This window comes from Bos taurus, chromosome 18 (assembly GCF_002263795.3).
Source record: "Bos taurus isolate L1 Dominette 01449 registration number 42190680 breed Hereford chromosome 18, ARS-UCD2.0, whole genome shotgun sequence".
Taxonomy (NCBI): domain Eukaryota; kingdom Metazoa; phylum Chordata; class Mammalia; order Artiodactyla; family Bovidae; genus Bos; species Bos taurus.
In genome coordinates this window covers 59,890,547-59,952,717 of record NC_037345.1, presented here as the reverse complement: position 1 = coordinate 59,952,717, position 62,171 = coordinate 59,890,547, and the positions used below count along the sequence as shown (strand labels likewise).

The 62,171-nt window shown below is 41.7% G+C and overlaps 2 protein-coding genes across 7 annotated transcripts; both read left to right on the top strand.

The window, feature by feature from the left end:
• Positions 1 to 2,367: 2,367 nt before the first annotated feature.
• On the top strand, positions 2,368 to 43,204 carry LOC788150 (uncharacterized). 6 transcript variants are annotated; one of them, XM_059877216.1, is made up of 5 exons: positions 2,368 to 3,252; positions 6,565 to 6,654; positions 32,222 to 32,307; positions 34,182 to 34,277; positions 40,113 to 43,204. In XM_059877216.1, exon 5 carries the CDS (start codon positions 40,156 to 40,158, stop codon positions 42,292 to 42,294), a length of 2,139 nt encoding a protein of 712 aa, XP_059733199.1. In that variant the 5' UTR covers positions 2,368 to 3,252; positions 6,565 to 6,654; positions 32,222 to 32,307; positions 34,182 to 34,277; positions 40,113 to 40,155; the 3' UTR covers positions 42,295 to 43,204. The 6 variants fall into 6 exon arrangements, 5 of the variants coding, with proteins under 5 accessions (XP_059733199.1, XP_059733198.1, XP_059733202.1 ...); XM_059877215.1 differs by lacking the exon at positions 34,182 to 34,277; XR_009491225.1 differs by lacking the exons at positions 32,222 to 32,307; positions 34,182 to 34,277; positions 40,113 to 43,204 and adding exons at positions 10,308 to 10,407; positions 11,040 to 11,124 and having other exon boundaries at positions 2,843 to 3,252.
• Positions 43,205 to 49,896: 6,692 nt separating this feature from the next.
• On the top strand, positions 49,897 to 52,157 carry LOC100140226 (zinc finger protein 665). Its single transcript, XM_059877604.1, has one exon. The coding sequence runs from the start codon at positions 50,093 to 50,095 to the stop codon at positions 51,131 to 51,133; it is 1,041 nt and encodes a 346-aa protein (XP_059733587.1). The 5' UTR covers positions 49,897 to 50,092; the 3' UTR covers positions 51,134 to 52,157.
• The last annotated feature ends 10,014 nt before the right edge of the window (positions 52,158 to 62,171 follow it).

The following is a 62,171-nucleotide window of genomic DNA, read 5'->3' as shown; positions in this document are numbered from 1 at the left end:
AATTAAGACGCTTGCTCCTTGGAGAAAAGTTATGACCAACCTAGGCAGCATATTAAAAAGCATAGACATGATTTTGCCAACAAAAGTCCATCTAGTCAAAGCTATGGTTTTTCCAGTGGTCATGTACGGATGTGAGAGTTGGACTATAAAGAAAGCTGAATGCTGAAGAATTGATGCTTTTGAGCTGTGGTATTGGAGAAGACTCTTGAGAGTCCCTTGGACTGCAAGGAGATCCAGGCAGTTCATCCTAAAGGAAATCAGTCCTGAATATTCATTGAAAGGTCTGATGCTGAAGCTGAAACTCCAGTACTTTTGGCCACCTGTTGAGAAGAACTGACTCATTTGAAAAGACCCTGATGCAGGGAAAGATTGAAGGCGGGAGGAGAAGGGGACGACAGAGGATGAGATGGTTGGATGGCATCACCAACTCACTGGACGTGAGTTTGAGTAAACTCCGGGCGTTGGTGATGGGCCTGGCATCCTGCAGTCCATGGAGTCGCAAAGAGTCGGAAACAACTGAGTGACTTAACTGAACATGCACCTGTATACTGCTACTGCTGCTAAGTCACTTCAGTCGTGTCCAACTCTGTGCAACCCCATAGACAGTAGTCCACCAAGCTCCCCCGTCCCTGGGATTCTCCAGGCAAGAACACTGAAATGGGCTGCCATTTCCTTCTCCAATGCATGAAAGTGAAAAGTGAAAGTGAAGTCGCTCAGTCGTGTCCGACCCTCAGCGACCTCATGGACTGCAGCCTTCCAGGCTCCTCAGTCCATGGGGTTTTCCAGGCAAGAGTACTGGAGCGGGGTGCCATTGCCTTCTCCGATGCACCTGTATGTCCTCCCCTAATTTCTCAGTTTCTGCATCAAGGCTAGACCATGAGACCAATTTTGCTAAATATCTTTGCATGGAAGTAGTTCATTGCTCATCTGAATAGCAAAATCCACAATTCTTACCCATCACTGTGTCACACCCAGCATTTCCACTTTTACAAATACCCCGAAGACATTTGAAGCAATTTACCCACATAAACATCTTGTAAGAAATTTTTGATAGAAGTATTTTTTATGATAGCCAAAATGTGGAAAGAACCCAAAACTCCATCAAATGATGACAAGGTAAACAAAACTGTGGAATGTTGTTACTTCTCAACAGAAACGTATGAAGCACTGATAAAAATTCCAACATGGATGGCACTATGAAAACATTATGTTAAGCAAAAGAAGGGAGAAATAAGGCTTTTTTTTTTTGGCCACACAGTGCAGCATTTTGGGATCTTAGTTCCCAGACCGAGGGTGGAACCCATTCCCTATCAGTGGAAGCCAGAATCTTTACTACTAGACAGCCAGGGAAGTCCAAGGCCACATATTATATGACTTAATTTATATGAAATGTCCAGAATAGCCATATCTATAGAGACAGAAAGTAATGTTTGCTTGTAGCTACAGATAGAATGCAGAATAACTGCTGACAGACCAAGGGGTTTTGTTTTTGTTTTTAAGGGGAGGCCTGGCAAGCTGTGGTTCATGGGTTCTCAGAGTCTGACATGACTGAGCAACTGAACTGAACTGATGTATGATGACTTTATTGTGGTTGGACAATATTGGAAACATACTAAATCCTACTGTATGGTACTCTTCATAAAAGTGCATTTTATTGTATGCAAATTATGCAAGTAAAAAGTCTCAGCTGATATCTCCATAATGTCCCCTCACCTCCCCAGGCAAAGGCAGTTTAGTGTGTTTATTCTCAGCTGCAACAGCTCCAAAGAGCGCGTTGTCAGGACACAGCCTTTTCTGCACACAGAAAACGGCGCAGTCGTGTCCCACACCTACTTCCCCAGTCACACACCCAGGAGTGCCAGGGTAGCCCCTGCTCGCAGACTCCGCCCACACTGTGGTACACAGGCCACTGGGCTCGCGATGTCACACCAGCTCACTGACATGAGTTGCCTGACATGAGTTGTCAGACAAAATGTGCTGTAACCAATATGCATGCTCTTTACTTTTCTTGAAATGAGATCCCTACTTCCACAGAGGCATTTATCCATATGCCACAAGAGTTGTTTGCTATTGCACCGGATACCTCCTTGCTAAGCTGGAAAGGGCCATGTGATGACACTAAAAGTTCTTTGGCCAATGAGTTAAATGATCATTGTGAAGCTGAAATTTCTCTGAAACGAGGAAAGATTCCTAATTACTTGTTTCCTAGCTCTGCCTCCAATCCATGGGCATAAAAGTGTCCTTACAAAGGCAAAATCAGAATGATGTATGTCTCCTCTGAATTCTTGTAAGGCAACACTTCAGTGGAACAGACTGATGACAGTTCTTTTGGATTACTTAAAGCAAATAGGATAGTGAATACAGCAGTAGCACTCTTGTCTACATATTCTCCAGCTGTCAAGGCAATGAAGCTTTTCTCGTAGCTCAGATGGTAAAGAATCTGCCTGTAATTCAGGAGACCACGGTTAGATCCCTGGGTGGAGGAGATCCCCTCAAGAAGGGAATGGCCAGCCTCTCCAGTATTCTTGCCTGGAGTATCCCACGGACAGAGGAGCCTTGTGAATTATAGTTCATGGGGTCGCGGAGTCCCACACATCGAGTCAATGAATTGTCCAGGCATAGAAGTCATTTCCAAAACTTACACACATGGAAGTGTAACCTGTAAGTCCCTCACATAAGTGACAGCACTATGGATTCATTCAGTTGCACAGAGCAACCTTTTTGGCACCAGGGACCTGTTTCTTGGAAGACAATTTTTCCATGGTGGCGGGGATGAGGAAAGTGGTGGTGATGGCGGTATGGTTTGGGGATGCCTCAAGCACGTTATATTTATTGTGCACTTTATTTCTGGCCCACAGAGCTGTAAGCTGTTGTACCTTAAAACTGCTACAGGCAGTAACTTCTACAAAGCTCTGTCAGCTTACTGAAAAGCACATTCCGGACTGCCCCCTGCCCCGCCCTCTTTCCTGCGAACGCAGACCAGAGCGCTCTCCTCGCCCCGCCCCTCGCTGGAAGCGCTCCGCCCAGCCGCCGACCCCGGAAGTCCTGCTTCTGACCCCGGAAGTCCTGCTTCTGACCCCGCGCCGGCGTTTTTTGAAAGGACCTGGAAGTGGAGGGCGAGGAGTGAAGGTTGTACAAGGAAGGGTGAATGTCTCCTTTCTAGTGAACCGCTCTGCGAGGCCTGTCTTACTTCCTCCTTAGGGTCTTGTGAGTGACTGCGGATCTAAACTCCCCACTGCCGTCCCAACCCGGGTAAGTTCAGACCTAGCGGGACTGGTCGCGGATTCTTTCTCTCTCTCTTGATCATTTCTCTTTCGGTTTGTGAATTTCTCTGAAGCCAGTCACTGTGACACTGTTCGATCCCATTTCTGGGCTCCAAAGAGCTCCGGTATCACATTCTTTTATGTCTCAGCGCAGAAAAAAAAAAAATTAGCTAGAGACAAAGAGATAGGAAGAAGTGATTTATTAGACGAGGATGCTTGTGAGGCTTACAAGGGCGCGGGAGAGGGGATGCCCCCCTGAGAATTTACTGGGCTACAGTTTTATAATCGAAAGATGAGGCGGAGAAGACCTTCCTTGTCTTTTCTGAATAGACATCATGCTTCCATCATCAGCTCCTCCTCCGGGTTGAGCATGGGAGTTTTCTTGTTCCTACAAGGTAAAGCCAGATCCACAAATTACTGCTTTTTATGTGTGCACAGAGCATGTCCTAACTTATTGAGCTCACTGGGCAGGATGTGAGTTTCGTGCCACCATTGTTTTACTGTTTGTTGGCATGTGTTGTGCTTCTATTGCATGATTTCATTGCTAAGCAAGCCTGGTTGGTTTTGTGGTTAAGCGAACCTGCTTTCTTGTGTAATCATTAACTTATAGGAGCCTCCCATATTTCTTCTATTGACAGTCCTCTAGTGGGATTAACTGTTTAATCATCTACTTTGTACCTTTACTCTGTCCCTGTCAGCTGCCCTTGGCTTTTTTGCCTACCCAACATTTTCCTGCTTAAAACCTTCTACTGTTTCCCACCTCCCTTGTAAAGTACTTGTCTGCAGGGGTGGGTTCCTGCCCCTCGCCCAGCCTTGCCCTCTCAGCCCCTCTTATTAGTTGCCGTATTTCTAAATATAGGGATGAAGGGAGGATCAGGAGAAGCAGAGACAGAGGGACTGAGAAAGGAATAGAAAAACTGAGCTGGAGAAAAGAATGAGGAATACCAGATGGAGCATAGAGGATGGCTGAGGGACATGCAAAGGGATTTTTAAAAAATGAAATAGATTTAGCCTTGAAAGTAGCAGGTGAATAAAATAAGAGAAGTAAGTTAACAAGCCGCTCTCCAGATGGGAAACGTGGGGAGAGGCTGCCGGATCAGCCATAGGACAGGGGGCATGAGTGGTGCTGCCCTTTGCACAGAGTCCCACAGTGGTTAGAAAAGGTGGAAACTTGGCCTTCAGAGCAACTTACTGCTGGGAGGGAATGAGGACAGAGGGTGACAAGAAGAGCAGACGTAGAGAGAGAGCAGGAAAGAAGCATCGCCAGCTAAGGTGCCAGGGAGTGAAGAGGAAGGAAATTTAACTGCAATAGATGAGGTGTAACCCAGAGGGTAGAGGGGGAGCAGAGGTGGGGGAAGAAGGAGGGTCAAGAAGGGAAGCAAGTTGCAAAGTGGAGCAGGACAGGTGTAAGGGAAGTAGAGAAGAGGGGAGAACTAGCAGGAGAGCCGAGTGAAGCAAAATGAGGGGACGGAGAAAGAAGAATCTCAGGGACGGGGAAGCCTGGTGGGCTGCTGTCTGTGGGGTCACACAGAGTCAGACACAACTGAAGTGACTTAGCAGCAGTAGCAGATAAAGGGAATGAAATGGTAACACATGATAGTGCAGGTAGAGGGGGAAACTGGATCCAGATAGATGGTAAACTGTTTGGATATGGATGATTAAGTTAGGATATATTGATGTGTGACTTTTGTTGTTGTTCAGTTGCTCAGTCTTGTCTGACTCTTTGCGACCCCATGGACTGCAGCACACCAGGCTGCCCCGTCCTTTGCCATCTCCTGGAGCTTGCTCAAACTCATGTCCGTTGAGTCAGTGATGCCATCCAACCCTTTCATCCTCTGTCGTCCCCTTCTCCTCCTACCTTCAATCTTTCACAGCATCATGGCCAAGACCTTGATGTGACTTTGGAATTTAGTAAATTTAAAATTTGTTTAAATTATACAAATGAGGATGAGAATTGCAAAACTCCTGTCTATAAAGTTTGTGCCATTTTGTACTTATTTATATGAGAAGATGACTTCCATTTGCAGTCCTTATTCAGCCAGGGTCTTGATTCACTTAATTGTGGGTCACCCCTGGGGTAGGGGACTGGGGAGAGGACACTGGGGTAAGAAATGACTGATTTCACTACATAGTGCCTTTTTAGTGGAACATTTATTTAAAGTATTCTTTTTTTTATAATGGAGTTACTTTTTCTTTTTTGACTATTAAATTTTTTTTCAAATTTATTTTTGGCTTGCTGAACTTTATTTATTTAAAATTTATTTATTTTTTCCTTGCTGTGCACAGGCATTCTCTAGTTGTGGTGAGGGTGCTACTCTCTAGTTGCAGTGCCTGGGCTTCTGATTGTAGAGGTTTCTCTTGTTGCCCAGCACAGGTTCTAGGCGTGTGGACTCAGTAGTTGTGGTGCGCGGGCTTAGTTGCCCCTTGGGATGTGGAGTCCTCCTAGACTAGGGATCAGACCCCTGTCCTCTGCATTGGAAGTGGATTCTTTACCAGTGGACCACCAGGGAAGTCCTTGATTCTTTTTTCTTTTTTTTTAAATAAATAAGTAAATGTCCCACTGGGACATGTACATTGTTGGAGACATCTCGCTTTCAGTAGTCATTTTTGGAGATGACAGTGTTTGTTTTGGGTCACTGGATGTGAAAGTAGTGTGACTTGGAATCTAGTGGGCCCTTGGGTGTCTTCTCATGTATTTTTCTCTCAGGCATCAGTTATTAGGGCTTGGAATGTTTTCTGTTATTGTATTGCTTGTAAGTTTGTTTGCACCAGAAGGAAATTTATGAATGCTAAGATTAAGATTACAGGCTTTTTTTTTTTGAAATTAAATAATCACTCTTTATTCAAAATAAATAAGCCCTCTTACTTACAGGAAAATATGAAAGTAAACTTCTATCCTTCTGGCGTCTAAAAAACCACATTCAAGATTTTAGAATGTTTTCAGTAGGGGATATGTCCTGTTACATATGGGTCTGTGGACTGAAGCTGAGGGAGTTCTGCTCTGCATAGGGATGGACCAAGGCCTGGTGTGTGACCTGAAGGGGATTTTGGGGTCAGCGGAGGTGCCTACTGCTGCTGTATGCATGAGGCCTCACCAGGAGGGGAGCGAGATCTTACGGAAAGTGTGGGGAAAAACACTGTGTTGGACTGTGTGTGGGTGTTGACTGTCGTGAGTCCCTCCTGTCACAGTGGGCAGCCGAGGACTCTGTTCCACATGGTAAGCTTTCTCCTCTGTGGTTGTGACACAGAGAGGGGGGAATGTTCATTCTAAGCCTTAAACAGCATGTTTGTAACTTTTAAGATTGACCTCTAAAGTCTCATGTTGCCTGAGGAAGACACACAGAAGATGAGGAAGAGGAAAGAAAAGGAGTCAGGCATGGCTCTTTCTCAGGTAAGGTCATATTCTCAGTGATTCTTAGTCTGTCCTTTCTCAAATGCCCTTCTCTGGGCTCGATAATCGTGTCTGACTCTGGACTATCCTGTCTGACTCCTGTGCATGCACACTTACCCAGGGCTTTCCCTCAGGGTCTGTCGTCTCCACTTGGATCCCGTCTCCCCATGACCCGGTGACCTGGCCCTTGTGAGGAGGCTCCCCTGGGTGCCATCCTGGGCAGGGTTTCTCACCCACGGGTTGGAGACAGGGTCTCAGTGCTGTTGGGTGGCAGGGATTGCTTAGGGCCCATGTGGATGCCCTGTCTGCCCTCTGTCAACCAGGATGAAAGAAGTTACACACAGAGGTTGAGTATTAATACGCACAAATGCCTGCTGAATTCTGAAAGAGACAAGTGAAGAGAAATTTTTTCTAATTTTTATAATATATTTGTAGGTAAATGAGTGGGCCACTGGCTTCAAAATCTTAATGATTGGGAATGGAATGGTTACTTGAGAAGCAGACATGAGTGATAGAGGTTGTTTTATTCCATCGTTGATTTTAAAGTATGAAATCAATCTAAATCCATGAGAGTTGGAAATTCTTTGTATCACTTTATATGACGTGTCCTTAGAGGTTTTCTGTTGATTGTGTCCTTTGACATCGCAATTTCTCTGATTGATGCAGGTTAAGTTCCAGCTTTATTGTGTTGTCGGTACTCAGTTTTTAGCACCATTTGTTATTAGGACTGTCCTTTTTCCATTGTGTAGTCTCAGTACCCTCCTTAGTACATTTTACATACATGCAAAGGATTATTTCTGAGTACTCACTTTTGCTCCATTGGTTTGTATATTTATGTTTATATAAGTACCCTTGGAGAAGGCAGTGGCACCCTACTCCAGTACTCTTGCCTGGAAAATCCCATGGATGGAGGAGCCTGATAGGCTGCAGTCCATGGCGTCGCCAAGAGTCAGACGCGACTGAGCGACTTCACTTTCACTTTTCACTTTCATGCACTGGAGAAGGAAATGGCAACCCATTTCAATGTTCTTGCCTAGAGAATCCCAGGGACGGGGGAACCTGGTGGGCTGCCGTCTCTGGGGTCGCACAGAGTCGGACACGACTAAAGCAACTTAGCAGCAGCAGCAGCAGCAAGTACCCTACCGTCTGGATTACTTAGTGGGTTTTTTGTTGGTTTGTTTTTTATTTTCATTTTTTGATGTGGACAGTTTTTAAAGTCTTTATTGAATTTGTTACAATATTGCTTCTGTTTTATGTTTTGGTTTTTTGGCTTCGAGGCATATGGGATCTTAACACCTTGGCCAGGGATCGAACCTGCACCCCCTACATTGGAAGGCAAAGTCCTAACCACTGGATTGCCAGGGAAGTCCCCTAGATTACTTCATATTATGTTTTGAAATATAGAAAAGGAACACCTCCATCTTTCTTCTTTTTCAAGAGTCTTTTGACAGTTTGCTTGAGATTCTCTATGTATTTTAGCATTTTTCTATTTCTGCCAAAATTGCCATGAGAACTTTGATAGGGATTCCACTGAATCCTAGAGTGGAATCCTAGATTCTGTTTTCCGTAAGTGGACTACTTAGGTTTGTGGGCTTCCCTTGGGGTCAGTGGTCAGGAATCCACTTGCCAATGCAGGAGACACAGGTTCGATCCCTGGGTCAGGCAGATCCCTTAGAGAAGGATGTGGCAACACACTCCAGTGTTCTTGCCTGGGAAATCCCTGGACAGAGGATCCTGGCAGGCTACAGTCCATGGGGTCAGAAAAAGTCAGACATGACTGAGTGAGTAAACAACACCAGCATTTATGGTTTGTACAGTTAAAACCTTGTTTTCTAGGAAAAAAGATAATTTTAATCATTTTTCAGTTTGGGATAATTTTTATTTCTTTTTCTTGTCTAATTGCTCTGGCTAGGAGATTCAGTAGTTTGTTGAACAGTCGTGTGGAGTGTGTACATCTTTGTCCTCTTGATTTGAGAATAAAAGCTTTCATTCTTTCACCTTTGAGTATGATGTTAGGGGTATTCCTTTCATGTATAGGGTTTATTATGTTGAGGTAGTTTACTGTTTTTGTTTTCTTACGTGTTATATATGGGGAAATTGTTGAATTTTGCCACAGGAATTTTTTGCATCAGCTGAGATGATGGTGTGCTTTTTTTTGCTTTATTCTGTTAAGTTGGTGTATCATATTAATTGATTTTTGTGCCTTGAGTCATCCTTGCCTTATAGGAATAAAATCCAGTTGGTCATGATGTCAGATATTCTCTGGGTTGGGTATCAAAATCATGCTGGCCACATTGATTGAGTTTGGCAGTGTTTTCTCCTAACTCTGTGCAAGATATTTAGCAGGATTCAGTTTAGTTCAGTTGTTCAGTCTTGTCTGACTCTTTGTGACCCCATGGACTGCAGCACACCAGGCTTTCCTGTCCATCGCCAACTCCTGGAGCTTACTCAAACTCATGTCCATCGAGTCAGTGATGCTGTCCAATTAGCAGGAGTAGTGGTAATCTTTTTTGTAAATGTTTGGTAGAATTATGCAGTATAGATACCTTTTCCTGAGTTTTTGAGATTTTTGATTACAACTTGAATCTCTAGTTATAATTCTGTTCAAATTTTTTATTTCTTAATATTTCCAACTTAGGTTTAAGTTTCTACAAAATTACTCATATCTTATAGATTATGTAATTTGTGGGGTTTTTTGTTCATAGGACTCCCTTTTAATCCTTTAAAAAATGTTTTTTGAGGCCAGTTGCAATCACTCCTCATGATTTCAAGAGTATATATCTTTTACAGTTGAAATTATATCTTCAGTATATTCCCTGGCCTTGAGTTTTTCCTACACTATCATGTTAATGGTTTCAGTAGTGGGAAGATTACTAACATTTTATGTGTATGTGTGTGTTTGTGTGGGTCCACATATATAATGACCTTTCATGCCACTCTTTTTGAACTTCTTTCAAGTTTTCTCAGTGAGCCCTCTGTCAGTGTAATTGTAAAAATATTTATTGATTTATTTGGCTGCACTGGGTGTTAGTTGCAGCATGTGTGTGCTAGGTCCTCTAGCAGGTATGGAACCCAGGCCCCCTGCATTGGGAGAGCAGAATCTTAGCCACTGGACCACCAGGGAAGTCCCTATCAATGTACTTTTAATTCTCTTTAACTAAGCTATTCGGTTTTTTAGCTTCAGTTCGAGAGCCCAACCCTCAAAGGTTCAGGTGCTTGCTGTGTTATTTCTTAACTTCTTGACTTGGAGCCTCAGAGTGTCTCTAACACAGAATTCTCCTCTGTAAAATGGGAACAGGTCTTTTCCTAATGACCTAATATGTTGATAACAAGTTCATGCTTGTAAAGTACTAATTTAGAGTTATGTTCAAATCCTGGAAGTGTTCAAATACTTTTAGTCATTGCTATTCTTATTATTATCATAATTGAAGGTTTTGACTTTTCTCTAATACTACAGTGGACTTCACCATGTCTAAAGACAGCCTTCATACAGGAGCTCATCTAGATACTGAGTAGCACTCAGTGTTTGTTTATTTTTGGCTGCACTGGGTCTTCATTGCTGTGCATGTGCTTTTCTCTAGTTGCGGTGAATGGGGGCTGGTCTCTAATTACAGTGCTTGAGCTTCTCATCATGGTGGCTTCTCTTGTTGCAGAGCACGGGCTTTAGAGCACAGGCTCAATGGACTTCGTTGCTCCTTGACATGTGGGATCTTCCTGGACCAGGGATTGAATCCATGTCCCCTGCATTGGCAGGTAGATTCTTAGCCACTGGACCACCAGGGAAGTCCTCAACTCAGTGTTTAGAATGTGATATCTAATGCTTCTCCATAGACAACCTATTCTTGAATTTTATTTCTGTGTGTTTTCTAATTGTCCACAAAGATGAAAAATCTGTATTAATTGGAGGATATCATAATCTGTTAGAACAACCATAAGAAATTATAATTAGAGACATATAATTTGCTCCTTAACATGGATCTTATATTTACTTCAGTAGAATCAGTCCTTACACTTACCTCTTCTTTTCATTTTTTAAAAGATGAGAAATATCCTCATGGCCACTTGGGTAAATATTTTTTTGTTGTTATTGAGGTGTAGTTAATTGACAATGTTGCATTAGTTTCAAGTGTACAGCAAAGTGATTCAACTGTATGTATATTTCAAGTGTACAGCAAGATGACTCAGCTGTATATATATTCTTTTTTAGATTCTTTTCCATTACAGGTTATTTCAAGATATTGAGTATAGTTCCTTGTGCAATTCAGTAGGCCCTGTTTATCTGTTTTATATATATTAATAGTAGCATGTGTATGTTCATCCCAAACTCCTAATTTATCTGAGCTTCCTCCCCAACCACTGTGATCCCCTAAAATTTTTTGTTTCAGGAACAGTTGACTTTCGAGGATGTGGCCATTGACTTCTCTCTGGAAGAGTGGGAATGCCTGGACCCTGCTCAGAGGGCCTTGTACAGGGACGTGATGGTGGAGACCTATAGGAACCTGTTCTCCCTGGGTGAGGATGAATTCTGTGTAGAAGTTGGTATCTGCCCTTTTGTGTTGTGTGTTTTCCCCTGTGGACCTCTTGGACTCAGACATGATGGAGCATCACAAGTTTAAACTGACCCTTTTTTCAGATGATGATATCCGTTTCATGTTACATCAGAGGTTGAGGTTGTTCCAGAGCTTAATTATGTATAAAGCCCAATGGCAGATTTTAAAAAAATATCTGATATCCTGCTTCCTACCCTTTGCTTCTAATTCAATATTTATTGGAAGAGTGTTAGATATGTATAGTACACTGTTCCCTATGCATTTATAATTTTGGTGATGCTGGGTCTTTGTTGCTGCCCAGCTTTTCTTTAGTGGACGGGCACAGGCCTCTCATTGTGGTGGCTTCTCTTGTTGCTGAGCTCAGGCTCTAGTGCATGGGCTTCAGTAGTTGCCATTGCCAGGCTCTAGAGCACAGGCTCAGTAGTTGTGGCATTCAGGCTTAGCTGCTGCTCAGCCTATGGCATCATTCCAGACCAGGAATCCTACCCACGTCTCCTGCATTAGCAGGTGGATTCTTTACCACTGAGCCACCAGGGAATTTGTGAAATATTTTTCCAGACCCAGCTGTCATGCCCTCATTACTCAGCTGAACAAAGAACAAACACAGCACTTTATGTTTCTTTGTTTTTGATAAAGCAGTAATTTCTATTTCTGATCTGAACATTATCTCCATGTTAGAGCTAGAGAAAGAGCCCAGGACTGTGATAACTGGTGTGAAAATAGCAAAAAACCAAGTGGGTGGAATGTATCAAAAGTACAAATTAGAGACATGTTCTCAGGGCTGAGAGGAAGCCACAGCCTTTATAGAGTCTGGGAACCTCTTGTCAGAGTAGAGAGTTCTTTGGGAAAACCAAAGTGTGTTTATTGAAAACTCTCAGAGGAAATTTTTATTCTCCCCTACTTATCACTTGATGTCATTCATCATGTAAAATGTATTCTTTCACCCTCCAGTGGTGCCACAGTTCCTACAGAGAGAGAGCAAGGTCTTTGTCAAGATCCACAACAGTCACCATCTGGCTCCTGTGAACTGGTCTTTGCTTGAGTTTGAGGAGCATAATGTGGGTTGTGTTATCAAGGGTCTCTTGCCCTTTCATCTGTTCTTCTGGTCTTAATCCCCCTGGATGCCCAGTTCTTAGTCCATATGGATCAGAGGGGATCCCTCCACTGAGCTTCTGAGTTTGATCAGAGTTGCTGTACTTGGAAGATGTAATCAAAACATGGGATGGGGAAGGAGGTGGCAACCCACTCCAGTATTCTTGCCTGGGAAATCCCATGGACAGCGGAGCTTACCAGGCTATAGTCCATGGGGTCACAAAAGAGTTGGACACAACTGAGCAACTAAACAACAGTAACATGGATTTGTCAGTCTCTGTTATGTGAGTACTGTAAGAAGCTAGCTAATTAAAAGCATTATTTGTGATTAAAAAAAAAAATGGGAAAACATTGGCTGTCATTTGACTCCTCTGGTACCTCAGAGTCTCTATGGAGCTGTCCCCATCCCTGTCTGCTTATTTAGATCCCTCAGCCATTCTTGTGCTCTGCTTCTGCCATGCCCTTCAGGGTTGTGTGTACCAGGGAGATGGATTGGGTCTTCTCTATTGTTTCTTAAGAAAACTAAGGTAATGGACAGAGAGATCCTCTTTTTGATCCCCAGTTCTGCATGGGGAACATGTATGAATCTTTCTGGCTCTTAGCATCTGTGGGTCAAGCAGATGGTTCCATGTCAATGTCGTAGGGTATCTGACTACCATATCTTGTAAATTTTTGGCTCTTGTACTGCATTGCCTAGTCTGGGAATGTGTACTCTTCCTGATTTTTTATTTTCGTAGGTTTGTACGATTTTGCTTCTTAAATGTGCTTTTGAATTATGTAGACCCAAAGACTAAAGGTTTTTCCAGTTTCTTTGCTGTGATAATTCTCCTGTAGTTTACAGACAACGTTTGGTAGACTCTCTGTGGACTGGGTTTACTGAGTAACACAATTTGCTGCCCTTGCCTTGTATAGTGATCCTGAGACCATTGTGGAACTTCAGTAGGCTGTATGCGCTGTGCTCAGTCCTCAGTCCTGTCCGACTCTTCGTGACCTCATGGATTGTAGCCCGCCAGGCTCTTCTGTCCACGGGGATTCTACAGGCAAGAATACTGGAGTGGGTTGCTATGCCCTCCTCCAGGGGATCTTCCCAACCCAGGAATCGAACCCAGGTTTCCCACATTGCCGGTGGATTCTTTACACAAGAGTTTTTTGGTTTTTTTTTTTTTCCTGTTGGCTCTATCGTGTGTCAGTGGTCTCTGGAAACTGGAGTAAGTCTTGGAGTGTCAAACTGCTGACTTTGTTCTTTTCAAGCTTGTTTTTGCTGTTGTTTGCTGAGAATAGTAGCATGGACAAATCCATCTATTTCTTTAAGAAATGAATGCCATTGGGATTTCACTAGGGATTATTTTGAATCTGTTGATCTCTTTGGCTAGTATTGGCATCTTGACAATGTTGATCTCCAATCCATGGGCTTGGGATATCTTTGCATTTATTGTATCTTTTTTTTTTTGGCATTTTCTACATAATCAGATTGGGCTTAGTGGTAAAGAATCAGCCTGCCAATGCAGGAGACGTAAGAGACACTAGGGGAAGATCTCCTGGAGTAGGGCATGGCAATCCACTTCAGTATTCTTGCCTGGAGAATCCCATGGACAGCGGAGCCTGGCAGGCTATAGTCCATAGGGTCACACAGACTTGGGCACGACTGAAGTGACTTAGCAGGCAGGCTCATACGCACATAATTAGATTATGTCAGTTGTCAACAGATAATTTCGCTTCCTTTTGCTCTTAGGAGACCTATTATCTCTTTTCATGCCTATGTATTCTTGCCAGAACTTTCAGGTATATGTTTTTATTTTTTTATTTTATTTTTTTTTCAGGTATATGTTTTTATAAATATTGAGAGACTGTGTCCTTGTTCCTTATCTTAGCAGAAAACCTTTCAGTCTTTTCCATTGAGTCTGATGAGCCATCTGAGGAAATGCTCTGTAGAAGCCTGGCTTTCAGCACCATCTTGTACCTTCTCCTAACAAAGAACATACATCAGACCTAATGAGGCTGAACCCAAGTACATGTGCTGGTCACTTGGTGAGACCAAACAAACTGAAACCTTGGAGTCTGGAGCAGAGAAAAGTTTATTAGTTGATGTAGGACCACGCAGGAAAATAGGAGACCCAGGCCTCTCTTAAATCCACCTTGCTGGCTGGCCAGGGTGTAAGATTTTTAAAAGAGAGAGGGAAGTGGAGTGTCTGTGATCCCAGCTTCCCCATAAGATCTCAGCTGCCGACTCCGGCAGCATGTTGTGAGTTACTTTAGGATTATTCTATGTGTGCCTGTAAGAAAAGTTCCTAAATCTCGGTCTTGTGATTCCTTCTAAGAGGGAGCAAAGGCATTAGCTGAGATATACCATTATTTGCTTGGAGTCAGTGGTTAAAAAATTCAGTTCCTGGGACTTCCCTGGTGGTTCAGTGTTTGGGAATCTGCCTTCCAATGCAGGAGACTTGGGTTCGATCCCTGGTTGGAGCACCAAGATCCCACATGCCTTGAGGCAACAAAGCCATACTCCGCAACTAGGGAGCCAGAAATTGAGAGCCTACACACCGCAAACTAAGATCCGATAAAGCCAAAAATAAATATGAAAATAATCATTAAAAAAAAAGAATTTCAGTTCTCAGTTGACCTTATGGGTGTCATCAGTTTTTAAGTCATTTTGGATCCAGCTGTTTGAAGCCACAGCTAGGGGTTGTAAATCAAGGTATCAGTTTTAGCTATCCATTGTGGAAAAGATTATGCTGGACTTGATTTTCCTTTGTCTCTGCCCTCCCTCACTTCCCTAATAGTTACTGCTTGAATCTCCTCTTTGGATCTCAGGTAAAGTCTAGGTGACTAAGCCTTTTCCTATGAACCAGAAACTGTGTACCTGGTTGGGCCCCCCAGGGCCTTGCTCAGTTTCAGTCCCCTCCCTTTTTTGATTCTCCTCAATCTTAAGGGGAACTGGTGTGAAAAAGAAAGAGAATAACATATTCTATAAACAGGTTAATCAAACTCAACAAGAGAACTCAAATATAGGGGGACTTAGTTTCAAAATGACAATCTTTTTCCTACTCTACTGTTGATGTGATTTCTTTGTAACTGCATATCTGTGTACAGAAGAAATGCATCCATCTCCTTTTTTAAAAACTTAAATATCGGTTGCCCTGGATCCAACTAATTATTTGTTAGTTGCTGGCAGAGAAGGGGCTTCTCTTTGTTGCGGTGCACGGTCTTCTCATTGCCATGGCTTCTCTTATCGGGAAGCATGGGCCCTACGTGCTTGGCTTCAGTAATTGTGGTACGTGAGCCCAGTAATTGTGGCGCAGAACTTAGTTGGTCTGTGGCAGGTAGATTCTTCCCAAACCAGGGATCGAACTCGTGTCCCCTGCATTGGCAGCCATATTCTTATCCACTGCATCACCAGGGAAGCCCCAGTTGCAGGTTGTTGATATCCCTTTGTCTTTATTATATTTGTGTGCTTTTCTTTTGCAATTTTTCTCAGCATTTTGTCTGAACCTGGTTTAAAAATTTACAAAATGCTCAGTCCTTATTATGTACATTTGGAGTGAATAACATAAATAATTTGAAGGATACTGCCTAAGTAGGGCATCCTCTATTTATTGGTTGTTTGATATCTGGACAATATTTTTTATATTAATTATTAGTTGTGATATCCAGACAATGGTCTTTTTGCATGTATAAAGCAATACGACTGACATGCATTATTTGTTCATGTTGTAAAATGCCTTTTATTTATGGGTACATAGCTTTATAGTAAATTTTTAGAAAAATATTTTTTCTTAAAAATAGTTTTGTTATACTCTTTATTTTCTCTATCATGTATTCATTTTTCAATTCTAAACAGCCCATTAAATTATTTATTAGATCACCTTTGTTTGGACTATTTAACATTACAGTGTATTATCCATTTTTTAGCATTTTTCTATAGTAAGTATGCAGAGTATATCTGTAATATAATTTTTTTTTCTCCTCAGCTATGGAACAGCAGTATGTTTAATGTTAATTGGTATGTACTTTGGGGTCATGGTGAAAAAATACCCTTTCTTTGATAGCTGATTTCCAATGTGAGTGTTTCTGACATGGGGTTTGTAAAGTAAGGCTACCTTAAAATTAACTTGAATTATATGTTATTTAGTAAAGAATTCTATTCCTTTAGTGTTTCTAAAAGTTTTAAGATCATTGTTAGGAACTTTCATAACTCTGTTGGATATCAGTATTACTTTTGGTATAACACATACTCAACATGAAAGATTTATTTATGGATTCTAATGAATAGGATACTGTGGTTCTTTATATATTGTAGATATCTCTCCCATACGTGTGATTAAGCAATTACAGCTAAAATCGAACAGTGACACAAGAAAAGTACTTGAAACAGTGATGTTGAGAAGACCCAAAAGTCTTGAAATCCAACATTTTTACCTCAGGGAAATGCAGGAAAATATGGACTCAAATATGACTTTGAGTCTCAGCAGAGATGTAATGAAAGATATGATAAAGGAATGCTTGTGACCAATAACAAAATCTCACTGATGGAAGACATTGCTGTTGTCAAAGGGATGTCAGAATCAAGCCTGTTGAAAATCAGCTTGGTTTAAACTTTCAGGATGAACTCCACATAATAAGAAGTGAAGGGGAAATGTATGGATTTGATGACCCTGACAAGAAAATCAACAGTAGTGTCCCATTTTCATCACTTCATATAATTTCTCCTGAAGTTCAAACCAGTATTTCTAACATTCATGAAAATGACTTTACGCATTCCTCAGTCCTGACACAGGACCAGAAAGCACACGGCAAAAGACCTTACAAATGTAGCAAGTGTAACAAAACCTTTCTCCATAGCTCAAACCTTGCCAGACATCAGACAGTCCACACAGGAGAGAAAATATTTAAATGTGATTTATGTGACAAAGTCTTTAGTTGAAATTCAAGACTTCTAAATTGTTGGAGAATTCACAGTGGAGAGAAACCTTACAAATGGAATGAATGTGGAAAAACCTTTAATCACTATTCAAACCTCACTAGACATCAGAAAATTCATACAGGAAAGAAGTTCTGTGTATGTGATTTCTGCAACAAAGTCTTCAGTAATAATTCAAGCCTTGAAAAAAAAAAAAATAATTCAAGCCTTGCAACTCATCAGAGGGTTCATACTGGGGAGAAACCTTATAGATGTAGTGAGTGTGGCAAAGCTTTTAGTCTATATGCAACCCTTGCATTGCATCATAGAGTTCATACTGGAGAGAAACCAGTGTAATGAGTGTGGAAAAACCTTTAGTCACCACTAACCTCATCAGACATCAGAAAATTCATACCGGAAAGAAGTTATATGAATGTGATATGTGTAGCAAGGTCTTCAGTCGAAATAAAAACCTTGCGATTTATCGGAAGGTTCATACTGGAGAGGAACCCTATAAATATAATGAGTGTGACAGGAGGTTTGGTAAAAATTCACATCTTGCAAGTCATCAGAGAACTCATATTGGAGAGAAACCTTACAAATGTAATGAGTGTGGCAAAGTTTTCACTATACGTGCAACTCTTGGAAGGCATCAGAGAGTTCATACTGCAAAGAAACCTAACAAATGTAATGAATGTGGCCAGGTCTTTACTCAAAAATCAAGCCTTACACGTCATCAGCAAATTCATTCTGGAATGAAACCTTGCAAATGTAGTGATTGTGGCAAAGCCTTCCGTCAAAATTCACACCTTACAGGTCACTGGAGAGTACATTTTGTAAAGAAACCTTTCAACTACATTGAGTGTGCAAAATCCTTTACTCAGGTCTCAGCCCTTACTCAGTTCAGTTCAGTTCAGTCACTCAGTCGTATCCGACTCTGCGACCCCAAGAATCACAGCACACCAGGCCTCCCTGTCCATCACCAACTTCGGAGTTCACTCAGACTCACGTCCATCAAGTCAGTGATGCCATCCAGCCATCTCATCCTCTGTCGTCCCCTTCTCCTCTTGCCCCCAATCCCTCCCAGCATCAGAGTCTTTTCCAATGAGTCAACTCTTCACATGAGGTACACCCACATTTAAAACTGACTACGGCAGATTTGAAGCCTTTGATTGCTTAAAAAAGCAATCCTAATCCCAGTTCTAAAAAAAAGTTGACTAGTGAGGCAGAGTCGGCTCTTGTTAAAATAGATGAGGCTTTAAATGATTAGTTAATTAGGATTAATATTACCAGAGGATGGGATTTAATTATTCTCGCCATAGAACATACACCACAGGATACTTGTGGCAAAAAGGCCCATTGGAATGGCTCCATCTACCAGTGACCCCAAGAAAAATAGTTTTATCTTATCTCAGCTTGGTGACACAATTAATTATAAAAGGTAGAAAAAAAAATGTGGAACTTTTTGGAAAAGAAGTAACAAATATAGTGATTCCATTCAATAAAGATCAATTGCAATTTCTTTTACAAAATAGTGATGATTGGCAAGTTGCCCTGATAGATTTCCAGGGTCAAATTTTGTTTCATTTGCCCTCAAGCCCCGTTTTGCTTTTTTTTTTTAAAACACATCCAGTGATTTTTCCAAAGAAATTTTCTATTCAACCTTTGGAAGGGGCAATTTTAGTTTTCACAGATGATTCCTCTAACGGTAAAGCAGTCAATTATTGATAAAATATCCCATGTTCAGGTACCTGAAGAGACATCTGCCCAAAGGGCTGAGTTACGAGCAGTTATTTGGACTTTTCAACATTTAAGAGACCACACCTTCAATCTTTTGACTGACTCCTGATGTATTGTAGGGTTGTTTCCTCATATAGAGACTGCTAATATTCCTGGAAAATAAAACTACAGTCTTCTCCTTGTTATCTGATATACAGAAAGAGATTAAACACAGAGATAAGAAATATTTTGTCAGACATACTAGAGCCCATTCCGGCTTGCCCAGCCCTTTTTTACATGAAGGAAATGTTTTGGCGGATACATTAACTAAAGTAATTGCTTTAAACTTACATGAAAAAATTGACAAGGCCAAAAATTCTCCCAAAATTCACCATCAAAATGCAGCTGGTTTAAGGTATGAATTTCATATACCTAGGGAAGCAGCTAGACAAATACTTATGTCCAAATTGCCCAATATTTAGTCCATCTCCACCATTAGGAGTTAATCCCCGAGGCCTTAGGCCTAATGCTCTCTGGCAAATGGACATAATTCATATCCCGGCCTTTGGAAAGACTGTCCTTTGTACATGTTACCATGGATACCTTTTCTCATGTTATTACAGGCTTTGCTAGATGAGGTGAAACAGCAAGAGATGTAATTAAGCACTTGTTCCAATGTTTTTCCCAAATAGGACTCCCCGAACAAATAAAAACAGATAACGCCCCGGCTTATACTTCTGTTGCTTTTAAGAAATTTTGTCAACAATTTTCCATAGTACATTCAGCAGGAATACCTTATCCCGAAAGTCAAGCCATAGTGGAAAGGGCGCACCAAACTTTAAAAAATCAAATAGCTAAATTAAAGCAGGAAGAATTTAAGTATTCCTCTCCACATCATGTTTTACACCATGCTTTGTAATTAATCATTTAAATGTAGACACACAGGGGCAGACTACAATGATGAGACACTAGATTCCTAAATGGGCTACGACTCGGCCCCTGGTCAAGTGAAAAGACCTCCTTACCAGAGAGTGAAAAGGGCCAGATGTATTGCTAACTTGTGCGAGAGGGTATGCTTGTGTGTTTCTACAGGATTCCACTTCTGTCTGGATTCCTGACAGACTGATTCGACATGTCCAGCCCCATGAGACCTCCAGGATCACAAAGACCCCCAAGGTCACTGAGATCGCTGGGGCCCTGGAGTCTGGGACCGAAAAAAGATGGGGAGACCAAAAGCTAGTTGAGTTCAGGCCTGAAGGAGCCAGGGAAAAGCCAAAGGGCAAGTGACTCTTCATCTGAGGCTTCACTGCTAGTACATCGCTTCAGGCACCTAACGCTTCAAGAGAGACATGCTGATCGACTTCAACTGTATTCTCCTCCACCTCGTCACCGTCATCATACTCAAACAACTACCTCCAACACGGTACCAACTTGGGGCCAGCTAAAACATCTAGCTCAGTGGGCTGAAGAATTAATAGAAAGGGGAGATATGAGGCTGCGCTTATAGTAATGTTTGCGGCTATGCTTGCTGTGTTGGCTTGTCAGCCGAGGCCTTCCAGCGCAGAAAAGGTTCATTAGGCCTATTTGCCTAATCCACCTTCTCTTCAGCCTGTTGATTGGATGAATGAGCCAATCAACAGGCTGAAGAGAAGGTGGATTAAAACACAATTTGTGTTTTTGTTAATGATACTCTTCTTTTGGGCGGGGCTTCCATCTATCCTAATAATGTTAAATCAGTGGTCAGCACTTCCTTCAATTTTTCAGGCGTGTCCGTTTATCCACTTACTTGCTTTGCCATACCTTCCTCTTGACAAGGATGAGCTCTGGTTTTAAATGGATGCATCAGCACTTCCTTGAAAGGCAGGAATCACTTTCTTGATTCTTTGAGAAGAGATGGCAAGAGGGACTTTTGGTCTTTATAGCTGCTGATGCCGAGGACACAAGAAAGACTATTTGATGCCCTAAAAAAGGCAGCCCCTCATTTAAAGGACTATCCGAGCTGTGTACTCCCCATTCTGGACTCTGATGAACAAGGACTGCAGGCCTAGGAAAGCATAAGCAGAATTTCTGGCTTTCCTTGTTGGAAAGAATGCATGTACGGCATAAAGTTACTATTCCCATTGCTACCACCAGACATTTTCTGATCGAGTGGGGGTGCCCCTATCTTTCAAATCAACGATGGGGCTTGATTTATGTAGAACCTTATAGGTCCACATGGAATAATTCATTTCTCCCTATGCCTTTAGTAATTACTAGGTGGCATGCTGATGGATGGGTTCCTCCTTTAGCGAGCTTCGATAGAACGGGTCCCATGCAGCCTGAGTTATGGAAAGCATTGGCTGCTATCACACCTGTGATTTTACATAGATCTTTAAAAGAACAAAGATGCATTTTATGAGCCTGCGTACATTCTCCCTATGCCTTTTTGTTGGCCAGAAATCAGAGTGGTTTGGAAGTTTCTAAAGGGAAAACTGTTTACAATGTTATATGTGTGAATTGTTTTATATCAAATTGTGTTGATGGAAATGATTATAATAATTATAAGGCTGTGATGATCGTAAAGCAACCACTATATTTGATGGTTCCTGTAAAATTAGAGGGACAATGGTTTGATGATTATGCATTGAAAGTTTTATATGAATTTAATGGCTTAATTTCTCAACCTAAGAGATTCATTGCAGCTCTGGTTGTGGGAATAACTGCCTTGATTGCCATAGTGCATCAGTCACGGTTTCTGTTGTTGCCCTGTCAGAAGAAGTACATACGGCCTCGTTTGTCAATCAGCTGTCCAAAAATGTCTCCATAGCTCTTACTATGCAGGAAATTATAGATAAGAAAATAGAAAATAGGGTCAATGCTTAAGAAGAAGCAGTTCTGTTTATGGGGCAAGAAGTTACAAACTTAAAAATTAAATTATCTTTAAGGTGCCATGCTGAATTTAAATGGATGTGCATTACCCCTCTACAAGTGAATGAGTCTATGCGTTCTTGGGAATGCATTAAAAATCATATTTTAGGCATCTGGAATCATTCAGATTTTAGTATTGGTATCTCTAAATTACATCAGGATATTCAGGATATGAAGCAGGTGGAGTCTGACTTTTCCTCTCAATGGCTTTCTAATTCTCTCTTTAAAAATCTGGAGGGGAATCTTTCCCATGTATCCTTTTCTACAATGATTAATGTGGCCATGTGCTTATGCCTGCTAGTTCTGATTTGTGTAATAGCCCCGTGCCTTTTCAGAATACTCAGCCGAAATATTTCTGCTCTATCTACTGAGTTTCATACCTATGCTCTAAAAAATAAAAAAGGGGGAGATGTCGGGAGTCGCGTTAGGCATTACTGACAAAATAGAGGCACGGCCCTAAACCCCCTCCCTTTGTTCTGTAGGCACGGACCCCGAATGAAGGAGTTAAGCTTTGTGATTCTGACTTGTTTTTCCCTTTCCTCGGCTGAGTTGACTGAAGAGAATATTAAGGTGCTTGTTGTTTTTGAGAGGAGCATGAGAAGGCATAAAGCCTTCTGCAGCTGTGCTCAAAGAATAATTCATAAAATTAATCACTGACATTTGTTCAAGTACTTTTACAAAAAAGTGTTCCAGAGTGAGCACACAGGCCACAGCTTGAGGCCATGGGAGGGATTGCTATCTGAAGCCCATTTGTGAGAAAAGTTTATGGCAAACGAGTTTGCTGAATTTAGGGCTTATGAATAATTAAAATAGAAGCTAAAGATTTAAGGATTGCTGTAATGTTAGCATAGTCTACTATAGCTTATAGAAATTAGGGACTTTAGAGATATTAGGTAGAAGCCCTTTCTAAGAAATAGTGAGCTTAGGATACTAGGAGCAAACAGGATTTAGAAAGATAAGAATTAAACTGAGGAATGTGGTATGCAGCCCAGACATTAGCATGAGTCACAGTGTATTCACAAGGACACATGAGAAAAAGTAGATAAGAGAATTGCTGAGGAAGGAGCTCCTTTTGAGGGGCAACAATGATTTTTCGAGAAAAATAAATCTGGGTCCATGGGAACTAAAAATATTAAACCTCTGACCTAATGCTTTTGTAAAAGTATAAAAGAGAATCATAAGCTTGAAATAAACAGCCAGTCCAAGTAAAATGAGAGGGTGCCTCAGTTTCTCTCGCCAACACCGCTCACCCCTTCAGGTTGAATCCCTGGCTGCTGGAGCTGGACTCCAGCAAGTTCTAACTGTTGCTTCCTGACCTGCATACAGATTTCTCAAGAGGCAGGTCAGGTGGTCTGGTATTCCCATCTCTTTCAGAATTTTCCACAGTTTATAGTGATCCACACAGTCAAAGGCTTTGGCATAGTCAATAAAGCAGAAATAGATGTTTTTCTGGAACTCTCTTGCTTTTTCCATGATCCAGCAGATGTTGGCAATTTGATTTCTGATTCCCCTGCCTTTTCTAAAACCAGCTTGAACATCTGGAAGTTCATGTATTGCTGAAGCCTGGCTTGGAGAATTTTGAGCATTACTTTACTAGCATGTGAGATGAGTGCAATTGTGTGGTAGTTTGAGCATTCTTTGGCATTGCCTTTCTTTGGGATTGGAATGCAAACTGACCTTTTCCAGTCCTGTGGCCACTGCTGAGTTTTCCAAATGTGCTGGCATATTGAGTGCAGCACTTTCCTGAAAGCATCATCATCTTTCAGGATTTGAAAGAGCTCAACTGGAATTCCATCACCTCCACTAGCTTTATTCATAGTGATGCTTTCTAAGGCCCACTTAACTTCACATTCCAGGATGTCTGGCTCTAGGTCAGTGATCACACCATCGTGATTATCTGGGTCATGAAGATCTTTTTTGTACAGTTCTTCTGTGTATTCTTGCCACCTCTTCTTAGCATCTCCTGCTTCTGTTAGGTCCATACCATTTCTGTCCTTTATGGAGCCCATCTTTGCATGAAATGTTCCCTTGGTATCTCTAATTTTCTTGAAGAGATCTCTAGTCTTTCCCATTCTGTTGTTTTCCTCTATTTCTTTGCATTGATCACTGAAGAAGGCTTTCTTATCTCTCCTTGCTATTCTTTTGAACTCTGCATTCAGATGCTTATATGTTTCCTTTTCTGCTTTGCTTTTTGCTTCCCTTCTTTTCACAGCTATTGATAAGGCCTCCCCAGACAGCCATTTTGCTTTTTTGCATTTCTTTTCCATGGGGATGGTCTTGATCCCTGTCTCCTGTACAATGTCTCGAACCTCATTCCATAGTTCATCAGGCACTCTATCTATCAGATCTAGGACCTTAAATCTATTTCTCACTTCCACTGTATAATCATAAGGGATTTGATTTAGGTCATACCTGAATGGTCTAGTGGTTTTCCCTACTTTCTTCAATTTCAGTCTGAATTTGGCAATAAGGAGTTCATGATCTGAGCCACAGTCAGCTCCTGGTCTTGTTTTTGTTGACTGTATAGAGCTTCTCCATCTTTGGCTGCAAAGAATATAATCAATCTGATTTCGGTGTTGACCATCTGGTGATGTCCATGTGTAGAGTCTTCTCTCGTGTTGTTGGAAGAGGGTATTTGTTATGACCAGTGCATTTTCTTGGCAAAACTCTATTAGTCTTTGCCCTGCTTCATTCCGTATTCCAAGGCCAAATTTGCCTGTTACTCCAGGTGTTTCTTGACTTCCTACTTTTGCATTCCAGTCCCCGGTAATGAAAAGGACATCTTTTTTGGGTGTTAGTTCTAGAAGGTCTTGTAGGTCTTCATAGAACCATTCAACTTCAGCTTCTTCAGCGTTACTGGTTGGGGCATAGACTTGGATTACCGTGATATTGAATGGTTTGCCTTGGAAATGAACAGAGATCATTCTGTCGTTTTTGAGATTGCATCCAAGTTCTGCATTTCGGACTCTTTTGTTGACCATGATGGCTACTCCATTTCTTCTGAGGGATTCCTGCCCGCAGTAGTAGATATAATGGTCATCTGAGTTAAATTCACCCATTCCAGTCCATTTTAGTTCGCTGATTCTTAGAATGTTGACATTCACTCTTGCCATCTCTTGTTTGACCACTTCCAATTTGCCTTGATTCATGGACCTGACATTCCAGGTTCCTATGCAGTATTGCTCTTTACAGCATCTGACCTTGCTTCTATCACCAGTCACATCCACAGCTGGGTATTCTTTTTGCTTTGGCTCCATCCCTTCATTCTTTCTGGAGTTATTTCTCCACTGATCTCCAGTAGCATATTGGGCACCTACTGACCTGGGGAGTTCCTCTTTCAGTATCTTATCATTTTGCCTTTTCATACTGTTCATGGGGTTCTCAAGAATACTGAAGTGGTTTGCCATTCCCTTCTCCAGTGGACCACATTCTGTCAGATCTCTCCACCATGACCGGTCCATCTTGGGTTGCCCCACGGGCATGGCTTAGTTTCATTGAGTCAGACAAAGCTGTGGTCCTAGTGTGATTAGATTGACTAGTTTCCTGTGAGTATGGTTTCAGTGTGTCTGCCCTCTGATGCCCTCTTGCAACACCTACATTCTTACTTGGGTTTCTCTTACCTTGGGTGTGGGGTATCTCTCCATGGCTGCTCCAGCAAAGCGCAGCCATTGCTCCTTACCTTGGACGAGGGGTATCTCCTCATTGCCGCACTTCCTGACCTTCAAGGTGGGATAGCTCCTCTAGGCCCTCCTGTGCCCGTGCAGCCACCGCTCCTTGGATGTGGGGTTGGTCCACACAGCCGCTACCCCTGGCCTCGGGTGTGGGGTAGCTCCTCCCGGCCGCCGCCCCTGACCTCAAACGCAGGGTAGCTCCTCCCGGCTGCTGCCGTTGACCTCGGACGTGGGATAGTTCCTCCCGGCCGCCGTCCCTGACCTCGGACTTGGGTAGTTCCTCTCGGCCGTTCCTGCGCAATCGCAGCCTGGCACTCTCGGCCATTGCCCCTGACCTCGGACGTGGGGTAACTCCTCTTGGCCGCCACCCTTCGGGCATGGGGTCCTCCCGGCTTCTGCCCCTGACCTCGGATGTGGGGTAGCTCCTCTCGGCCGTGCTTAGTGCGCCGGTCGCAGCCACCCGCGCTTAGTGCGCATAAGAAAATCCAGACATGAGAGAAACCATATAAATATCATATATGTTGGAAAGTCTTCAGAATTAAAAATTTACACCTTACAGTTCTTTGGAGAATTGATACTGGAGAGAAACCATATAAGTATATTTAAGTCTGGCAAAGCTTTTGTGCATTCAGTCTGACCATCATATAAGGAAGGAATGGAAAGAAGCCTTACAAATGTCATAATGGAAGGAAACCTTACAAATGTTATGACTGTCTCAGTGTGTTTAGTCAAAGTTTATACCTCATGACCCACCAAATTACTCATACTGAAGAGAAACTTTATAAATGTAATGAAAGGTTTTCAGTGTGGCAAGTTTTTCAGTGTGCTTTCAAGCCTAACTCATGAGATGGTCCATACTGATGAGATACCTTGAGAATACAGTGATGTGGCAGTGCATTTAGCATGTGTTCACATCTTAAAGTTCATGAGAAAATTCATACTGGATAGAAACCAGGTAGATGTACTTAGTGTAGTCAGGCCTTTAGAAAATAAATTTGTTCTGGAAAGAATCCTCACAAATATCGTGAATGTGAGAAATGTATACTCAGGGCTCATATCTCACCAGAATTTAGGTAATAATCAGTGGACAGAACATGAAAGAAAGGAATAAATTTTGCAAATCCTTTAGGTTGTACCCTAAACTCAGGGTCACCAAATACCTCAAGCTTAAAAATTCAGTGGGGAGACTTAACCTGACAGTACAGTGGTTAAGACTCCATGGTTCCACTGTGAGGGGGTGGGAGGTAGAGCATGAGTTTGATCCCTTGTCGGGGAACTCAGATCCCACATGCCTCAGGGTGCAGCCAAGAAATAAATTTTTTTAATTTAACTTTTTAAAATTCCAAAAATAAAATTGCAGTGAATATGGCAAAGTTTCAAATTATTGTTCCTTTGTCACTAGATATCAGAATCTTTATCCTGGAGAAAAACAATACAAATGTATGTGGCAGAGGTTTTACCCAAAGATCACAAATAAGGGGACATGCTGAAGTGTTTGCTCCCAAATTCTGTGGGTCTGGCAAAACCTTTACCTTTAGTTCAAATATTAGGCAATAGCAGAGATTCTGTCATGAAGAGAAGACACGTAAATGTAGACGAGGAGCTTTATCCAGGCCTCACAGTGCACTAAGCTTCAGAATACATGTTTCTGGGAGAAACTATACCAAATAATGTGTGTACTAATTCTTATAATTGAAGATCCCAACTGTGGAACATAGAGGTATTATGTTGGAGAAGACTCTTTCCAGTGTTGTGAATCTGTAAAGATTTTCATCAAGTGCCCTCGCCTTTGGTGTAATGAGATAATTCATATAAGTCAAAGTATACAGATATTCTGAACATGGAACTGCTTTTAAGAAACAGTGCATTCTCAGGGAACATCATAAGATTCATATTTGGGAAATATGCGATAAATTTGGGGAACTTTTTGAGCACTTCTTACAATAGACCACACATCAAATAATACATACTAGGAATAAATAACCCTAATAAATAAGGACAACTATAGTCCATATTAATCTGAGATATTACATACTACAGAATTGTTACAAGTCACAGCATCTTAAAATTTAATGACATAATGTATACATGAGAGTAAGGACCTATGTGGAAATGGCCCATTATCTTCAGTGTGGTGGTGGTTTAAGTCGTGTTTGACTCTTGCAACTCCATGGACTATAGCCTGCTGGACTCCTCTGTCCATGGAATTCTCCAGGCAAGAATACTGGAGTGGGTAGCCATTTCCTTCTCCATGGGATCTTTCTGACTCAGGAATCGAACCCAGGTTTCCTGCATTGCAGGCAGATTCTTTACCGACTGAGCTACAAGGGAGGCCCTATCTTCAGTGTATACATATTCATTTGTTTTGAGTTTTCTTGAAAAGGCTACTTCACAGTGTATGCCATTCAACATGAAGTTTGAAGTCTGTTGATCTTACACCTTCAATATAGACCTTTGAAGATGGTCCCTGGAGAGCAGTCAGTAAGATGAAGGGGCAGACTCCATTAGGTGTGGTTCCTTCAGCTTCATGTTACCTGGAAAAATGAGGACCCTGAATTATACAATAGTGTGTGAATTATGCTTAGCAGCAGATAATAATGTAAGACTAGGGCATGATTACTCATTATGCTCATTGCGTTCAGGGTGCCTTTCTGTAGATAGTTCACAGTGGGTTATGGGACAGAATCCTCCACCTACTGGCCTTGAACAGAGCACGCAGGACATTAAGGGACTGGGCTCTTCATGAGGGAAAGTCCCTGTCACTAGGGAATGATTATCTGGTAGAAATGATGCAGAGGAAAACTTCATCACTTTTTCCATTGGCTGGTTATAACTGTTGTATATATGTATGTTTAATGAGTTATTTTTGGAAATTGAACAGAGCAGTTATCTTCAGAGGAAAATATATTCATATGCATTAGAATATTGCATATATGAGTATGATTCACATTTAACTGCTGCAGTTACATTTGCTGCTATTTTATTTGAAGTGTTTCATACATCTCCTATTGTAATTAATTTAGTTATTTTGTCAACCCTAGATGAATCTTGTTCCTTCCACCAACACTTTTTTTTTCCTGTCTCTAACTTTACAAGTAGAGAAGCTAGCAATGTGCCATTAGATTCTCAGGATTGAAAGAATCTGTAATAATTTCTTTCAAATATGGAATCAAACAGGATACCATTTGAGGATTAAATACTCAATTTGTACTTGCATTATTCTTTCCACTCTCTGTTCCAGACTATTCACATGGGCATACTGAAAACATCATAACTGTATATTTCAGACTCTGACTTCTATTAATGTACAAAAATTTAACAGTAAATTTAAAAAATTGATTTTATTGAATGATTTATCAGTTTGGCAGCATCCCTTATAGTAAATTAAGAGATTCTCTAAGGAGCTGCGTCCCGCTTCACCAAAAAAACGGTTGTACAGACTTTCTGCCTGTACCTCTTCAGAACAGTTCCTGGAAGCTGTCTCTGAGACCTTGTTCCCTTGGCTATAGTCCTCATTCTGCCCGAAATGGAACAACTCACGACTCTTGGTTTGTGTGTTTTTTTTAAGTCGACAGTATCATAAACAGAAAAATGTTTTTTCTTTTTTTTAAATTGAATCTATATGGGATGATGGATGCTTACTAACTCAGTAACTATTTCAATGTATGAAAGAACATTATGCTGTACACCTAAATCTCATACAGTGATGTATGTCAAGTTCATCTCAATAACACTGGGAGGAAACGTTTTCAAAAGCAAAACACTTTGGAGAAAAAAGAATGAACAGTGCAATTTAGAGCAGTTTTTTGTTTTGTTTTGTTTTGTTTTGTTTTAGCGTGTCTTACTCTCTTTAAAGCAATGGTTAGTGTCGGAAATTATCACACGGCTTAGTCCTTCACTCAGACTCCAGGATTAGTTCCTGAGTGCCTGGAACTGACAGTGTGTTTGTTGTCATTCAGCCTCATTCATCCTGACTGAATGAGGAATACAAAGGAAAACTGTTCTGTAGGGTAGAATTCTACCCAGGGAGCAATTTGTATTTCTCATTCTAGTTTTTATTATCGAGGCAAATCCAGTTTTTCGTTCCTTGAACTGCCTAAGTTGATTCTACTTGCAGGAAAGTTCCACGAGCCAGCTAGCATCCCACAGCAACCACTTGGAGACCACTGTTCCCAACCATTGAATACAGCGCCTGAGTCTCAAGAGAGGGACCTGGGAGAAACCTGCTGGCAAATACAGCTTTTTATTAACACCGTTTTAAACTTGTCAGGAGGAAACCTCCTACTTTCAGACACTAATACAAGGTGTTAAACCTGTTTCACACAGGATCTTAAAGTGAGCGTTTTCACGGTACTAGAAGGTCCCCTGCCCCGCCTCCAGGCGCTGCTGAATGGATCAGGGTTCACCGTGCCCCGCCCCTCCCGGTAGCGCTCCGCCCATGCGCTGCAACCGGAAGTTCCGCCTCTAACATCGTGAGGGAAGTTCCGCCTCTAACATCGTGAGTGAGCAGTTTCTAACCCGGAAACGTTCTCCGAGGGACGGTCGCACTGCAGAGCGTAAACTTCTGATTTCTAGGGTAATTCTGTGGTAGGCGGTCTCCCTTGTTCCACTGTCAGGGTCTCGGAGCTACTAAGGGCCTAAAATCCTAGCATCCGGCCCTCCCCCTCAAGCAGAGTCAGACGGCGCCAATACTTGTAGGGTATGTTTTCCATTGTGTTTGAATTCGCTCTGAGGCTGTTCCGTTCCCTTGACTTCAGTCCAGGTAGACACCGCCTTTCTCTTCTTTTCCCGCCTAAGACTGTTTAGTGCCTCTGTCCCCATCTCTCAAGTAAAGTCTTCTGGCGCGAAATGGATTCCCGCCGGCCCCTAGCTTCGCCCTCGCCCTCTCGGCACCCTGGAGGCCGCGCCGGCCGCCTGGCTCCCAGAGAGGCCGCGCCCTCTTCCCGGTCCTGGAATTCAGGAGAGTCCGCCCCGCTCCTGAGACCCCCTCCCTCCTAGCCCCTGTGTCCTCGTGTCTCCTCCGACCGGTCCTTCTGCCCTGCAGACCAACCTTCCCGTCAGCCCTTCCTCTCACCCCGCGTAGAGGGAGGTGACCTCGGCCAGCCCTGTAACACCCAATGTTCTTCGGTGCCAAATTTTACCCTATGGCAAATGGTCTCTTGCTGTAGGCGGGCATCTTACTCGCTCGCCATCCTTGTAAATTCGTGGGCCAGGCGATCAGGCGAAGCAGAGTCAGAGAGCCGGACAGAGAAATAGGAAAACTTAACGGCAACAGAATGAAGGAGATCGGAACATAGAAGATGGCTGCTGCTGCTGCTAAGTCGCTTCAGTCGTGTCCGACACTGTGCGACCCCATGGACAGCAGCCCACCAGGCTCCCCCGTCCTTGGGATTCTCCGGGCAAGAACACTGGAGTGGGTTGCCATTTCCTTCTCCAATGCATGAAAGTGAAAGTGAAATAAAAGGAAAGCGATTACGCCTTGAAAGGAGCAGGTGAATCAAATAAATAAAATCCTGCATCTCCAGGGGTTGGAGAGCACCAGAGAGAGGGGGGCCCTGGATCATCAATCAGTAGGGGACAGGTAACAGTGGTGAGGTCCTTCACACAAAGAGTCTGCAATAGGGTGAAAGGTGGGACAGTGGCCTTCAGAGCATCGTGGTCCTGGGAGAGGAACAGTACAAAGGGTGACAAGGAGAGCCGAGGAAGAGGGAGGGCAGAGAGAGAGCAGAGGTGGGGGATGAAAGAGGCAGAAATTCTTAGAGATGTAGGGCAATCGAGAAGGCTGGGGGGAGAGCCTCAAGAGAGGGAACAGGTTGCAGTTTGCAGCCAAGGGCAGGAGAGGTGTGAAGGAAGAAATAGAGAGGAAGGCAGGAGCAGGGGAAAGAGGAGACCCCGAAGTAGAGGGAAAATAGGAAAACAGACAAAGAGAATGAAGTGGAAACACCTAGATGTGTAGGTAGAAGGGGAACTGGATCCAGTTGGGTGCTGAGGGCTTTGGATGTGGCTGATTAGTTTCAGATGTAGCTTTTGTGGCTTTAGAATGTAGTAAATTCAAAAGTTGCTCAAATCATACAGATGAGAAGTGCAAAACCCATCTATAACGCCTGTACACATTTTGTGAATGTTTGTGTATTTTAGGTGCTACAGGTGATTTCAATCTGTATCCCTCACTGAGCATCAGGACTCTTGTCTCCTCTGAGTGGTGCTCAGTCCAAGCTTCAGGTTTCATTGATGAGGCATTTTGCATACCCATGTTTTGTACCCTCTGACCAGAGATTCCCCTTCAGGTAGTTTGTGTTGGTCCACAGCTTGATAGTGTTTAAGGTGCCCTAGGTGACTGCAGTCTGGATCCCTCGCTGAGCATCAGGACTCTTGAGTCCTCCCTTTCCTGAGGGCTGAGATCTGGGTTGAGGAGGCAGGTGCTCTGCCCTGAGTGGGGATGGCCCAGGGCCTGGAGTGTGACCTGAAGGGGATCGTGGGGTCAGCTGAGGTGCCCCCTGCTGCTGTGTACATGAGGCCTCAACCAGGAGGGGAGTGTGATCCGAGGGAAAGTGTGAGAAAGTGCCTATATTGGACTCTGTGTGGGAGTTGACTGTCCTGAGTCCCTCCTGAGACAGTGGCCATAGAGAACTGTCTGTTCCCCATGGTGAGGGCTTGCGTGGGGTTGTGGCACAGGAAAGGGGTGTGTTGACTTTAAACATTAAACAGCATGTTTTTATCTTTCATGATAGGCCTCTGAAGACTTGTGTTGCCTGAGGAAGAAGCCTTGAAGTTGAAGAAGGGGAAGGAAAAGGAGTCAGGAATGGCTCTTGCTCAGGTAAAGTCATATTCTCAGTTGATTCTCAGTCTGTCCTTCCTGAAATGCCCTTCTCTGGACTCGCTAATCTTCTCTGACTCTGGAGTATTCTGACTCCTGTACATACACACACACTCACCTGGGGCCTTCCCTCAGGGCCTGTCATCTCCACTTAGATCCCATCTCCCCATGACCCGGTAACCTGGCCCTTGTGAGGAGGCTCCCCTGGGCACCATCCTGGGTAGGGTTTCACATGCATGGGTTGGAGACAGGGTCTTGGTGCTGTTGGGCAGCAGGGATTGCTTAGGGCCCATCTGGATGTGCTGTCTGCTCTCTGTCAACCAGGGTAAAGAAGCTGCATGTGGAAGTCAGGTATTATATGCAGAACATCTGGTAAAATCTGGAATTCAGTTCAATAAGGGGAAATTTGTTCTGATTTTTTTCTAATGCCACTGAATGTAAATGAATGAGTCACTTTCTTCAAAATCTTAATGATTGAGAGTGGAATGACAATTCAGAAACAGACTTCAGTGATAGTGGGTGCTTTTTTGCATTATTGAATTTACTCTATGCAAACAACTTAAATAGGGGAAATTCTTTAAATCATTTTTATCACCTCCATCACTCAGAAGTTGTGTTTCTATTCCGTGAGTTGTATTGGGTGACACACTGTGCGGGGAGCCGGTGAGGCATTCCACTCGTGACAAAGGTCATGAGGAAGGAGGCTCGGCATACGCAAAGGCGGGATCGAGCCTCAGGAGTCCCCCCGGATATTCTCGAGCATTTTCCCCCCAAAAACCAGAGTCTGCCTACTTTATTGCTTTGTGCTCTCACCTCTGACTTTACTGGGGGCTGTCCCCTACCACCATCTCTCTCTCTGTGTGTCAAAGAGTTAACTTACAGCTCCAATTAATAAAGTTCCTGGGCAATTAGGAGTGTTTAAATCCAAACCCCTCTGATGGCTCTCTAACTCGCCTGACAAGTTTACCCGGACTCCTGCAGCTATGCATACGATTGTTTACAGTCTCCTAGCCTCGAGAGGCATGGGAAGCTTAAGATATTCAAATAGCTTAGAGCCTCTCAGAGAGTTAAAAACTGTCAGAATAAACTAGTAAAGGATTTCATTGATGAGTCAATGCTTGTTGCCAAGTTTTCACATCCCCTGAATTGTATCCTTGAATATGTATCAATTAATAGTGGGTATGTAGAAAAAATAAGTAGTGGCCTTGGTGTTAGTAACTTGAGACCCTTAAGGTAATAAATTCTTTCTTTGTTGTAAACCCATTACACATCCGCCCTATAGGAATGCAATTTTATCTTTGGAAGATGGTGCCAAACCTTGAAATAATTACTCTTAGAGAAAGTAAGTCTTTGTTGATAAGTCCTTGTCAAGAGTCATAAAATGTTAGTAGGCCTTCTGGCCAGAAGATGATGTAAATCACCTAAACCATTTGTATACGATACATTTGCAGGAAAGAAACCTTGGTTTTTGATAAGAACCAAAGACTGCTGACTTTGCATCCCCTATTATCCTCTATGTGTAACTTAGGGTATAAAAGCCCCTGTTAAAAATAAAGCTACGGGCCTTGTTTACCAGCGCTTGGTCTCCCCATGTCATTCTTCCCTTTAACTTCCAGCTGAGTCTCCATCTGGAGCGCGGAACCCACCACGCTGACTAATCATGCCTGGGCTTCTAAGACCCACTCGAGAAGGTGTCTAGGGTGAGACACCTTCCGCTATTCGAGAGGGCGCCTGCGGCCTACGTCAGTGGTGCAAACTTCTTGTCTTGAAGTTTTATTGGTCTCCCGCGTAAACCAAGCTACTCAGCTTCTTTTCTCCACTGAATTTTCCTACTGAGCTATCCTCATTCTGTTGTTCTCTATATCTCTAATTAGCATATAAATAGTCGCCTAGGCCGTCTCTCCTTCGAATACCCTGGATCAGCTGGGGCTGGTCCCCAGCAGGTGGCGCCCGATACAGGATTTTCGAAGGTAAGCTCCCAGCAATTGGGGTTACCAGCCCTATTGCCCCCCGTTCTCGGAACAACTGGGTTATCAGCCCTCTTGTTCCCCCACGGAGCAGTTTGGGTCAACAGCCCTACTGCTCCTCCCTTGGAACAGTTTGGGCCATCAGCCTACTGTTCCTCCCCCGGAACAATCTGGGTCACCAGCCCTATTGTTCTTCCAGTGTTCGGGATGGCTAGGACCCCACTCAAGGGAGCCGCGGACCCCCCTGTAGGATAGACAGGGCGAGAGGAGTGGGAAGTGTTGAAAGTGTTAAAGAGTTAGACTTAGAGAGAGAAAACAGTTTCTGAAGTTAAAAGGCCAAAGAAAAGCCTGATCTTTTGATAGCTTAAAGCAAAATCTTTTACTATACTTAATTTTCTGACATGGGTAATACTGAATCAAATGAAAGACAGCTCTTTATAGGAGTAATTTTACAGTTATTAGGTAAAAGAGGAATCAAAGTTAAAAAATCTGCCATTCAGTCATTTCTTTCATTTGTACAAGAGCACTGTCCCTGGTTTCCAGACGAAGGCTCTGTTAACTTAGATGTCTGGGAAAAAGTAGGAAAACAGCTAAAAACTTACCACGCCGAACACGGCTCAGAAAAGGTGCCTAATGACGCCTTTTCCTTATGGAATATCATTAGAGATGTCTTAGACCCTGCCCCTGATTCAGAAAAAGTACATCTTAAAAGTGACAGTGAAGAAAATGCTGTAGCTAAACCTGCCCCTGAATCTAAAAGAGTAACTTTTAAAGAGGAAAATGATGTTGAAACTGTAGTTAAACCTGAGGAAAATGAGAAAAACGAAGACCCGCCCGACTATCGGCAATTAAGAAAAATGTTAGCAGCCATGACTACTCAGGAACAACTTAAAGATAGGGATGAAAAACAAGATCAGCCTTCCCCAAAAGAAAAAGAGAATTTAGGCGAGATCACAGTTAAATATCACCCTGATGGAGATCGGCATCTCTTAAACAAAGATGCCCCAAAAGGCTTAAGAGAAGCTTCCCCTGTCAGGCCATCAGCTCCAAAGAGCTTAAGGGAAACGTCTCCCATCAGGCCATATGCCCCCAGGGACTCCCAAGAGACCGTCCCACTTAATCCATATGTAAGCTTTGGATACCAAACAGTTCAAAGAGCTCCTGAGTACAGAGCAGAGAATGTGGAACCTATGCCATTGCCACCACCTCCCATACCTCCTCCCATACCACCTCCCCCCATACCACCTCCCCCCATACCACCTCCCATACCACGCCGTACAGGTCCTATTAAACCCGCATTATTACCGCCACCTCCCTATCAAAGTGGGAAAATTCCAAAATCAATCCCACGGAGACGGGCCTCTTCTGCCCCTGGCGAGAAATTCGATCCCCAGCTTCAGGCTTGTTTCCCTTTAATTTTTGACAATGATGAAAGTGAACAAAAGGCTATCGACTGGGAGCCTGTTTCTTTTCAATTGGTAAAAGAACTTAAAAATGCATGTATTTCATATGGGCCTAAAGCCCCGTATACGATGCAGCTAGTAGAAAATCTAGCAGGTCAATGCTTAACACCTCGAGAATGGAAATCAATTGCTAGGGCCTGCCTGTCCGGAGGACATTTTATACTTTGGAAATCTGAATATGATGATCTCGCTCGTATATATGCTTTTTCTAACCAAAATGGAGACTTTACACATATCACTGAACCTATATTACTTGGTCAGGCCGACTACCCCTCGTATGATGAACAGATGAAATTAGATAGGACTACTATACAACAGGTGGCTGATTGTGCCTTTACTGCCTGGCGCTCATTGCCCGATGGTAAAGCATCAGGTGCCGCTCTATCTGATATTAAACAAAAGTCAGAAGAGCCATTTGAAGACTTTGTCTCACGACTCTCAGAAGCTGTCCAGAGAATAATTTCTGATTCTGAGGCAGCTAAACTGTTAACAAAACACTTGGCCTTTGAAAATGCTAATTCTACCTGCCAGGCTATATTGCGCCCTGTTAGAAGAACTGGAACTCTAATTGATTATATGAAACAGTGTGCAGATGTAGGACCATCAGTGCTACAGGGTGTTGCGATAGCTGCAGCGATAAAAGGAAACTCTTATCAGCAGGCAGTCCAATCCTTTTTTACTAACAAAAACAAGCCATCACAAGGTGATCCCAATAACCAAGGCAGGAATGCATTCCCTAGAACTTGTTTTTCTTGTGGCCAGACGGGACACACTTTTCATGGGTGCCCTCAAAGACCACCCGGTTCTTATCTGCCTAATCCGGCCCAACCGGCTGTGGCTGCTCCGCAAAACCCTGCCCCACTGCCTATTAATCCTAGGTCTCTTTGCCCTCGCTGCCAGAGAGGATATCACTGGGCAAGGGACTGTAGGTCAAGATTTCATAGAAATGGAGCCTTTTTAGGCCCCGACCAGCAGTCGGGAAACGGGTTGAGGGGCCAGCCCCAGGCCCCGACAACGATTGGGGCAGCCTCACTGAACCCATTCATTCCCTTCGTCCCGTCGCAGAGCTCATCAGAGCAACCCCAGGCAGCGCAGGACTGGACCTCAGTTCCACCACCTCAACAATATTAACACCAGATAGCCCCACTATAAAAATCCCTACAGGAGTTAAAGGTCCATTACCGACAGGCCTGGTAGGAATTATACTAGGCAGAAGTTCCTTAGCTATACAAGGTCTTACAATTATTCCTGGAGTAATTGACTCAGATTATACAGGAGAAATTCAGATAATGATTTCACCCCCGACTAAAACTTTCCAAATACATCAGGGACAGAGAATAGCCCAACTTTTACTTTTGCCTTATCATAATGCAATTGGGCAAACAGCCACCCAAAATGAAAGACAGGACAAAGGATTTGGGTCTAGTGACATGGTTTTTTGGGTAACAGAAATTACTAAAAAGCGTCCTATGAAATCTATTCTTGTCAGTGGCAAGTCTATTGAAGGGCTATTAGACACAGGAGCAGATGTTTCCTGTATTTCTGGGAAAGACTGGCCCAATTCCTGGCCCACACATACTACTGCAAATAACTTAGTGGGCATCGGGAGAGCTCCTACAGTAGCTCAAAGTGCAAAAATTTTAGACTGGCAATTTGAGGATACCCGTGGAACATTCCAACCGTATATGATTCCTTCGCTGCCCTTCTCGTTGTGGGGGAGAGATGTGCTGTCTCAAATGGGCATGTTACTTTTTAGCCCTGATGATAAAGTAACTTTGCAAATGCTACAAATGGGCTATGATCCTTCAAAAGGGTTAGGTAAACAGCAGACAGGAATAACTGAGCCAATTTGCCCTGCTCCTCTAAAGTTCCGTGCTGGATTAGGGTATCCAAATTTTTGATGGAGGCCATTGTTTTTGCTGCCGACCCCATTACGTGGAAATCTCAGGACCCTGTGTGGGTAGAACAATGGCCTCTGACTAAAGAAAAACTACTGGCAGCCAAAGCGTTAATTTCTGAACAACTAGAATTGGGACATATTGAGCCCTCCAATAGCCCCTGGAATACTCCTATTTTTGTTATTAAGAAAAAATCCGGCAAGTGGCGACTTTTACAAGATTTAAGAGCTATTACTGCCACTATGGAAGATATGGGAGCCTTACAACCTGGGCTTCCTTCCCCAGTAGCCATCCCAGAAGGATATAATATTATTGTAATTGATTTACAAGACTGTTTTTTCACCATCCCCTTAAATGCTGAGGATAAAAAGCGATTTGCCTTTAGTTTACCAGCAGAAAATTTTAAACAGCCTTATTTAAGGTTTCAATGGAAAGTGTTGCCCCAGGGAATGAAAAATAGCCCTACTTTATGTCAGAAATTTGTTAATGCAGCTATAGAAGATATTAGGGCTAAATATGAACAACTGTATATGATTCACTATATGGATGATATTTTAATAGCTCACCCTGATAGAGCTCATTTACAAACTGTTCTCCAGGATCTGACTCAGGCTTTAACAGACAGAGGCTTAAAAATTGCCCCAGAGAAAATTCAAGTCAATCCGCCCATAACTTACTTAGGACGGGTTATCAATTCAGAAACTGTGATTCATGCCCCATTAAAATTGAGAAAAGATCACCTTGTTACTTTAAATGATTATCAAAAACTTTTAGGCGACATTAATTGGATCAGGCCTTATTTAAAATTAACTACTGCTGAATTAAAACCTCTTTTTAACATTTTACGTGGGGATCCCGATCCAACTTCTAAGAGACAATTAACTGCTGAGGCTCAGGAGGCCTTAGAAAAAGTGGAAGCAGCTTTATCTGATAGCTATGTTAAAAGAGTTAATTTACAAACAAATTGGCAATTCCTCTGCCTAGCTACTCCAACAGCACCTACGGGAGTTTTATGGCAAAATGGCCCTCTAGAATGGGTCCATCTCCCCGCCCAGGCTAAAAAAGTAGTGGCCTCTTATCCAGGACTGATAGCTACACTGATATTGAAAGGGAGAAAACGTAGCATTGAATTGTTTGGTAAAGAACCAGCAGAAATTGTAATTCCGTATAATAAAGAACAACTTGATGCTCTCCTAATGTTTGATGAGGATTGGCAGATTGCTATCGGAAATTATTTTGGCCAAATTCTGCATCATTTACCTTCACATGTTTTGCTAAATTTTATGTCTAAACACCCGGTTATTTTCCCTGTTAGGTGTAAATACTCTCCCATCTCAGATGCTCAAATGGTTTTTACTGACGGGTCTGCTAACGGCAGAGCTTCTATAGTTACAAAAGATCAGCGTAAAGTTTTACATACGCAGGAGACTTCGGCCCAGAGAGCTGAACTCACAGCTGTTATAGAGGCCTTTGTTATGTTTGCAGAGGAGGAATTTAACCTTTACTCTGATTCTCAGTATGTGGTCAGGCTGTTTCCACACATTGAGACTGCGATCCTGCCTGAGAACAAAACTGCAATATTTCACTTGTTAACTAAACTGCAGCAGCAAATTTGGAAACGAAGCCGAGCATATTTTATTGGTCACATTCGGGCTCATTCTGGATTGCCTGGACCTTTAAGTGCCTTAAATGACCTGGCAGATTCACTAACTAAGGTCACAGTGGCTTCTGCTTTTGAAGAAGCCCGAGCTTCTCATTCACTCCACCATCAAAATGCTACTGCGCTAAGATATCAATTTCAGATTCCTCGAGACTCTGCTCGGGAGATTGTTCGTTCCTGTTCTCATTGTCCCACTACTATAAATAGTTTACCTATGGGAGTTAACCCTCGCGGTCTTAAACCTAATGCACTCTGGCAGATGGATGTAACTCACATCTCTTCATTTGCAAAATTGTCTTTTGTTCATGTAACAGTAGACACCTTTTCTCATGTTATTGTTGCAACTGCTCGCACAGGGGAAGCAGTTAAAGACGTAATACAACATCTCTTTACTTGTTTTTCATATATGGGTCTGCCAAAAGCCTTGAAAACTGATAATGCTCCTGCTTATACATCTAAGTCTTTTCAGGAATTTTGTCTAAAGTTTCAAATTAAACATAATACAGGCATCCCTTATAATCCACAAGGACAAGCCATTGTGGAAAGAGCACATCAAACGCTAAAAACCCAAATTCAAAAACTAAAAGAAGGGGAGTTTAAATATAGTTCTCCCCATCACCTCTTGCAACATGCTCTTTTTGTAATAAATATTTTAAATACTGATTCAGCTGGAATGACTGCAATGCTTCGCCATTGGTGCCCAGAGCAATTGAATGCAAAACCATTAGTTAAATGGAAGGACCTCCTTTCCGGACAGTGGAAAGGCCCTGACCCATTGTTAACCAGCGGTCGAGGATATGCTTGTATTTTTCCACAGGACGCAGATTCTCCAATTTGGGTTCCGGATAGATTGATTCGCCATGTCTCAGCCTCTCGGATACCGAGTTCCACGGCCGCCGCGACCCCGAAAGAGGAAAGGGCCTCCTCTGCCTTCGCTCCCCCCGCCAGCACGGGAAACACCACTGACATCGGAGCAACTGACATCGGGGATCCCGGATGAGCAGGGGACGGATCCGCCCACCAAACAGATGTCTCAACTTCACATACAGGATATCGCTCCCCCCTATCCTTTGCCTCACAAAAGGAGGTCAGGCCGCCTGACTCAGGCGACCCGGAATGCCTCCATACCTACTTGGGGACAAATAAAAACACTCTGCCATCAGGCACGGGGAATAACCTCTTTGCAGGGCTCTCCAACCTCCCCTGAGAAGATGTTTATTGCTATGCTTGCCTTATTATCATGCCAGGTAAGCGCCTCCTCCCCCACTCCTGAAAAGTATTGGGCTTACTTCCCAGACCCTCCAACCTTTCAAGTAGTTACCTGGAACAGTGACCCCCTACGGGTCCACACAAACCAGCCTCAGTTACTGGGAGGGTCATATACTTCCTATACCACAGACGAATATCCTATTAATTTCAATTTTACCTTCAGGGGATTAGCAGACGACCTTCCTGTTTGTTTCAACTTCCCCAGTGATATAGAAAGCTTTATTATTCCCCCTAAAGAAGGATGTGTCGGAGCCTCTAAAAAGGCAGTTCTGACTCATTCTCCAGCCTCAGGTATTGAACATAGAGGGCGTCTAGCGCTTTGGATTTTACAGGCTCGTATGCCCGGGGCCCTTGATCCCCACGAACTTATAATCCATAGACCCCCTCCTGGATATCCAAGTTGTTATAATACCGAGCCTTCAGATGCCATATGGAACACTATAGATGATCGTACAGGGTATCCGATTTGGAAATCTTGTACTTATCGTTTAAGAGCTGATTACAGAATACCGGGAGGAGGAAATTACATGATTCAAGATTGGAGTAACTCAGACCTAGATAGGAGCCCATTGCCCCTTGATGACTTTCCCAGCAGATTTTATAATTGGAAGAAAGATTTGGTTTCTTGGCCTTTAAGCATTACTAGATGGCATAATAATCGATTTGTTTCGCCTATATTGTCTTATACAACTAAGAACAGAACCTCTTGGCAGCCAGAAATTTGGAGGGCCCTTGCTGCCACCGCTCCCATTTCCTTATTCCGTCCAAATAGCAATTCTACTTATTCTGTTTTAGCTTGTGTACCCTCGCCTTATGTTTTTCTCTTTACTAATGACTCCAAAAGATTAAATGTACACATGAATTATTCAGGTGGACCTAATATTGTAACTTGTGAACAATGTATGCTTTCATCTTGTTTGACCCCCCAATATAATGTTTGTTCTTTTGTTGTGTTGAAACGCCCACCCTATCTCATGATACCTGTGTCTGTGCATTCTTATTGGTATGATAATTACGGTTTGGCTGTATTACAACAACTGCAGGATTTAATGCGAACACGACGGTTTGTGGGCTTACTTATCTTGGGAATAGCAGCTTTGATAAGTGCAATTACTTCTGTTACTGTGGCAGCAATATCATTGACTCAACAAGTACATACTGCTCAATATGTTGATTCTATGTCCAAAAATGTTTCTTTAGCATTGGCAACACAGGAAGCTATAGACAGAAAATTAGAGATGAGGGTAGACGCCCTAGAGGAAGCAGTAATACATATTGGGACTGAATTGCAGGCTTTAAAGGTGAAAATGGCATTGTCCTGTCATGCTGACTACCGGTGGATATGTGTAACACCCCTGAAAGTAAATGAGACAGATTTTGAATGGGAAAAGATTAAAAACCATATTTCAGGTATTTGGAACAGCTCTGACATTAGCTTAGACTTAGGGAAACTTCACAATCAAATAGCAACCCTGGAACACTCCCGATTAGATTTTACTGCCGCTGGAACAGCAAATGATTTCTTCCATACTTTCTCTAACTACATTTCAGGAAAAAATATTCTGTCTACCTTCCTCGGCTACGCTACCTTGGCTGTTTTAATTTTATTTCTAATAATCATTCTTCCTTGTATTGTCAGGATTCTTCGGCAGAGCATTCAGAGGCTCGCGACTGAGCTACATCTGGCTGTTTTAAGAAATAAAAAAGGGGGAGATGCGGGGAGCCGGTGAGGCATTCCACTCGTGACAAAGGTCATGAGGAAGGAGGCTCGGCATACGCAAAGGCGGGATCGAGCCTCAGGAGTCCCCCCGGATATTCTCGAGCATTTTCCCCCAAAAAACCAGAGTCTGCCTACTTTATTGCTTTGTGCTCTCACCTCTGACTTTACTGGGGGCTGTCCCCTACCACCATCTCTCTCTCTGTGTGTCAAAGAGTTAACTTACAGCTCCAATTAATAAAGTTCCTGGGCAATTAGGAGTGTTTAAATCCAAACCCCTCTGATGGCTCTCTAACTCGCCTGACAAGTTTACCCGGACTCCTGCAGCTATGCATACGATTGTTTACAGTCTCCTAGCCTCGAGAGGCATGGGAAGCTTAAGATATTCAAATAGCTTAGAGCCTCTCAGAGAGTTAAAAACTGTCAGAATAAACTAGTAAAGGATTTCATTGATGAGTCAATGCTTGTTGCCAAGTTTTCACATCCCCTGAATTGTATCCTTGAATATGTATCAATTAATAGTGGGTATGTAGAAAAAATAAGTAGTGGCCTTGGTGTTAGTAACTTGAGACCCTTAAGGTAATAAATTCTTTCTTTGTTGTAAACCCATTACACATCCGCCCTATAGGAATGCAATTTTATCTTTGGAAGATGGTGCCAAACCTTGAAATAATTACTCTTAGAGAAAGTAAGTCTTTGTTGATAAGTCCTTGTCAAGAGTCATAAAATGTTAGTAGGCCTTCTGGCCAGAAGATGATGTAAATCACCTAAACCATTTGTATACGATACATTTGCAGGAAAGAAACCTTGGTTTTTGATAAGAACCAAAGACTGCTGACTTTGCATCCCCTATTATCCTCTATGTGTAACTTAGGGTATAAAAGCCCCTGTTAAAAATAAAGCTACGGGCCTTGTTTACCAGCGCTTGGTCTCCCCATGTCATTCTTCCCTTTAACTTCCAGCTGAGTCTCCATCTGGAGCGCGGAACCCACCACGCTGACTAATCATGCCTGGGCTTCTAAGACCCACTCGAGAAGGTGTCTAGGGTGAGACACCTTCCGCTATTCGAGAGGGCGCCTGCGGCCTACGTCAGTGGTGCAAACTTCTTGTCTTGAAGTTTTATTGGTCTCCCGCGTAAACCAAGCTACTCAGCTTCTTTTCTCCACTGAATTTTCCTACTGAGCTATCCTCATTCTGTTGTTCTCTATATCTCTAATTAGCATATAAATAGTCGCCTAGGCCGTCTCTCCTTCGAATACCCTGGATCAGCTGGGGCTGGTCCCCAGCAACACTGAAGTTTTTATCTTTGATAAAAATAGGTTTTATCTTTGATAAAAGCAGGTAAGGTTTCAGCTTCATTCTTTTGCTAGAAGGTACCTACATTCTCAGCACCATTCATTATTATTTTTTTAAAATTTTCTTTTAACAACAAAAACATTTTGTATTGGGGGTATAGCCGACTAACAGTGTTGTGATAGTTTCAGGTAAACAGTGAAGGGACTCAGCCATAAATGTTCATTTATCCATTCCCCCTCTAAACCCCACTCCCATCCAGGCTGGCACATAACATTGAGCAGAGTTTCATGTGCTATACAATAGGTTCCCATTGGTTATCCACTCTAAACATAGCAGTGTGTACATGACCTTCCTAAGGTCCCCAACCATCCCTTCCCCTTGGCAATCATGAGTTCATTATCTAAGTCTGTGAGTCTTTTTCTGTTTTGCAAGTATGTTCATTTGTATCATTTCTTTTTAGATTCCACATATAAAGGATGTCATATGATATTTCTCCTTCTCCCTCTGACTCTTTCAGTCAGTATGACACTCTCTGGGTCTGTCCATGTTGCTGCAAATGGCCTTGTTTCATTCTTTTTAATGCCTGAGTAATATTCCATTGTGTATTTGTACCACATCTTTATCTATTCCTCTGTCGATGCATATTTAGGTTGTTTCCACGTCTTGGCCATTGTAAACAGTGCTGCAATGCACATTGGGGTGCATGTATGTTTTCAGGTCATGTTTTTCTCTGGATATATGCCCAGGAGTGGGATTGCAGGGTCATATGGTAGCTCTGTTTTTAGTTTTTTAAGAACTCCATACTGAAGCAATTTTAAATTCCCACCCACAGTGCAGAAGGGTTCCCTTTTCTCCACACCCTCTCCAGGATTTGTTGTTTGTAGATTTTTTTGACCAGTGTGAGGTGATATCTCATTGTAGTTTTGATTTGCATTTCTCTTGTAACTAGCCATTTTGAACATCTTTTCATATGCCTATTGGCCATCAATCTGTGCTCTTTAGAGAAGAAATATCTATTCAGGTCTTCTGCCACCCATTTTTTGAGTGGGTTATTTGTTTTGATGCTATTAAGTGTCATAAGCTGTTGTAAATTTTGGAGACTAATTCCTTATCAGTCACATCATTTGCAAATATTTTCTCCCAATCTGTGGGTTGTCTTTTTGTTTTGTTTATTGTTTGTTATGCCATCAGCACCATTCATTATTGAGACAGACCTTCCTTCTTTGTGTAGTCTTGGCATCAATGTCAATACGTTTTTCATATTTATCAAGAATTATTTCTGGTATTCTTTTTTTTTCTTTTTTCTGCTGCACCTCTTAGCTTGCAAGATCTTTGTTCCTTGACCAGGGACTGAATCCAGGCCCTCAACACCGAGAACGGGGAGTTCTAACCACTGGGGCGCCATAATATTTCCTATTTCTGGTACTCTAATCTGCTTCATTGGCTGATGTATCTTTGATTATGCCAATACCACATCATCTTGATTACTTTGTAATATGTCTTGAAATCTCACAACGATGGCCTCCATCTTCTTTTTCAAGAGTATTTTGGCCCTTTGGGGTCCCTTGAGATTCCCTGGTGGCTCAGATGGTAAAGCATCTGCCTATAGTGCGGGAGACCTGGGTTTGATCCCTGGGTCAGGAAGATCCTCTGGAGAAGGAAATGGCAACCCACTCCAGTACTCATGCCTGGAAAATCCCATGGACAGAGGAGCGTAGGAGGCTACAGTCCATGGGGTTGCAAAGAGTTGGACATGACTGAACAACTTCACTTCACTTCACTTGAGATTCCCTATGAACTTTAGCATGATTTTTGTTTTCTATTACTGCAAAAATTGCCATTGAAATTTTGATATAGATTCCACTGAATCTCTAGAACTTTGGTAATGTGATCATTTTAAGAATATTACATCTTCAAATCCATGAGTATGGCTGTCTTTTTATTTATTTCTATTTCCATGGACTTCTTTCAGAATGTTTACTAGTTTTCAATGTACAAGTCTTTCACCTTCTTGATTCATTTGTTCCAAAGTATTCTACCCCTTTTGATGCTATAGTAAATAGGAAGTTAAAGTGAAGTGAAAGTTGCTTAGTTGTGTCTGACTCTTGGCGACCCCATGGACTATACAGTCCATGGAATTCTCCAGGCCAGAATACTGGAGTGGGTAGCCTTTCCCTTCTCCAGGAGATCTTCCCAACCCAGGGATCGAATCCAGGTCTCCCTCATTGCAGGCAGATTCTTTACCAGCTGAGCCACAAGGGAAGCCCAAGAACACTGGAGTGGGTAGCCTGTCCCTTCTCCAGCAGATCCTCTGGACCCAGGAATCAAACCGGGGTCTTCTGCATTGCAGGCAGATTCTTTACCAACTGAGCTATCAGGAAAGCCCATAGTAAATAGGATTGTTCTCTAATTTTCTGTTGGCATTGTTCATTGTGTATAGAAACACAATTGATTTTTGTGTGCTTTTTTTTTTTTTTTGGCTGCAACTTTTCTAAAGTTGTTTTTTAAGGTAGTAGTTTTATCTTGGAATCTTTTTGGTTTCTACATGTAAACCCTTGTCACCTACAAAAACAGGTAATTTTACTCTTGACTTTGTACAGGGATAACTTTGAATTTTTTCTTGTCTAATGTCTCTGGCGGAGATGTTCATTAGTGTCTTGAACAGTAGTGTCAAGCTGCCTCTTTCTACTACTTGTAAGCTTTTAGCAATGTGGACTTCCCCTTTAGTACAGCTCTGAGTGCATATCATAAATTTTGGTATGTTGTGTTTTTATTTTCATTCAGATGCTATACAACACTTCAGTCTAGACCACCCATGGCTGGCTTTTATTTGTGTGTATTTCATGTATTGTCTACAAGTATGAAAAATCCACATTGATTGGAGGACATTATAATTAAGTGAAAAAGTATGAGGAATTAAAATTAGAGACACACAATTTGCTCCAAATCCCTTCGCATAGATCTGTCAGAATACATACTGCAACTGAATTGATTCCTTATCCCTCTCTCCTCTTCTCATTTTCCATGAGAATAAGAACTCTCCTCAGAGCCCTTTGGTGAAATATATTTTCATTTCAGGGATTGTTGACATTCGCTGATGTGTACATAGAGTTCTCTCAGGAGGAGTGGGAATGCCTGGACCCTGCTCAGAGGACTTTGTACAGGGATGTGATGTTGGAGACCTATAGGAACCTGCTCTCTGTGAGTGAGGATCACTTCCCTTTGAAGTGGGGAACTGCTCTAGGGTATCTCTGCCTTTCCCCTCTTTGCCTCCTGGGAACCCCTGCCTTGCTTGACTGACTCAAAGCCCTGTTGGCTCAGACATGAAAAGCTTCAGGATGTGGCATCAGGAACTTCAACCTAACTTCCTCAAAAAATCTACCCACTTCGTGATACAGTTATTTCAGAACTCACTCTATTTAGAGCTCAATGACAAACTTTAACAGTCCCAGTGTCATGTTTTCTACTCATGTGCGTTTTGAGTTAGCCATTCTAGAAAGTAAGCTACGTTTCTGCATTGTATACTGTTCCCTGTGTATTCTGAAGGAGGCCAGCAGAAGGTAAGTTTCTGAAATGTTTTCCTTGACCCCTCCGTTGTGTCCTCAGTCCTTAGCAAGATAAAGAACGATGATTCTGGAAAAGCCACAGCAAATCACATTTCTTTCTTCTTATGTGTAGAAATTTCTGTAGAAATGTGTAGATTTCTGTTGAAATCATATTGTAGCAAGAGGCAGAGCACGGGGCTGTGGGGACTGACATGAAATCATAGATAAATTTACCATCAGATTAAATGCTATATAGATAAATCCACAACCACCATCAGTGAGCATACATGAAATTATAGTAGTAGTTGTCAGGGGTTATGGTGGTGTTCAGGACATGTAGCTTCCTTGCACAGTCTCTGTCCAGTTTTCAGAATCATTCCTCCTCGTCTTTGCCGGTGGGTTGGTCTTGATCCAGGAGACATGCATGTTTGAGATGTGAGCATTTACTCATTTTTCCCCTTATAGACTCTCTTGCTTCAGCAAAGTACTTATCTGATGCCTTCTTGCTACTGGAACTGTTGGCTGGGAGGGAGATAGCCTGTCTCTGAGATACGTTTTGTGATTCTGATATCCATCTCCTGAAAATGTAATATCAGTTCAACTCTAGTGCAGTGACAGTGCACACTTGGTGCGCTGAGAATGGTATTGAAAAACTTTGTTCCCAGTTGCCACTTTCCACAGTTACAAGTTCATAATGATCATCTCCAGTGGATAGTAGAGACTCTTAGTTTTCTATGAACTCTGAAGGTAGTAGGGGGTGTACATGGAGGAAACAGAAAATGTGAAGGTCCCACACTTGCTGGTTAGTGATGTTGAAAATATTTTCTTTTTCCTACTTTTACTCTATATTCCAGCTTTAGTGAAAAGTCTTTCTCATTTTGCCCATTTGCTAATTCTTTTTTTTTTTTTTTTGCCTTTGTGGTTCTAGAATTCTTTATGCACCCATAGCCATGGGTTTTTTTAATTTCTCAGTCTCCTTCCATCAAGGCAAGGCCTTAATGAAGATGAGTTTAGCCAAAGAAGGTGTGAGTGGAATTAATGAATTTCTCATTTGAATGACCACATCCCTGTTTCTTATAAATGACAATATCACACCCAGCAATGTTGCTTTTACCGGTATACCCAAGAGATTTGAAAACATTTATCCGTATAAACATCTTGTACAAAATGTGCAATAGAAGATTTTTCATAATAACCAAAACTTTTAAATTGGAGCTATTATTTGTACACATGTAAAGTTCAGATGGAGATCCTTTTATTTTCCCACTGTGAATATTCTTTTGATAGGCACCAGTTTTTCAAAATCTGTTCTTCACTGAATTGCCTTGATACCTTAGTCTGGTGGACTACTCGAATGGGGAGTCATGCTAATAATATGTTGTCTTGGGAATTCCCTGGCAGTCCAGTGGTAAGAATTCTGCAATTTGCCTGCTGATGTCCCTGGTTCAATCCCTGGTTGGGGAACTAAGATCCTGGAAGTTGTGTGGTGCAGCCTAAAAAAAAAAGAATATTTTGTCTGTAGGTTCAGATTCACACCTTCTTTCTCTAACTGTTCGTCAACTGAGGTCATGTATGTAAAGCCCTGAATCTACTTCCCTTACTTGAAGAATTGTGATTATCTTCCACACGCTTTTAACAATGAATAAGTAGAGTTAGATGGCAGAGAATAGTGTGTTTTTAAAGACTTGATGGACATGAGTTTGAGTAAACTCTGGGAGTTGGTGATGGACAGGGAGGCCTGGCATGCTGTGATTCATGGGGTCACAAAGAGTCGGACACGACTGAGCAACTGAACTGAACTGAACTGAACTGAAAGACTCAAAAGTTACTTTTATATGAAAAAAAATCAGTATCCTGTTACATTTATTATAGTACCACTTTGTCTGCATTATGTCTTGTATCTCTTTCTTTTGCCCTTTGTTTGTAGCAATATTGTGCATACATGTTCAGTCGATCAATCGTGTCCCTGTCTTTGTGACTCCCTGGACTGTATCCCACCAGGCTCCTGTGTCCATGGGATTCTCCAGCCAAGGATACTGGGGTGGGTTGCCAGGAGATCTTCCCAACCCAGCAATCAAACCCATGTCTCCTGTTTCTTCTGCATTGGCAGGCGAATTCTTTACCACTGAGCCATCTGGGAAACTTTTTAACAATATTATGTCTGAACCTAATTACATAAATTTATATGTTGCTCACTCTTCATTACATATAATTTGGAGCCAATAAACTATATATTTAAAGTTCCTGCATATGTGGAATTGCTCTATTTACTGGCTCTTCATATAACTAAAGAATATTTCATTTGTTCATATTTAATTTATTTAATTTTGATTTACAGATGATGGTTTTCAGAATGTTTTATGCTACTTCATGGGTATACAGATATAGGCAAGGTACTTAAAAAAATATTTAGCTTTTTCAAAAACTATTTTATCAAATTCTTCTTTTTCACAGTGCTATATTTCTTTCTCAATTCTGAACCACCACTCATTTAGGGTATTCATTAGATAATCTAGTTTTGGATTATTTAGTTTTAGAATATATTTTACGTTCTTTTTCATTTATTCATGTGTAATAATTAGGCAGAATATATATATATGTGTGTGTGTACATACATATATATACACATATATATATATGGTTTAATATTCTTTTCGCTTCACTTAAAGAAGACCATAATATTTACATATAATTGGTATGCGCTTTGGTGTTAATGGTTGAAAAGTACACTTTCTTTAATAGATAATGGAAGTTTTTCCAATATGCCTGTTTTTGTGATAGGTTATTTGAAACTAGGGTGCCCTAAAATTATTAGAATTACCTTTGATCCCTTTCATTGTAGTAAAGATCATTACTTTCTTATTACTACAAATTCTATGGTCATGGTTGGGTAGCTTCATAACTGCTTGACATAAGTATTACTTTTGGTATACTACTGTGCATTTAACAAACATTTATTTACAAATTTAAATGAATGTATACGGTTCGTTGTATCTTGTAGATATCTTTTACGTACCTGTGGTCAAGAAATTACAACTGAAGACAAACTCTGATAGAGGAAAGGTATTCCAGTCATGGATACTGGGAAGACCTGAACGGAATGAAATGGACCTTTTTTACCTTAGGGTCATTCAGGAAAATATATACGACTTCCAGTCTAAGCAGAAAGATGAGGAAGAAAATTACAAAAGAATGCTTATAACCCATAATGAAAATCTCACTGATAATAAAGATCAACGTGATGAAAGGGTTGCCAGAATCGAGCCTATTGAAAATTGGCTTGCCTTAAGCTTTCAGGATAAACTGTATATTTTTAAAAGTGAAGACAAAACTGATGAATTCATTCAAGCTGACAAGATTCTCAATAGTTGTGCCCCATTTTCACTGCTTCAGAGAATTTCTTCTAGTGCAGAAATGAACTTTTCTCATATATATGAGAGTAATTACATGCATCCTTTAATAGTGACACAAAACCAGGAAGCACAGAGGGAAGGACTTTACAAATGTGTTGAGGATGGCAAAATCTTTCTTCAGAGATCAAACCTCAGTAGACATCAGGTCATCCATACAGAGGAGAAATTACATAAATGTGATGTATGTGAAAAAGTCTTTAGTCAAAATTCACACCTTGCAAATCATCAGAGAATTCATACTGGAGAAAAACTTCACAGATGTAATGAGTGTGGCAAGCTCTTTGGTCAAAAAACAGACCTTACAAATCACTTGAAAATTCACACTAGAGAGAAACCTTACAAATGCAATGAGTGTGGCCAGGTCTTTAGTCAAAAAGCAACCCTTACACGTCATCAGAGAATTCATTCTGGAAAGAATCCCTACAGATGTAATGAGTGTGGCAGGGTCTTTAGGGAAAAGGCAATCCTTGTGTTTCATCAGAGAAATCATACTGAAGAGAAACCTTATAAATGTAATGAGTGTGGAAGGTCCTTGCATTACAGCACAAAATTTCGTAGACATCAGTTATTTCACACGGAAGGGAAATTATATAAATGAAATATATATGACAAAATGTTCCGTCATGATTCCAGCATTCCAAGACATAAGAGAATTCATACTGGAGAGAAACCTTACAAATGTGATGAATGTGGCAAGGCCTTCAGTCAAAAATCAAACCTTGGAATTCATCAGAGAATTCATACTGGAGAGAAGCCTTACAAATGTAACGAGTGTGACAAAAGCTTAATAAGAACTCAGCCCTCACTCAGCATAAATTAGTCCATAGGGAAGAGAAATCATATAAGTGTGATGTATGTCACAGATTCTTTCAGTGTCATTCAAACTGTGCAAGACATCAGAGAGTCCATACTGGAGAGAAACCTTACAAATGCAATGATTGTGACAAGGTCTTTAGTCAGAAAGTACACCTTAGACGTCATCAGAAAATTCATACAGGAGAGCAGTCTTAGAAATGTAGTTAAGTGTGGCAAAATTTTTCATCACAGGTCAACCCTCACTCAACACCTGAGACATGAGACTGGAGAAGAATTATAGTATTGTGAGGAATGCGATGAAGTCAGTAGTCAAAATTCAGACCTTTCAGTTCATCAGAGAATTCGTAATGGAGAAAATCCTTTCAAAGGCAGTGAGTAATGAAAAGCCTTTACTCAGACCTCAACCCTTACCACGCATCAGGGAATCAATACAGATAGTAAACCAAGTTAATGGATATATGTGGGAAGATCTTCATTTAATAATGACATTTTAAAGTCATGGGAAATTCATGGTGGGGAGAAACTTGTGCACATTCATGAGTGGCATGGCTTCATTTATTATAAGAAAATCCGTACTGTATAGAAATTGTAGAAATTTTATAACTTTCTCTGAATCTTAAGTCAAAATGTGTACTTTAAAGTCCACCAAAGAATCGTAGTGGAGAGAAACTTTATTAATAAAATGAGTGTGACAAATCCTTTGGTGTACTCTCAAGTCTAACTTACTGTTAGGTAATCTGTGTTTGTGAGGAAATTTAAGAAATGGTTTTAGCAGGTGTCCACCTCTTAACTTCATTTGAAAGGTCCTTTTGGAGGGAAATGTGATAAATGTGTTTTAGACAAGGAATTCAATCACCAAAGAATTCATTCTCAAAATTACCTCACAGTTGGGGTGAACACTGTTGCTAAGTCACTTCAGTCGTGTCCAACTCTGTGCGACCCCATAGATGGCAGCCCACCGGGCTCCCTTGTCCCTGGGATTCTCCAGGCAAAAACACTGGAGTGGGTTGCCATTTCCTTCTCCAATGCATGAAAGTGAAAGTGAAGTCGCTCAGTTGTGTCAGACTCTTAGCGACCCCGTGGACTGCAGCCTACCAGGCTCCTCTGTCCATGGGGTTTTCCAGGCAAGAGTACTGGAGTGGAGTGCCATTGCCTTCTCCGGGGTGAACGTTAGAAAAACTCTTACTTGGGTCTCACTTTTCACCAATAATCAAGTAATCTGCACTGCACAGAACATTACAAGTGTACTGAATTTTGCAAAGCTTTTAGGTTGTTTCTTATAAACCAGAATCACCAAATACATCATCCTTTAAAAATACAATGACTGTGGCAAAGTTTCACATTATTACTCCTTCATCACTAGATATCAGTGTATTTATCCTGGAGAGAAGACACAGAAATGTAATGCGTGTGGCAAAGATTTTACCCAAAGGTCAGAAAATGGGACACAGGGCTTCCCTAGTGGCTCAGTGGTAATGGATATGCCTGTCAATGCAGTAGACATGGGTTCAATCCCTGATCAGGAAGATCCCACATGCCTCAGAGCAACTAAGCCCATGCGCTACAACTGTTGAGCCTGTGCACCGCAACTACCAAAGCCCACACACCCTAGAGCCTGTGCTCCTCCCAACATAAGAGAGGCCTGCATACTGCAACTCAAGGGTAGCCCCCACTTGCTGCAACTAAAGAAAAGCCCGTGCAGCAACAAAGATTCAGCACAGCCAAAAATAAAAAGTTTAAATTTTTTTTTAATTAAAAAAAAAGAGACATAGTAGAGTGACACCTTGTAAATGCAATGAGAGTGACAAAACCTTTATGTTGAATTCAAGAATTAGGCAAGATCAGACAGACCATTAAGGAGAAACACTTCAAATCCATGAGGAGAGGCCCTGTGCAGGTCTCATAATGCACTAGACATCTCAGTATACATCTTTCGTAGAAACCACACAAAGCAATACCTGTGCTAAGGCTTGTACCAGAAGATAGACACTCTGAAACGCAGGATTTACTCTGGAGAGGAACTCTTCAAATGTAATGAGTACTGTAAAAATTTTCATTGGGTATCCACACCTTTTGTGTAATAAGTGCACCGATACAGCTCAGAAACTAGAAATTTACCAACTGTGGAAATCAGTGCATCCTCAGCATTCACCGAAGAACTTATATTTCCGAGAATCCTTTCAAGTGTGATGATGTTGGTAAATTTTTTGAGTAATTCTCTCAGCAGAGTACACATTGGAAAATTTAATACTAGGAGTAAATAAGTTATTTCTCCAAGATTGTGGTAGTAGTGGTTTAATCACTGAGTTGTGTCTTGACTCTTGTGACCCCTTGTACTGTAGCCCTTCAAGCTCCTCTTTCCATGGGATTTCCCAGGCAAGAATACTGGAGTGGGTTACCATTTTCTCCTCCAGGGGGTCTTCCTGACCCAGGTATTGCACCTGGTCTCTTGCGTTGCAGGCAGATTCTCTACTACTGAGCTATGAGGAAGAGCCCATTTCTCCGAGATAAGTCTGAGATTATTACAGTGCAGAATCATTGCAAGTGACAATATGTTAAAAATAATGACATATTTGCTATATGAGAGAAAGGAGGACATATGTGGAAATGGCTCATTATCTGTATAAATATGTAATTACCAGAGACTTTTTGAAATGTTTATACCTTTCTACCTGAAGTTTGAAGACTGTTGATCTTATGCATTCATTACAGCTTTTTTATGATAGTCTGAGAAGAAATTGATAAAATGAGGGGGCTGACGTCATTTAGTGTGGGTGACGCATATCCTTATTTCCTAAAAAAGGAAGGATCTTAAGTTATCCAATTGAATATTGTGTGAATTAGCATCAGAGAGGGACGAAAAGTAATATAAAAATATGACATGATTAGCCATGCTTATTATTCAAGGGTGTCCTTTGGAGATAGGTCACAATGAATCATTAGAAGCATCTGCCAATCACTATGAACAGATCAGCAGGACCTTAATGGACTGGACTTCACATGGGAAGAAAATGAAAAGCTAAGTGATTATCTGGTAGCAGCAATACACATGGAAAGTTGGTAACATTCTGCATTGCTTAGGAATAGCTGTTCTATACATGTGATTAATGAAAAATTAGTCTTGCTCTTTGAAATTAAAAAGAGGGCAGTTTTTGATTGTGAAAGAAAAATGTAATCCAAAGTGCCAGAATCCTGTATGTATGTGTTCAGTTCAGTCGCTCAGTCATGTCTAACTTTGCAACCCCATGAACTGCAGCACGCCAGGCCTCCCTGTCCATCACCAGCTCCCGGAGTCCACCCAAATTTGTCGATTGAGTCGGTGATGCCATCCAACCATCTCATCCTCTGTCGTCCCCTTCTCCTCCTGCCCCCAATCTTTCCCAGCATCAGAGTCTTTTCCAATGAGTCAGCTCTTTGCATCAGGTGGCCAAAGTATTGGAGTTTCAGCTTCAACATCAGTCCTTCCAATGAACACCCAGGACTGATCTCCTTAAGGATGGACTGGTTGGATCTTCTTGAAGTCCAAGGGACTCTCAAGAGTCTTCTCCAACACCACAGTTCAAAAGCATCAATTCTTCGGCACTCAGCTTTCTTTATAGTCCAACTCACGTGCATACATGACTGCTGGAAAAACCATAGCCTGGACTAGACAGACCTTTGTTGGCAAAGTAACGTCTCTGCTTCTTAATATGCTGTCTAGGTTGGCCATAACTTTCCTTCCAAGGAGTAAGCATCTTAATTTCATGGCTGCAGTCACCATCTGCCGTGATGTATGTGTATGATTGACATTTAATGGCTGCCATTACCTTTTGCTATCTCTTCATTCCTGTTTTAATTAAAATTTAATTATTCTTCATAACCTTGAATGAATCATGTTCATTTCATCAACACACATTTATTCCACCTGGGTACTTTTATTACAGAAGCAAAGTGCATCATTAAGTTCTTAGGATTGAAAGATGGTGTACAGAAATAGTTTTAATGTGAAAACTTGGCCTGTGTGCACTGGTGCTAAATGGAATTTTTAAAACAGAGTTTTTGGTGAAGTATTAATAGAAAGGCCTTCCCTGGTGGCTCAGTCAGTAAAGAATCCACCTGCAATGTGGGAGACCTGGGTTTGATCCTTGGGTTGGGAAGATCCCCTGGAGGAGGGCATGGCAACCCACTCCAGTATTCTTCCTTGGAGAATCCCCATGGACAGAGGAGCCTGGCAGGCTATAGTCCATGGGGTCTCAAAGAGTGGGACAGAACTGAGTAACTAAGCACAGCACATTAATAGAAAAGAACAGTTCTATTGCTTTTATTGAAATTGTTTTCAGCTTGTTAGGAGGAAATATCAGTTTCAGATGTAAGCGGCCCATGCAAATACAAGCTTTTATCTTAAAGCTGTTTCAGACAAGAACTTAAACTGAGCACTTTCAAGGTACTGGAAAGCACTGTTCCCTGTTCCACGTATGGGGCATCATCTTTTGGGATTTGAAATAGCTCAGCTGTAATTCAATTACTTCAGATTGTCATGAGGCCAGCAAATTGTCATGAACTTTTCCTACACTTGTTGGCTTAATGTTTTCTGGACAGGTAGTGAGGCTTTACTCATTTGTAGAGTTTCCCAAAGGCTTTTCTGTTTGTTTATTATATATTGAGTTCCTCATGGGTTAATGAGTGCCTGTTTAGTTTTCTGCTATCCTTCTGACATCATTCTTCATTGGTTTAATTTTTTTCTTTGCAGCCAAATAATGTAATACGATTTTAGAAGGTAGATGTGCATGGAATGTTAGCATGACTTTTGATATACCAAAACTTTTGATATTCTGGACCACCAGGGTAGACCCTGTGTTGACATTCTTAACTAATGTAATCATATCGTTAAAATGCCGAGACTTTGGCTGTTATTTGGAGAACATTTCACTTATTATTTCATTTATTAATACTTAATTTTGATGTATAGATAATGTAACACTTCATTATGCTTTTTCATGACTACGTAGTTTTACAGGAGATATTTAGAAAAAATATTTTCATTATGTCATAGACATATTATAGCAATTACTCTATTACCATGAAAGTAATCTCAAACTTCTTTTGTGTTCGGCAAATAAGATTTAAAATTATATATAAATTTAGTATCATATTATGTGGGATATATTGAGTTTGCCAGAAAGTTCATTTGGATTATTTTATATTAGCTTTTAGAAAACCCGAATGAACTTTTTTGCCACTCCAAAAGATAAAAATATCTACAAACACCATCAGTGAGCATTATGTTAAATTATAGTACTACCAGGCAGGAATTATTGTGGTCTTCAGGAACTAGGTTTTTGCCTCAAGCTTCATTCAATTTTCAGAATTATTTTTCCTTCCCCTCTCTCTCTGCCACTGGCTTCGTTTGGACCCTAGATAAATGTGTGTTTGAGATGTGAACTTCTTTTTCCCCTTACAGACTCTCTGGTTTCAGCAAAGTACTTAGCTAATGTTTTCCTGCTGCCAAAACTGTGGACTCAGTGTTGCCTGGGAGGTAGACAGCCAGTCTCTGAGATGTGTTTTGTGATTTTGATATACCATCTCCTGGAAATATAGTAGTTCAAATGTAGTGCAATGACTGTGCACACTTGATAAGCTGAGGTGGTTTCTGAAAAACTTTGTTGCCACTTGCCAATTCCCACAAACAATGACAAGTTCCTAAAGTATATCACCCAAGTAGAGTAGAAACTCTCCCTTTTGATGAGCCCTGAAGGCCTCTAGGGGTGCCAATGGAAGAAACATAAAGCACAGAGGTCTCAGGCTTGCTGGTTAGTGATGTTAAGTATATTTTCTTTTTCCTACTTTTACTCTGTATATTGATTTTCATGAAATATCTCTTCTTCTTTTTCCCCATTATCTAACTTCACAGTCCGCTTCCATCAAGGCAAGATAGGAGACCAGCTTTGGCAAATAAGTTGTGAGTCATACTAATGAACTTCTCATCTGAATGACCAAGTCTGTATTTCTTATAAACCACAATGTCAAATCTAAGAATTCAGTTTTACAGATATACTAAGGATGTTTGTGAAGATTTATGTAAACATTTATTATTAATTTATACACATTAACATGCTGTAACTGTCAGTGTGTTTGTGCTTAAACTAAGATCATGGCATCTGGTCCCATCACTTCATGGGAAATAGATGGGGAAACAGTGGAAACAGTGTCAGACTTTATTTTTGGGGCTCCAAAATCACTGAGGATGGTGATTGCAGCCATGAAATTAAAAGACGCTTACTCCTTGGAAGGAAAGTTATGACCAACCTAGATAGCATATTAAAAAACAGAGATATTACTTTGCCAACAAAGGTCCATCTAGTCAAAGCTATGGTTTTTCCAGTGGTCATGTATGGATGTGAGAGTTGGACTGTGAAGAAAGCTGAGCGCTGAAGAATTGATGCTTTTGAACTGTGGTGTTGGAGAAGACTCAAGAGTCCCTTGGACTACAAGGAGATCCAACCAGTCCATTCTGAAGGAGATCAGCCCTGGGATTTCTTTGGAAGGAATGATACTAAAGCTGAAACTCCAAGAGTTAACTCATTGGAAAAGACCCTGATGCTGGGAGGGATTAGGGGCAGGAGGAGAGGGGACGACAGAGGATGAGATGGCTGGATGGCATCACTGACTCGATGCACATGAGTTTGGGTGAACTCCAGGAGTTGCTGATGGACAGGGAGGTCTGGCGTGCTGGGATTCATGGGGTTGCAAAGAGTCGGACACGACTGAGTGAACTGAACTGATATGCTTAATCACTCAGTCATGTCCAAATCTTTGTGACCCTTTGGACTGTAGCCCACCAGGCTCCTATGTCCATGGGATTTTTCAGGCAAGAATACTGGAGTGAGTTGCCATTTCCTCATCCAGGGAATCTTCTGACTCAGGAATGGAACCCATGTCTCCTCAGTCTCTTGCATGGCAGGTGGATTCTTTACCCACTGAGCCATCACAGAAGCCCCAGAAATTGTGAATAGAAGCTTTAATTCCTAACAGCCAAAACTTTTAACTTGAAATTGTTCATTTTCTCAGTGCTATATTTGTCTCCCAGTTCCAAAGTGGCACTCATTTAAATTATTCATTAGATAAGCTGGTTTTGTTTTTTCTTTTACATCTTAGGTTCTTTACCACTCATTCATGTAAAATACGTATGCAGTATATATAGTTTAATATCCTTTGCTCATCCTTTAATTGTAGCCATTATGTTTCCTGACAGTTGGTACATGCTTTGCCATCATTTTGAAACTCACACTTTCTTTGATCAGTTCAGTTCAGTTCAGTCGCTCAGTCATGTCTGACTCTTGCGACCCCATGAATCGCAGCACGCCAGGCCTCCCTGTCCATCACCAACTCCCGGAGTTCACTCAGACTCACGTCCATTGAGTCAGTGATGCCATCTAGCCATCTCATCCTCTGTTGTCTCCTTCTCCTCCTGCCCCCAATCCCTCCCAGCATCAGAGTCTTTTCCAATGAGTCAACTCTTCTCATGAGGTGGCCAAAGTACTGGAGTTTCAACTTTAGCATCATTCCTTCCAAAGAAATCCCAGGGCTGATCTCCTTCAGAATGGACTGGTTGGATCTCCTTGCAGTCCAAGGGACTCTCACCACAGTTCAAAAGCATCAATTCTTCGGGGCTCAACCTTCTTCATAGTCCAACTCTCACATCCATACATGACCACAGGAAAAACCATAGCCTTGACTAGACGGACCTTTGTTGGCAAAGTAATGTCTCTGCTTTTCAATATGCTAGGTTGGTCATAACTTTCCTTCCATTGTGCATATTTTTGTCATATAAGCAGCAGCAGCAGGTTATTTTAAAGGGTGCCTTACAATTATTAGAATTTCTTCTGTTGACTTTTGCTTTAGTAAAGAATCATTCCTTTTGTTTTCCTATAAATTGTAAGATCAAGGTTGGTGACATTCATAACTTTCTTGATAAATGTATTATGTTTCATATAATACAATTTATTTAACATGAAACATTTATTCATGAGTTGTAATGAATGGAATACTTACAGTTCGTTACATATTGTAGATGGCTCTTATACACATATGGTCAAGAAAGGCAACTGAAAGCAAGCACTGATATAGGAGAAGTATTTCAAACAGTGAAGTTGGAAAGACATGAAAGGAATGAAATGAAACAGAGTCGGACGTGACTGAGGGACTGAAAAATGAATAACAACAATGTGTACTGTGGCTTCACCAAATATTTCCCACTTATAAATGCAGTGAATATGTCTTAAGTTTCTTCTGATTGCTCACTGATCACTAGATATCAGAATATTTATAGTGAGAAAACTCACACGACTGAGACTTAAATCAACTCAGTTTTCTTGATATGTATTCTTAAACAGTAGTAGCAATGCCAACTTAGGTGCCTCCTGGGGTAGAGTACGTAATATTATGCATATGAATATACCATGAGATCAAATCTCCCCAGCAATTTTGACAGTGTTTACTATCCTTCCATTAACATCACAGATAATGCACATGCATGCCCTCTTTATAGTGGTAAGGATGCCAGAACAAAAGATGTTCAGACATTATGCACCCTGTTCAACATGATTTTGGATCTAGTACTGATGGCTAAACCTAGGGAATTTCAGTTGTGTAAAAAAGCAGAATGGACATCAAAACCAAAACACAATAAGGATTATAAAGGGTTGTCTTTTCAGTCATGAAAAATAAAAAGGTCCTTACTACCAGAAACTCCAAAATTTAATTCTCTCCAATAAAAACTTCATATAAAATCTCACAAAACCACACAACTGTGGTGTCAATTTGTTTGCAACCTGGCAGTTTTCTACTAGTTCTTCCGCCCGTTTCAGTTCAGTTCAGTTCAGTCGCTCAGTCGTGTCCGACTCTTTGCGAACCCATGAAATCACAGCACGCCAGGCCTCCCTGTCCATCACCAACTCCTGGAGTTCCCTCAGACTCACGTCCATCGAGTCAGTGATGCCATCCAGCCATCTCATCCTGTCATCCCCTTCTCCTCCTGCCCCCAATCCCTCCCAGCATCAGAGTCTTTGCCAATGAGTCAATACTTCTCATGAGGTGGCCAAAGTACTGGAGTTTCAGCTTTAGCATCATTCCTTCCAAAGAAATCCCAGGGCTGATCTCCTTGAGAATGGACTGGTTGGATCTCCTTGCAGTCCAAGGGACTCGGAAGAGTCTTCTCCAACACCACAGTTCAAAAGCATCAATTCTTCAGCGCTCAGCTTTCATCACAGTCCAACTCTCACATCCATACATAACCACAGGAAAAACCATAGCCTTGACTAGACAGACCTTTGTTGGCAAAGTAATGTCTCTGCTTCTCAATGTGCTATCTAGGTTGGTCATAACTTTTCTTCCAAGGAGTAAGCATCTTTTAATTTCATGGCTGCAATCACCATCCTCAGTGATTTTGGAGCCCCAAAACATAAAGTCTGACACTGTTTCCTCTGTTTCCCCATCTATTTCCCATGAAGTGATGGGACCAGATGCCATGATCTTCATTTTCTGAATGTTGAGTTTTAAGCCAACTTTTTCACTCTCCTCTTTCAGCCCATTTACGCCTCTCATTTTCAATGAATTAGTAATGGTGTTCAAATATCTTATTATATGGGCTTTTCCTAAATACCTTGTTTCTATTAGGACACCTCATAACTCTATTATTATAGTTATACAATGGCATCGTACTTAACATTGTCATATCTTATTTAATTATTGCTGACTCACACTTACAGAATATAAGTGACTTGAAGGCAAGGTATTGATTTCATTTCCTGTTAGATGATCAGTGATTGGAATCATTCTGACTGACAGAATGAGTGTGTGCACTTTTACCAGTGCTAACAAGGTAGGTAGAGTGGTTAATTAGACATGTAGTTATGTTTGTTTACCATAAATTATTTCCTCTCATAACTTTAAAATGTAATGTTCTGAATATTTAAATCAGTTCTCACTCTGTATTTTGTGCACATGTGAATTTTACACAGCATGTGCTAAACATTTAACTCATCAAAGAAGGGATGTTTTCAGGAAGATTTTTTTTTTTCTAGTTTTTTAAACCTCAGAATTTTCTTTTTTTTAGTCTTTGATTTTGCAATTAGGGATTGAATGTGTCACTCCTGCATTGGATACACTAAATCTAAAGCACTGTACCATCTGGGAAGTCCCTTCAGCCATAAAAATTTCAAATCAAGGTGGATTCTGATGGGAGTTCCCTGGCAGTCCAGTGCTTAGGACTTGGGGTTTCATTGCGGTGGGCCAGGGTTTGATCCCTCATCTGGTACAATCCATAGACCTCACTATGGATTTTTTTTTTTTTTTTGGCTACACAGTATGGCATGTGGGATCTTAGTTCCCAGACCAGGGATCCAGCCCTTGCCCCAGCAATAGAAGAGCAGAGCCCTAATTACTGGGCCATCAGGGAAGTCCCTCAATCCCTCATCTGGGAGCTAAGATCCCAAAAGCCACACAGATGGCCTAAATTTTTTTTCCCCTGAAATCCTCCATTCTGCTTCTGTCACGAAATAATAATCTTTCTCTGAGAGAGGATAGCTTTCTGATTTTTTTTTTTCTTTTATCTAAGTGTGGTTGATTTACAACCTAGTGTTGATTTCTGCTTGCTGTACAGCAGTTAACAATATGTATTATATAATATACATATTTTATATGTTAGTTCAGTTCAGTTCAGTCACTTAGTCGTGTCCGACTCTTTGCGACCCCATGAATCGCAACATGCTAGGCCTCCCTGTCCATCACCAGCTCCCAGAGTTCACTTGGACTCATGTCCATTGAGTCAGTGATGCCATCCA

Coding starts and splice junctions, on each gene's coding strand:
- LOC788150 (XM_059877215.1), top strand. CDS start 40,156: ATGTCTCAGCCTCTCGGATACCGAGTTCCACGGCCGCCGCGACCCCGA.
- LOC100140226 (XM_059877604.1), top strand. CDS start 50,093: ATGAATGTATACGGTTCGTTGTATCTTGTAGATATCTTTTACGTACCT.